Here is a 63642-nt window from a genome sequence, read left to right on the forward strand (position 1 = left end):
TTACACATATACTATAACTAGGGAGAGCTGCCAATTACACACATACAATAACGAGGGAGAGAGGCCAATTACACACATACTTTAACTAAGGAGAGCGGCCAATTAAAAACATACTATAACTTGGGAGAGCGGCCAGTTACACACATACTATGACGAGGGAGAGCGGCCAATTACACACATACGATAACGAGGGAGAGCAGCCAATTACACATATACAATAACAAGGTAGAGCGGCCAATTAAAAACATACTATAACTTGGGAGAGCGGCAAATTACACACATACGATAACTAGAGAAAGCGGCCAATTAAAAACATACTATAACTAGGGAGAGCGGCAAATTACACACATACTATAACTTGGGAGAGCGGCCAGTTACACACATACTATAACGAGGGAGAGCGGCCAATTACACACATACTATAACGAGGGAGAGCGGCCAGTTACACACATACTATAACGAGGGAGAGCGGCCAATTAGACACATACTATAACGAGGGAGATCGGCCAATTACACATATACAATAACAAGGTAGAGCGGCCAATTAAAAACATACTATAACTAGGGAGAGCGGCAAATTACACACATACGATAACTAGAGAAAGCGGCCAATTAAAAACATACTATAACTAGGGAGAGCGGCAAATTACACACATACGATAACTAGAGAAAGCGGCCAATTAAAAACATACTATAACTTGGGAGAGCGGTCAGTTACACACATACTATAACGAGGGAGAGCGGCCATTTACACACATACTATAACTAGGGGGAGCGACCAATTAAAAACATACTGTAACTAGGGAGAGCAGTCAATTACACACATACTATAACTTGGGAGAGCGGTCAGTTACACACATACTATAACGAGGGAGAGCGGTCAGTTACACACATACTATAACTAGGGAGAGCGGTCAATTAAAAACATACTATAACTCGGGAGAGCGGCCAATTACACACATACTATAACTCGGGAGAGCGGCCAATTACACGCATACTATAACTTGGGAGAGCGGTCAGTTACACACATACTATAACGAGGGAGAGCGGCCAGTTACACACATACTATAACGAGGGAGAGCGGCCAATTAGACACATACTATAACGAGGGAGATCGGCCAATTACACATATCCAATAACAAGGTAGAGCGGCCAATTAAAAACATACTATAACTAGGGAGAGCGTCAAATTACACACATACGATAACTAGAGAAAGCGGCCAATTAAAAACATACTATAACTAGGGAGAGCGTCAAATTACACACATACGATAACTAGGGAGAGCGGCCAATTTAAAACATACTATAACTAGGGAGAGCGACCAATGAAACATGATAAATAGGGAGAGTGACAATTAGACACATACAATAACTAGGCCAATTTCATGTGTTATGATAACTAGCCATAAGCAGGGCCCAGGAGACGTTACCTGCACTATAGCTATGCTGCCCGTAGCCTCCGGCCTGTTGGAAGGGAGTGGAAGCTGCATTAAGATTGACCCCGTGCTGTTTGGCTGATGCTGGAGGTACCTGGAAAAAACAGGGACTGTCTATAATACATACAGCACTAGCCCAGTATATAGAATAGATTTAACAGAATACACGCCTCCATCCAGCTGAATGAACTTTACTTGCAAATACCTCCCTCACTGAGCCTTTACTCCACATCCCATGCCTGACTGTAGACCAACAATTGGCATTTAAACAAATGTTTCTAAATGGGCACTTAAAAATTATCAAAGGCAACTTCATATCAAAACAAGCAAATATTTAGGGGCGATATTCATAAAATTAACCATGAGTCTCACAGACTTTATGGAAAAGAAATACATTTATACAGATACTGGTGTTCTTTTTAAACTGGCAAACAGGGGAATACCTATACCTGACTATGAGCAAACTTAGGGGCTGTTCCTGCTGAATTATGCTTAGTACAGGGAATACCTATGCTGCCATAGTTTTATGGGATCTCTCTGTACAGACTATGAGCAAACTTAGGGGACTGTTCCTGCTGAATTGTGCTTAGTACAGGGAATACCTATGCTGCCATAGTTTTATGGGATCTCTCTGTACAGACTATGAGCAAACTTAGGGACTGTTCCTGCTGAATTGTGCTTAGTACAGAGGAATAACTATGCTGCCATAGTTTTATGGGATCTCTCTGTACAGACTATGAGCAAACTTAGGGGCTGTTCCTGCTGAATTGTGCTTAGTACAGGGAATACCTATGCTGCCATAGTTTTATGGGATCTCTCTGTACAGACTATGAGCAAACTTAGGGACTGTTCCTGCTGACTTGTGCATAGTACAGGGAATACCTATGCTGCCATAGTTTTATGGGATCTCTCTGTACAGACTATGAGCAAATTTAGGACTGTTCCTGCTGAATTGTGCTTAGTACAGGGGAATACCTATGCCGCCATAGTTTTATGGGATCTCTCTCTGTACAGACTATGAGCAAACTTAGGGACTGTTCCTGCTGAATTGTGCTTAGTACAGGGAATACCTATGCTGCTATAGTTTTATGGGATCTCTCTCTGTACAGAATATGAGCAAACTTATGGACTGTTCCTGCTGAATTGTGCTTAGTACAGGGAATACCTATGCTGCCATAGTTTTATGGGATCTCTCTCTGTACAGAATATGAGCAAACTTATGGACTGTTCCTGCTGAATTGTGCTTAGTACAGGGGAATACCTATGCTGCCATAGTTTTATGGGATCTCTCTGTACAGACTATGAGCAAACTTAGGGACTGTTCCTGCTGAATTGTGCTTAGTACAGGGGAATACCTATGCCGCCATAGTTTTATGGGATCTCTCTGTACAGACTATGAGCAAATTTAGGACTGTTCCTGCTGAATTGTGCTTAGTACAGGGCAGTGATCCCCAACCAGTAGCTTGTGAGTAACATGTTGCTCTCCAACCCCTTGGATGTTGCTCCCAGTGGCCTCAAAGCAGGAGCTTATTTTTAAATTCCTGGCTTGGAGGAAAGTTTTGGTTGTATAAAACCAGGTGTACTGCCAAACACAGCCTCAATGTAGGTTGAAAATCCACATAGGGGCTACCAAATGGCCAATCACAGCACTTATTTGGCACCACAGGAACATTTTTCATGCTTGTGTTGCTCCCCAACTCCTTTTACTTCTGAATGTTGCTCACGGGTTTAAAAGGTTGGGGATCCCTGGTACAGGGGAATATCTATGCTGCCATAGTTTAATGGTATCACTCTGTACAGGGTATAAGCAAACATGGGGGATGTTTGTGCTTAACTGCATATAACAGGTTACCAGACCCTCATCATTCTGAAGGAAGTGAAGAAATCAGAAGCCTTTCAGAAAAACAGCAGAAGTACTTACAAACATGGTAGGACCGTACTGGAACGCACTGGGTACCCCAGGAACACCGGCATAATAGGGCAGGCCTGTGTAGCTGTAGCCTGGGGGCAGAGCTGGATTTAAGAAAGGCTGCTGAGCCGTATGGTGGGTCTGAGTTTGGTTCTGCTGAGGTTGAGACAATGTTGTGGCTGGTGCTGGTGAAGCAGAATCACCACGACCAAACTTTGCTACATCACCTGTAACAATAAAACTGCATTAATACATAGTCCAGGGGTGGGAATGGGAGGCAGCAGAGTGATTACTTGTACAGGACATGATGGTGACCCACCTGAGTATGGGTTGCTTGCAAGGCCTCCGTCTCTGCCTGTAAGAGTAGCTGGGGCTGGGAATGTAATTCCATAGTAATCCTAGAAAAGAAAGTTATGATAAACGGGGAAAATGCAGAGGGACCAATTACAAGGTGTCACTGCAGGCAGCATGTTAGTTATTTAAAGAGTTCAGTACTTGTACTCACCATAGGCAGCCTGGACTGTAGCATCTGCAAATCATCATACCCATAGATCTGCTTAAAAATAAGGAATGGGCAAAATAATGATCAGAAAATCTGGGAAAAAGTACCATGCTAAATTTATAAAGCAAAACAACAAAACATAAGAAATGAAACCCCCAACCCCCAATAAATGAATTGGAGAGACCTATTTTACATACCCTGATTTGAAAGTTTTTTACACAGGTTGTTTGGTGGCTCCACAATATAAAATGCATATCTCATTTCCCTAATTTTTTTTTTGAGAATAAAATGTGATACTTACTGGGTATGCAGGTAATAACCCTCCAGGTCCTACAATGTACTGGTTATGTAATAGGGGGGGCACGCCTTGGGGAAGGTTTGGTGGAGCTTTTCCTGCAAGAAGAGAAAAAAACCTGTTCAACAAGAAACCAACGACAATGCAGAACTTATAAAGCAGTGAGTAATGATCTGACGACAGCAGCAGAAGGAATACAATACCCAGCATGCAAATAAGAAAGTGATGGTGGAGGGTAAGAACATACAGGGTTAAATAGGAACCTCAGTTTAATGTCACTGGGGCTCATTTATGATCACTGGGCAAATTTGCTCCTGGGCAGTAACCCATATCAACCAATCAGTGATTAGCTTTTTTTTCAGCCAGCTGCAGGTTGAACACTGAAAGCAATCATTTAATTGGTTGCTATGGGTTCCTGCTCAGGTCCAAATTCGCCCAATGTTTATAAATGACCCCCACTGTTTTTTTTTTGGGTCAATCTATTATACTACGGAGAGAGACCCATGGGGACACAGACAGAGTCTGTATGGCGGTTGCTCTCCCCAGTACCTACTTTTGGCCTGGTAAGCAACAAATGCTTCTTCCAAAACCTGCAGCCAGAACAGTACAAGTCATGGCATCACTTTACTACCCTAAGCGCTGTGTTTTCTACACCCCTTTAACCCCCATATGTAATTAAAGGAAATACATTTGCCAGTAACCCATAGTAACCAGTAAATTTAATCTGCTGATTGGTTGCTATGGGTTACGGCTCCTGGGCAAACGTAGTGCCTTGTATTACATAACCCCTTATTACTTCTATCAAGTACTTCTATTAAAGGGAACCTATCACAAAAATGAATAATATAAGCTTCATCATACTGAAATAAGAAACTTTCTAAATACAATCAATTAAAAATGTTGTACTGTTTCTGAAATAATCAAGTTTATCTTCACTATCCCTCTCTCAGCATCTGTTTCTCTTCATTCTGTCTTCATGCCGCAGTTGGGTGTCAGATATTCTTTGACAGTTAAGGTGGCCATACACGGGCAGATAAAGCTGCCGATATTGGTTGTTTGAACCGATTTGACAGCTTATCTGCCCGTGTATGGGGGCTTCCGACGGGTCTTCCCGATCGATATCGTGGTCAGATATCGATCGGGAAGACCCGTCGGAAGCCCCGGTTGGATTTTTAACCGACCGACCCGTCGGAGCCCCATGGCGCATCGTAATTCGATCGTTCGGCCATACGGCTGAAAGTTTGAATTACCCCCGATATAGCCATGCTGTTTAGTGGCATATCGGGGAAAGATCCGCTCGTTTGGCGATGTCGCCAAACGAGCGGATCTTTGAGTCTATGGCCACCTTTAGATCCAATATATCTTATAGGGGGCTCCTTTTGCCTAGAAGATGTATTAGAGCTCACTTTATTAAAATCACCAGACATCATGTCTCTCTACATGCAGGATTTGTGCAAAAGGCAGTTATTTTGTTAGATTTTGTTTGTGCTGGAATCAGTTATTTGAGTGAGCTCTAATTCATCTGCTAGGAAAGGAGCCCCCCTATAAGATATATTGGATCTAACTGTCAGTGAATATCTGACACCCAACTGCTGCATGAAGACAGAATGAAGAGAAACAGATGCTGAGAGAGGAATAGTGATTATTTCAGAAACTATGAAGAATTTTAAATTGATTATATTTATAACGTTTCGTATTTCAGTATGATGAAGCTTATATTAAATTTTCATTTTCGAGATATTTCCCCTTTAACTATTAAGATTGGCATTAGGATGTGAACACCACCACTCTCTACACAATCACCCAACTGTCTCAATCCAAAGGCACCTGTATCGTGCAATGGCTGCAGTATTGCTTACCTGATGTAATTAGGGGCGCAGTCCGTGTTGTTGCTGCTGGCATGCTTATACTGGGTGCACTGAGGCCCAAAGTGTTGGTAGTGTTCATGGTACTTGCCATGCTGACTACTGGCGAGGTGGTGCTGGTAGCAGACGTTGAAGCAGTGGAGAAGGTTGTGGTGGGTTGTAGAGACACTGTGTTCTCAACATTTGTGTGCTGCAAGTTACACACTGAATTAAACCCATAATAAAATGACATCACTGAAGAAATGATGCAGGGATGAGGAGAACATCTTTGTAAAGGGGCTGGTTAATGTTTCTGTATGTTATAAAGAGATATAATGGCAATACTTACAGAGTGGGAGGCTGTAGATGACAGCACTGAGGCTGAGGGAAGGCTGTTTTGGTGCCCAGACAAAGTGCTAAGAAGGAGAGATAGGAGGTTGTTGGTTCAGCAAGTAGTTTAGTCAGCAAGCTCCATGAATTCAGCTTTAATTTGGTGCAAGTCATACAATGTCCACTTCACACTGTTCTCTTGAACTAGTATACTCACAGACAGCAGCAGCAGCCACACGATTCTTTGGTTTTAAACGCCTTTATTGGTACATGGGGCTCAGATACTTTTCAGTCAGGAGTCTTATCAAGCTTGATAAAAGACTCATGGCAGTCTGAAACGTTGCTAAGTATCTGGGTCAGAGCCCATGTACCAATACAGGCGTTTTAAACCAAAGAATCCTGTTGCTAAGGTCTAAGCACTGGCTACTGATCTGCATTACAAAAACTAAGCATCCTGAATTAAGTTTGTGAAGATTCTCATTCATCCAGGTCATGGTATATCTGTAAAAATAAGTCAAATCAACTGAACTTGCTGTGTTTTTTCCTTGAAGACATTTGAAGGTTTAATAACAGCTCCAATCTTGCTAATACAATTAACAGCTAACTTCATGACATTTATTTATGCTGATTGGAGCAACATTACAGGGGATATAGTCTGGAAGAAAGATCCTATTTACAAGTCATTCTGAATTGAGAAAGCCAGTTGGCTGACTGGTGAAACATCTTCAAGGAAAAAACACAGCAAATCCAGTTGATATATCCTGAATTAACAACAGTACCTGTGTATGACAAAAATATGCAGAAAAGACTCAGTGCAAAATGCGTCAACACATTCATTTCAGATATGTGCTTGGAATTCTCACATCATTGTCTTCCAGTTGACATTAACTTTCTAGGAACTTTTGTAATTGGTAGTTATTGACTTCCTAGAATCCAACGTAACTTGCAGCGGCCCTCAGTGAGGCCTCAAGGAAAGACGACTATATAATTGCTATGGGTCCCTGTAGCTCCAGCGACTGTAAGGGAGGCCAAAGGAGAGGCTTGGGGACTGTAAGGGAGGCCAAAGGAGAGGCTTGGGGACTGTAAGGGAGGCCAAAGGAGAGGCTTGGGGACTGTAAGGGAGGCCAAAGGAGAGGCTTGGGGACTGTAAGGGAGGCCAAACGCGAGGCTTGGGGACTGTAAGGGAGGCCAAAGGAGAGGCTTGGGGACTGCTTTGCTTGTGCAGGTGATTGGGAGATGTGGGCTTATTACCTGTTGAGTTGGGAGAGAGGGATGTTTGCGAGGTCACTCGGCTGTGGGAGGCTTGAGAGAGTCACAGACACATGCTGAGACACAGATGGGAGGAGAGAGGAGGTGGTGGGAACTGTATTGGGCAGGGACCCTACAGATGAGAGGCTTGGAGGAGAACTTTCAGGCTTCACAGGCTGGACGGAAGGAGTACCTGCAAGACAGTGCAACACATCCAATGTTCAAATAGACTTCACAGCACCTGTGGGATAAAATCACTGAGGCACTGAACTAAGCCTTTTCCACTGAGGTAATCAAGTGAGTAAAGTGGTCATTTTCTTTCCAATATAATGAGTGAGGATGTCAATAACAGCTGGGATTTAAAACAAAACAAGTAATGCAGTGATAATGCAGGCTGTGGTTTCAGCCACCCTGAAGAGCAGATCTATGCGCACGAAGGTCTGGCCTCATTCACTAAGCCTGATATACATTTACAGCAGAACGGATTGCTTTCCCACAAGGAATATGGACTATCACAAGGCAGTGATTCTGCAGTAGAACCGGTCCCTATGATACAGCTGTTAAAAAGTTAAACATAATTGACCCAAAAAACACACAATTTTCATACAATACCCCCTTGCAATAGCAGGGCTCCCATTTAAAAAAATAAATAAAAGAATTATAGGGGCATACCCCTTAAATATATTTTACGCAACTATTGTGTATTCCAGGAAGGACTCAGTTAAAAGTGATTTCAACACAAAGCTCAGATATGTGCTTGGAATTCTCACATCATTGTCCCTCCATCATTGTGCATCACTAGATATGTGGATAAGAAAAAGGATAACTTTTTTTTTTTTGAGACCGCACAGCACTGAGTTTAATGGCCACGCCGGCATGTAAATTATAGGCCTCTGTGCATCACAAAGAGCTGCAGCTCTGGGGCTGGAAGAGCTCCCAAGCTCTACAGTAACTTCACCTCCGACCACTTTATGCTGGTGATGGGAACAAACATTTAGAAGTGTTATACTGTATGTTCTTTTTAATGCCTAATATTTGCACATTCAACTGCAATACTTCACTGATCTTGAACACAGCCAGAGAGACTTCAATATAATTTCACATTTGGGTAGCTGAAACAACATTGCCTTTCATAGCTAATCTTTTTCAAATCTAACAAGTATGCGCATGATGCATAAAGCCGATGTCTAAGTGGGAAAGAGACTGCAGTCAGCTGAAAGATACTTGCCCAGACAAGACCCCAGGATTCAAATGAACAGCTCAGTTTATAACTTAAAGGAAATGTTCAGTCTAAAAATAAAAACTGGGTAAATAGATATAATAGCCAGAACACTAACCTGCTTTTCAGCTCTCAGGTTTTGACTGATTGGTTACCAGGCAATAACCAATCAGTGACTTGAGGGACAGGCCACATGGGACATAACTGTTGCTTCTGAATCTGAGCTGAATGCGGAGGATCAATTACAAACTCACTGAACAGAAATGTCCCAAGTGGCCTCCCTTATAGTCACTGACTAACTCAGAGTTAGAGAGCTGAAAAGCAGGAAGTAGTGTTCTGTTAGTCATCCAGTCACTCCAGCCTTTATACATTACATTTTTTGGCTAACTAACTATATTAAATATATTTTTTATTTCACACAGCCTATTTACCCAGTTTGTATTTTTACACTGAACTGTTCCTTTAAGTTATGGTGCATGCTCAAAAGCCACTATATCTATACTTACTGCTCAGAGCCGTTTGTGACCGAACTCCATTGTGTCCATTCTGTAAGAAAAACAGAAACATCACTCATTTTACATGATGTCAACGTTGGCGGCTCAGCAGTATATTTAGAAGTAGTCCTTGAAGCAAAGGCACTGTGCCCCCCCCCCAAATGGTTGCTATCAGCTGTCCTGTGACTCTTAAGCTGGCCATAGATTTTTAAAAGTTCAGATCCTGATCGTGAGACCATGAAGTTTATCAGAGCACAACTCACATGTCTGGGGCAGATGGGAAACTGACAATATGTCTAGTCCCATGTCAGATTTCAAAATTAAAAAAAAAAAAAAAAACTGTTCGCTCTTGAGAAATGTAATTCAGTGCAGAATTCTGTTGGAGCAGCACTATTTACGGATATGTTTTGAAAAAAACATTTTTTTCCCATGTCAGTATCCTTTTAACCCTTGGAGCATCAAACATTTGTTTTGACATTTGGAGTATTTGGACTTTGTTATTCGTGTGCATTATTTGTTTCTACACAACTGCCTTTAACCAGTTAGCACCATTTTCTTTTATCCAATAGCCATTAAAGTGAATGGAAAGCAGATGGAGCAAATTGAAACTGAAAGGAACAAATCATAATGCAGAGTACTCCTACTCCTAGGCTTTGACAATATTCAGAGTAACCAGACTCACCGTGACAGGCACCACCTCTGCAGGAGGCATGGAGCTTTGGTATGATATCCGGCTATGCACAGACGTCTGGTCGTAGGAAGAGGAGGTTGCGGTCACCGGACTGGTGCTCTGAGAGGAGCTGCTGAGGCTGGAAGTGGTGATGACAGTTGGGGTGTAACTTGGCTCCTGCACAGTACTGGATATTGGCAGAGCGGTACTCAGGGAGTCACTACAAGACAAAGTCGCACATTACAAAACAGACACTGCTCGTCAAGGCCTCAGCTGAACTCCCTGCAAGGCAACCGAGCACGGTAATCACAAGGATATGCAGCAAGGGAACGGTTAACGGTAATGGCAAAATCACTACTTTTTACCAATTAAAGGAGACATTTTGTGTTAAAAATAAGAATGTACCAGTGCGTTATACTCATTTAGATATAGAAGAATTGTGCTTAAAAAAGTAGTGTTTCAGACTGATTTATTGAATATTTCTGCAAAAACCCTAATAATCCCTCCCTTCCCGCTCCCTGAATTCCCAGGCTGTGCACTCAGCTCACTGCACTGTAGGACAGGAACCAATCAGCAGCTAGCAGGACCTGATAGGGAACTTAAGTCTGTATTTGCTTGTGTGACTGCAGGGCTGTGATTGGCCGTCCTCCTACTATTGTGCTTCTGGCAGGGACCGTTAGGACACGCCCACTCCCCATTTGAAACAGGGACCAGTGAACATCGATAGGGAGCTCCAATAAAGGGGCTATTTTTAAAGACAATATTAATTTTTAGCACCATGTAAAAGCAGCACCATATATTGCCTACAAAATTAGGGATTTTTCTCATTTATCCTATATGTCTCCTTTAAAATGAAAACAAGCGAGACTCAGTCCACTTACCTTATGGTGTTTGAATACAAGTTGTTAGGTGTTTGACTTGTATGATCTGGACTTGAATTTGACCCGAACTCTGCCAGTGATGGTTCTGATCCAAATTCCAGGGCTCCAAATTGCACATTTAACCCGGAGACATCGGCTGATCCTGGCATCTCCACAGCAGATGCAGGAATCTGGAGAAAACAGAAGACAAATGTAATAAGTGCAACTGGTAAATGACACGGGTCACACCCGGGCAAAGCAAAGTGTTCCAGAACACTCAGAATCATCTTTCCACATATTGAAATCAGTTATGTGCTTGGAAAATAAAGCATCATGGTCTTCTGGAACAGAACACAGCTCAACCGGGATTAATAGAATGTGCCCGTAAATATTTTAACATTTATTCTTCACGTTGATTGTATAAAAAAAACAATTCGTATGACTTCATTACAGAATTCCTTTCGAAATCAGGTATTAAAGAAACAAGGCTTACTTCAAGGCTGCCCACCTTTGAGGTTGGAGGTATCCGCCGTTTCTGAGGTTTGAGCTGTTTTTGCTGCTGCGTTTGTTGCGCTGAGATTGTCTGAGGATCTAGTGACAGTTGCAGCATTTTACTGACTGCATTGGAGTTATCCACAGGGGATGTCTCTCTGAGCTTGACCTGGGAAGAGAAAGACTCCAGACCTGGAGGTGGCACCTGCTGATGGTGTTGACGTTGGGTAAGTTGACTCAAAACTGGGGATGGTTCTGGTTGGGTCTTGAAATCTGAACACAGATAAATGAATGTCACCAACAGGGATTTATTTGCAATATAAGCAATTCTTCTATCTCAGATGATTTTGGGGAGTATAAATCCGTTATAAAACCACCATAGGAAATGTCACACTGCTTACAATGTAAAGACTCCTTGGCAGACTACTGCTGTGTTTTGGGAAAATAAATCAAGAACTAAAGGCTGACAGCAGACGGCACTCTGCAAAGTGAGCAGTGGCTTCCCCAGTGGTTCATTTAAACACTTTTTGCAACATATCCTTAAAGGTGTTGTTTGCCTTTGAGTTAACATTTAGTATGATGTAGAGAGGGCTATTCTGAGTGAATTTGCTATTGGTTTTCATTTTTTATTATTTGTTTTTCAAGTTATTTAGCAGCTCTCCAGTTTGCAATTTCAGCCATCTGGTTGCTAGGGTAATAATGACCATAACAACCATGCATTGATATGAATAAGAGATTGGAACATGAATAGTAGAGGCCTAAATAGAAAGATGAGTAATAAAAAGTGGCAATAACAATACATTTGTTGCCTTACGGAAACATGTTTTAGATGGGGTCAGTGACCCCCATTTGAAAACTGGAAAAAGTAAGAAGAAAAAGGGATTTATTACTTACCATTAAATCCTTTTCTCTCTAGTCCTATGGGGGACACAGGATCCCATCCCATCAGGAGGCACAACACATAAGAATTGATCCTCCCCTCTATATAGTTCCCCCTCTGGCTCCAGCTAGTCAGTTCAGTTACAATACAAAGAACTGAGCAAAGAACTAGCTCAACTAAAAAACATTTGTAAAACCTGGTTTCAGGGCGGGAAGTCCTGTGTCCCCATCGGACTAGAGAGAAAAAATTTAACGGAAAGTAATAAATCCCTTTTTCTCATACAGCCTGGGGGACACAGGAACCATGGGGACATATCAAAGTTAGGGCAGTCCCAGATTAGAGAGGGAGGAAACAGGCAACCAAGCCCTGTAATGATTTAATAAACAACAGATTGAAGGACTTTATGTCCAAAAGCTGAGGACCATGTTGCCGCCTTGCACAGTTGCTCAGAGGAGGCCATATTCCCGAAGGCCCATGAAGTGCTGACTGCCCTCGTAGAATGAGCCTTCATGCCCACTGGGGCAGGTTGTTGGATGGATGTGGATCGCTTCCTTGATCCACCTTGCAATGGTAGCTTTGGAGGCCGGGAGTCCCTTGGATTTTTGGGCGCACTGCAAAAGGAGGGAATGGCGATCGCTTTGTTTAAATGAAAAGCAGTGACTTCATTGGGAAGGAAGGATGGTACTGAAGCAGTACTGCTTTTTCTTCATAAAAGTTCAGGTATGGAGGCGAGCAGGATAATGCCCCGAGCTCAGATTATTATGCCAATAGGAATTCCTGGTGGTAGAGTCCTGCAGCGGTTCGGGTACCCGTGGGTTACCCGCAAAAACTTGCGGTACCCTGTGGGTTGCGTTTAGAAGTTTCAGGTGTGGGTATACCCGCTAGTCGGCAGTTCTGCGGGTTGGGCCGCGGATCTTCTCAATATCGATATTCACTCCTTTCTTCTGGTCACGTCTACTTCCGATGATGTCACTTCTAGTTTACAATGACAGCACTTCCTGTTTTACTCCTTTTTTTCCTGTTTTGGTCTACTTCTGATGATGTCACTTCCGGTCTACAATGACAGCACTTCCCGATTCTTGATGGTCAGCGGGTCGCGGGTCCGGGGTGTGGATAAGGTACTTGCGGGTAGGGTCGGGTAGAGGGTCCAAGTGGGTAAGAATGCGGGTTGCAGGTTGCGGGTACGGGTTGGGTTCGGGTCCCAAAAAATGGACTCGTGCAGGACTCTACCTGGTGGCATAATAAAAGGGGCCAATCACCTGACTGCATAATTTTGAGTGTGTGCAGATCTGTTACCAAACGATTGTTGTTACTAGGGGACCCGGACGGACCAACGGAGGACCAGCAGTAACCCCAGTTCTGAACAGCAAGAGATGAAAATCTTCCAAATCCTGTGGTAGGCTCTGGAAGACAGACTTTCAAGCTTAAATCATATGAACCACAGAGAAACCTTTTCGGGCTAGGATTGAGGCCTAAAGAGCCATGCCAAGGGTTGTGATGAAGAAAAGGACCCTGGTGCAAGAGATCCGCTCTGAGAGGAAGAGCTATTGGTAGCTCAATCGAGATTTCAATCAGATCTGTGAACCATGATCGTCTTTGAAATTAATTTGGTCACCATTCGGTTTTGGGGGGTATGACATTAGATAGAGATTTGGTCTTCCCCATCTTTCTACAATGAAGTTGAACGCTTGGCCGTTTAATGCTTATTTGCATCAATCCTTTTTCTATGGAACAGTTCTTGTGAGGTGGCTGAACCTCTACCTTTTGAGCACCAGCTATCTTTACCATACATTACGTTAGGGTGTGCGAGTCAGATTTGCTCGGACAATACACCATGGCAGAGACTTCTGGGCTGAGACTCAGAGGGGAATCTTCTGCTTGAGGCAGCTCTTGCTCTGACACACTGCAAGGATACATTTCTACAATGGTCTGAGTTGAAATTGGTCTGAGTTGAAATTGAGCAAAGGGTATGGCTTCTGTTGACGACACCATCACCCCCAGGACACTCATGCAAAAATGAATCAATGGTCTTTCCACTGAATGCAGTTTGTGTACCAGTGACAGTAACTTCAGAACCTTCTCCTCAGGGAGAAATACTTTCCCCTGGGTCATATCAAAGACAAGTCCTAGGAATGGCATTTGCTGTGAAGGTGTCAGGCGTGACTTTTCGCTGTTGATTGTCCAGCCAAACTGGTGTAGGGTCTTGATTGAAAGTTTAGAGACCCCTCTGCCTGCTGGCTCGACCGAGCCTTGACCAGTATGTCATCCAAGTATGGAGTAATAGACACTCCTTGGACTCGGAGGGTGGCAGCTATGATCACTCTGGGGGCCGATGGCAGTCCGAATGGCAGTGCCGTGAATTGGAAATGGTGTTGGTGAATCTGAGAAATTGTTGATATGGAGGGAAAATTGGGACATGTAGATATGCATCTTTGATGTCTAAGGATGCTAGGAATTCCTGTGGTTCCATGGCCTGAATGACCGACCTGATTGATTCCATCTTGAAGCGGCTGTAGATGATGCATCCGTTGAGGCATTTTAGGTCGAGGACTGGCCGGCCAAATACATGGACAAACAATCCCTGTGTTGTTTACAGGGCAAGGCATTTTTCAGTAGCAGTATGCACAAAATGTCTATGTCTTAAATATATTGATAATGGGTCCAGAGGACTCTTGTATATTGCTGGTAGGAACTGTTCTTCATGGGGACCATAAACGGGTTTGAGCAGAACCCCTTGAATTGTTGAGTGGGAGGTACTTGGACTACTACCTCTGAGCGTACTAAATCGTCTATGATGGAAAGAAATGCCAACCTCTTTGGTGGATCTGGGGGAACCCTGGACAGAAGAATCTCGGGGGGGTCATTTACAGTAGCCAAATGTTACACTCGACTACCCATTGATCGTCCACCTGTGACTGGGTAGGCCAGTCATGCGGAAGTTTGTTTATCGGTACTGGCTTTGAGGTTTGTCTTCCTGGGTTGCCAGGTGGACCTTCCTCTTTAGGAGTAACGCACCAGTGACAAAAACTGTCTGGCTGGAGAGGAACCTCTTGAGGGTCGAGAACTCCTGCCACAAAAAGGCAGTCATCTTTGTGAAGATCACTTGGCTCTGGCCTGGGGTAGGAGAGTGCGCTTGCAACCGGTGGCCTGGGAGATAATCTTCTACAGTCCCCTTGAAGGGCGAGTACAGCAAAGCTGTCTCTGGTGCTGCCCCAGGTGCCCGAGCTATTCCCGGCCTTAAGAATCCTTGAGATGGGCCCCCTAGGGGCTCTGAACAAACCTTCTGACTTTGCGAGGACACATTTAAAACTTAATAGCTGGAGGCAGAGGGGGAACTATGTAGAGGGGATGATCGAATCTTGTGTCCTGCCTCCTGATGGGATTTAACCCCATGGTTTCTGTGTCCCCCAGGACGTACAAGAAAAGGGCAAATCTTTAAACTATAAAAAAAAAAAAAATGAAGACCAACTGAAAAGTTGCTTAGCGTGTGCCAATCTATAACATTCAAATTTAACTTGAAGGTGAACCACCTCTTTAATTAATTTGGAGGTCCATTTAACAAAGTCTGAATTTTTATTTTCTGAAAACTACTCTGACCAAATCCACCCGGTTTTTCTCCCCCTTATATATCAATACATTTTCCTGAAAATTTCCTGAGCTTGAAAAATCTCGAAAAATTTGGATTGTACCAACTAAATCTACCAATTATTGCACAAAACCCAGCACAGATAAAGATATATTCGGGACCTCTCCCATTGACTTGTATGCAACCTCAGCAGTTCTGAGATGCTGAATTTTTGGATTCTGACTTTTTAAAAAAATCAAGTTTTTTTTTTTCACTAAAAATTCAGATTTTATATTAAGAAAAAAAAACTCAAATATTTTGAGTTTTTGACATTCGGACCCCCATCGTGTCATATTCCGCAAAGCTTTTAACAGAGATTATACATCATTCATATCAGTCCCTCTCCCAGCATAACTAATGGAGATAGAATTGCCCAATACCAAACTGCAGGTCCGAATGCCTGGTTTGTGGCTGATCTACTTCAACACTGATACACACTATTACCTTGGCAAGAAAATGCAATGTGACAGTGGGGGAGCAGTAGATCTATTTAGATTTTGGACTGCTTTCTAAACGAAGGTCTGTTGCGTTTCACATGAGATTCAATGTTGATAAATGTAAAGTCCTGCACCTGGGATGTAAAAATATCCACTTATACCCTTAATGGGACTGCACTAGGTAAATCCATAATGGAGACGGAGCTTGGAGTCCTTGTAGATAATAAACTTGTCTGTAGCAAGTAATGCCAGTCAGCAGCATCAAGGGCAAATAAGGGCTTGAGTTGTATTAAATGGGGCAGAGAGTCACGGGAGGAGGGGGTCCCACTGTATAGAGACTGGTAAGGCCCCATCTAGAATATGCCGTACAGTTTTGGTCTCCATCACTCAAACAGGACATTATTGTATTAGAGAGGGTACAGAGAAGGGCAACTAAGCTGGTAAAGGGAAAATCTTAGCTATGAGGAAAGACTGGCCAAATTGGGGATGTTCACTCTGGAGAAGAGGCGCTTAAGGGGTGATATGATGACTATGTATAAATATATAAGGGGATCATATAATAATCTCTCTAATGATTTATTTACCAGTAGGTCTTTCCAGCTGACACAAGGTCACCCATTCCGATTAGAAGAAAAGAGGTTCCGCCTAAATATTGGGAAGGGGTTTGTTACAGTGAGAGCTGTGAAGATGTGGAGTTGTCTCCCTGAATCAGTGGTACAGGCTGATACATTAGATAGCTTTAAAGGGGTGGTTCACAGTTAAGGTAACTTTTATTATGATATAGAACGGCCAATTCTAAGCAACTTTTCATTACTTATTTTTGATAGTGATTTACCTTTTCTGACCCTTTGCAGCTTTCAAATGGGAGTCGCTGATTCCCTTCTAAATAACAAATACTCTGTGAGGCTACAAATGTATTGTTATTGCTATTTTTTATTACTCCTCTTTTCTATTCAGGCCTCTCCTATTCATATTCCAGTCTCTTATTCAAATCAGTGCATGGTTGCTAGGGTAACTGACTCTAGTTACCAGGTTGGTTAATATGCAAATTGAAGGAGCTGCTGAATAAACAGCTAAATAACTCAAAAACCTTCAATAATAAAAAATAGCAAACTGTCTTAGAATATCACTCTCTATACCCACAGAAGGTTATCTCAGAGGTGAACAAGCCCTTTAAGAAGGGGTTGGAAGGTGTTTAGCAAGTGAGGGAATACAGGGATATGGAAGATAGCTCATAGTACAAGTTGATCCAGGGACTGGTCCATCTTGTAGTCAGGAAGGAATTCTTCCCCCCTCTGAGGCAAATTGGAGAGGCTTCAATGGGGTTTTGCCTTCCTCTGGATCAACTAGCAGTTAGGCAGGTTATATATAGACTTAAACGGATGAATTTACTATGTAATTAAGTAAAGGGGGGATGTGTATCATGGCTATACTGCATCACTTTTCTAGCTAGCATATACTATAGCACTATTTATCACCCAACAAGTATGTTAAATATTTACAATTTGGTTCAGCCTGTTCACACACACACACCATGCTTACCGAATTGACCTAGGACTGAGGACTGTGGGACGGTGGGCTTAATATCCCAGGAAGAAGACGCTGCCGTACTAGTGCTGCTTTGTTGGGCGTTTGGATTCGTGAACTGCCCCAAGCCTGGACTTTTCAGCTGTTCGAGTATCTGGGACCCAGGAGAGTTTGCCAGTTTTGAAGAACCAAGCTCACCAAACCCAGAACCAAGGACAGATGACTGAAAAAAAAAGTGTATAAATAATTATGTGTAGTTTAAACTAAAGTTTTATAATCAAATTAGTATAAAAAGCACCCACTTGAATAGTTCCCATTTATGATGCTCAAGCAGAATTCTGTACTGATTTTTTATATTTAATTTTGAAATCTGACATGGCGCTATACATATTGTCAGTTTCCCAGCTGCCCCAGTCATGTGACTTATGCTCTGATAAACTTCACTCTTTACTACTGTACTGCAAGTTAGAGTGATATCACCCGCTCCCTCTCCCCCCCTTACAACAGAAAAATGGGAAGATAACTGGATAGCAGCTCCCTAACACAAGATAACCGCTGCCTGGTAGATTGAAGAACAGCACTCAATAGTAAAATCCACATCCCACTGAGACACATTCAGTTACATTGAGTAGGAGAAACAACAGCCTGTCAGAAAGCAGTTCCATCCTAAAGTGCTGGCTCTTTCTTAAAGCACATGGGCAGGCAAAATGACCTGAGATGCACCTACACACCAATATTACAACTAAATACACTTGTTGGTTCAGGAATGACATTTTATATTGTAGAGTGAATTATTAGCAGTGTAAACAGTGTAATTTAGATATAAAAACTAGGTACTAGATGCCAGAATCCACTATTTTGGATTTGGCCGAACCCGGAATCCTTCTCTAAAGATTCGGCCGAATACCGAACCGAATCCTAATTTGCATATGCAAATTAGGGATGGGAAAATTTTTATTTCATTGTTTTGTGACAAAAAGTCAAGCAATGTCGCTCCCTGCCCCTAATTTGCATATGCAAATTAGGATTCGTTACGAATCCGAATTCTGCTGAAAAAGGCAGAATCCTGCCCGAATCCCAGATTCGGTGCATCCCTTATAAAAACTACAGAATCCCTTTAATGGGTTTATTGTTGCATTTCCCACTAGAGAGGTTTGGGGAAATGTGTGATTTAACTAACTACACAAACTTACAAGGCTTTGCGGAGAGTAACTGTTAACGGCATTAGAGGTGGTGGCAACAGAGGTGATCCGAGAGCTGTGCTGAGAGTTGGTGAAAACCAGGGCCTCACCGAAGTTCTGCTGCTGCTGAGAGGCTTCAAATGTAACAGTGTCTGTTTCTGTGCCGGACTGTTGCTTTTGAAGAAGGGCAACCAAGTCGATACTGGGAAGAGCGCAGAACAAATTCAGTTGGACTGTTTTCACTTTTAACTGAGATATTTAATTAAATGATATTTATTCACCAAGGTATAGCGACCCATCCTTGCATGTTAATAAACTTATAACTGCAGGCATTTTCAGAGCTTTAAAGACATTCGTAAGCAGGAGATTAGAGGAATTTACCTTTGACCTGGGGTGATGTGATTTTCTGTGGGGACTGAAGATGCAGTGAAAACCTTGGTTTCGGAAAGCTGCAAGAATCAATAAGACAAGGATTAATAACATTATCTGTACATTCGTTCTATTTATTTACTACAATGGCGCCAAACTAGCTACCCAGTTTATGATGGAGAGTAAAGCTTACAGCAATTGAACAACTAGGATTTAAAGTGGTGGTTCATCTTTACGTTAACTTTTAGCATACTATAGAATGGCCAGTTCTAAGCAACTTTTCAATTGGCCTTCATTATTTCTTCTTTTAGTTTGTTTGCTTTTTTTCTTACTCTTTTCAGCTTTCAAACAAATACTCTCTAAGGCTTCAAATGTATTGTTACTTTTTTATTAAAAATCTTTGAATTTAGGTCTCTCCTATTGATATTCCTGTCTCTTATTCAGATCAGAGCATGGTTGCTAGGGTAATTTGGAAACTAGCAACTAGATGGCTGAAATTCCAAAACGGTTTCAGAAACCACAAATTAAAACCAATTGCAAATTGTCTCAGATTATCACTCTCTGCATCATACAAAGGGGATATTCATTAAAGTCCAAATGCCAAAAACTACATTTTTTTTTTTACTATAAAATCTGATATTTTTTAAAAAAAAAAAAAAAAAAAAATTTTTATTATACCCAGAGGATGGAAAAAGTCTGAATCCAAAATCTCAGTCCTGTTGCCAGAGTTTTTCAGGCAGAAAATCTGAAAAATGAGTTCCCCCCCCCCCACACAAAGTTTTCAGGTAAATGGATTAATAAATATGGGGGGAAAACCTGTGCAGATTTGGTCGGATTATATTTCAGAAAATAATGAGATCAATAACCCCCTAAAGTAAACCAAGTTTACACCTGCCCGGTATTTGACAGTTCATTATGAACAGGCCAAGTGACATGACAAATGATAGACCCAATTAGCAGTTAGCCAGCACTAGTTAGGGCAGAGACAGACACTCAGATTCGGGGAAATTTAGTCGTCAGACAATAAATCGCCTCTTCCTTGGGGCGAGTAATCTCCCCAAACTACCTCCTGCGGGCTAGAATCTAAATTGCCAGCGAGATGGCACTTGGAGTGCTTCGTTTTCCAAAAGTCGCCCGAAGTTTCCTCCTCGAGATGCAACTTCGGAAAAAGAAAGGGCTCCGATTGCCATCCGGCAATTTACATTCTAGATTGTCAATCTACATTGAGGCTCTGTTTGGCAGTACACCCGGGTTTTATACAACCAAAACTTGCATTCAAGCCTGGAATTCAAAAATAGCACCTGCTTTGAGGCCACTGGGAGCAACATCCAAGGGGTTGGTGAGTAACTTCATGAGCTCATGAGCTACGGGTTGGGGATCCCTGCCCAATACCAAGCAACTTTGCAATTGGTTGTTATTCTGCATTCAACTTCCACTTTTGTCTCTTTACAGTTTTCAAATTGGGGGTCACTGAATCCGGCAGCCAAAAACGATTGCACTTGGAGGCTATATTTTTATGCTAATGGTGTTTTTTTTTTTTAACTTTCTACGCAGGCCCTCTCCTGCTCATATTTCTGTAAAATAAAAAATACTTCCTAGCTGCTAGGGTAATTTGGAGCCTAGCAACCAGAAAGCTGCTAAAATACCAAATGGACAGCTGGTAAACAAAAAGCTCACGAAGAAACTTTTGCGACTTCAGAAAACCAGCTGGTGATTTGCATTCTAGCCGCAGGAAGGCAGTTCGGGGAGATTAGTTGCCCCGAAGAAGAGGAGATTTGTCGCTGGGTGACTAATTACCTCGAATCTGACCATGTGTCTCTGTTTATATAAACTGTTCTAAGTTGATACATTTAGTTTATACATTTCTTATCTTTGTCCTTACTGAGCAGAACCTCTGGGTTCCATTACAAGCAGTTGTAAGAACGGATACAATATAGTTACTAATATTACAGAGATGCTGCTGAGAAATGTATCAACATAATATTGCAAAATTGTAATAGATCAGAATCTGCACCTGAATTACTGAGCTGCCAGAAGGACATTAAACTAGTTATATCTGCATAAGGCTCCTCACAGGTGTAAGAGTACTAAATTATGCTTCTGGTCTTTCGATTTTTTAGATTAACTTTCTACACCGGCCCTCTCCTGCTCATATTTCTGTTCAAAACAACATCCTGGTTGCTAGGGTAATTTGTAGCCTAACTACCAGAAAGCTGCTGGCATAAACTGGAGAGCTGCTACATAAAAAGCTAAATAACTGAAAATCATAAAAAGTTGCACATGAACAGTAATTTCAAATTGTCTCAGAATATCAATGCTTCAACTCAATTTAAATGTGAACTACCCCTTTTATTTAAAAAAAGGAATAGGAATTAGTTTTATACAGACATAACTACCCCCACCCCCCCCAATGGCCTCAAGGAGTTAAGAGTACTAAATTCCCTATTCGATTACAAGGGATAACAGTACCACAGGGTAGCCAGCGTGAGCACTTCTAAGGCAAAGCAGAGCATCAATCCAGCTACTAAAATAGAAGTGATAATTTGCTCTAGTCTCACATATACATAGCAGGAAACTTCTGCATGAGATACAAGCCCCTCGGAAAAAGAGGGGCTGCATTTCGAATCTGCAGGTTAAGAGTTAAAAGCAACATCAGTAACCAGGCTGCTGGTTGTAGATTTATAATTTAGAGTGTAGAAAATGTACTGCAGCCTAATCACTCATTCCGGCACTTTACAAGGAACAGAAGCTTTCAGACCCAGTGGAACCAAAGACAATTGTAACAAGGAAGCAGCAGTCGATTTACTTACGTCTTCATTCCAGTCTTCCGTTGTCCACTCCTCTAAGGAATTCCGCCAAGCACCTTTCACAGGAGGCAAGAACGCACTGCTTGCAATCTCTGTCATAAAACAATGGAGTCGACAATCACTTACACAAATACTGGGAAGATGAAGCATGTTAAACAAAAACACACACACTTGCACTTTAGTTTTTAAAATAAGACTATTTTTCTCTGGAGGAATTAAATAACCTGCACATTTTGGTCAAACATGTTTACTATACCTCCACATCAACAGAGACAGGACACAGATACTACAATGTCGTGAATGTTACAATTAGGGATGCACCGAATACACTATTTTAGATTCGGCTGAACCCCCGAATCCTTCGCGAAAGATTCGGCCGAATACCGAAACTGAATTTGCTTATGTAAATTAGGGGTGGGAATGGGAAAACATTTTTTTACTTCCTTGTTTTGTGCAAAAAGTCACGTGCATATGCAAATTAGGATTCGGTTTGGCCGGGCAGAAGGATTCAGCCGAATCTGAATCCTGCTGAGATAGGCCGAATCCTGGATTCGGTGCATCCCTAGTTACAATGACCATCTAATTATAAAAGACTTAAAGGAACAATAACATCAACAAAGAAGTGTTTTAAAGTAATACAAATATAATGCAGTTTTTCCCTGCACTGGTACAACTGATCTGTTTGCTTTACAAACACTACTATAGTTTATATAAACAAGCTGCTGTGTAGCCAAGGGGGCAGCCATTCAAGCACAAGATACATAGTAGATAACAGATAAGTACTACTATAGTTTATATATACAAGCTGCTGTGTAGCCATGGGGGCAGCCATTCAAGCATGGGATACACAGTAGATAACAGATAAGTACTACTATAGTTTATATAAACAAGCTGCTGTGTAGCCATGGGGGCAGCCATTCAAGCACAGGATACACAGTAGATAACAGATAAGTACTACTATAGTTTATATAAACAAGCTGCTGTGTAGCCATGGGGGCAGCCATTCAAGCACAGGATACACAGTAGATAACAGATAAGTACTACTATAGTTTATATAAACAAGCTGCTGTGTAGCCATGGGGGCAGCCATTCAAGCACAGGATACACAGTAGATAACAGATAAGTACTACTATAGTTAATATAAATAAGCTGCTGTGTAGCCATGGGGGCAGCCATTCAAGCACAGGATACACAGTAGATAACAGATAAGTACTACTATAGTTTATATAAACAAGCTGCTGTGTAGCCATGGAGGCAGCCATTCAAGCACAGGATACACAGTAGATAACAGATAAGTACTACTATAGTTTATATAAACAAGCTGCTGTGTAGCCATGAGACCAGCCATTCAAGCACGGGATACACAGTAGATAACAGATAAGTACTACTATAGTTTATATAAACAAGCTGCTGTGTAGCCATGGGGGCGGCCATTCAAGCACAAGATACACAGTAGATAACAGATAAGTACTACTATAGTTTATATAAACAAGCTGCTGTGTAGCCATGGGAGCAGCCATTTAAATCAAATTACACAGCAGATAACAGGTAAGCTCAGTAGAACATAATGGTGTTATCTGTTATCCACTATTTAACCTGTGCCATATTGCCTTTTTTCAATTTCCGCCATTACTACACAGCAGCTTGTTTATATAAACTATAGTAGTACTTATCTGTTATCTACAGTGTATCCTGTGCTTGAATGGCTGCCCCCATGGCTACACAGCAGCTTGTTTATATAAACTATAGTAGTACTTATCTGTTATCTACGGTGTATCCTGTGCTTGAATGGCTGCCCCCATGGCTACAAAGCAACTTGTTTATATAAACTATAGTAGTGTTTCTGAAGCAAACAGATCAGTTTTACCAGTGAAGGGCAACACTACATTATATTTTCATTACATTAAAACACACATTTTTTGGTGTTACTGGTCCTTTAAGGGACCTTCAGGAGTTGAAAAAACTTCACAGTGATCTGAATGTTTAGAAGACTATTCCTGTGGTCACCCCAGAATATGTTCTTACTGGCTGCTTGATAATATAAGTGGTAGGTAGATTGCATTGGCTGGTCCTTATCGTTAGCATCAACAGGGACAGCCAGATGCTAAATTCAACAGGTATGGAGAGGATCTACAATTAACAAAGAAACATATATTTTAACCTGTTCCATCATCTCCATCACTCTGACCAGTTTCCCAAACATCTGTTTTCCCAGTAGCATCAGTAGCAGCTGGTTCAGTGTAATCGGCAGGGTTAAATATCCTGGAACAAGAAGTGAAGCCTTCATGAAACATGGTAACATACTAAAAAAGCAACAAACTTTTTGCTAGTTTCCCACAGGCTGCTCATAGCCACATATCATTTGTGGGTTGCAATCGGCTAAGGAAAAATGAGAAGTAGGAACGGTCTTCCAAGAAAACCATCCTCAAAGATAATGGTACCCACTAAATCTGGACTAAGAATCAAAAATGGTCCTGGTACAGGAAAGGCCATCTCCATAGACTCCATTATGATCAAATAATCCACATTTTTTAAAATTAATTTCCTTTGTAATAATAAAACAGTAACTTGTACTTGATCCCAACTAAGATATAATTAATCCTTATTGGAAGCAAAACCAGCCTATTGGGTTTATTTAATGTTTATATGATTTTCTAGTAGACTTAAGGGATGAAGGTCCAAATTATGAAGGTGGTTCACCTTTAAAGGGGTTGTTCACTTTCACATTAACCTTTAAGTATGATATAGAGTGATATTCTGAGACAATTTGGTTTTCCTTTTTTATTTCTAAGCAACATTTTTTTTTCTATAGTTTTGGAACTGCCTTTTTCTTCTGACTGTTTCTAACTTTCAAATGTGGGTCACTGAGCAAATGCTTTGTTAAACTTCATATTTATAATTATTACCGTGTATACTCGAGTATAAGCCGACCCGAGTATAAGCCGAGGTACCTAATTTTACCTACGAAAACTGGGAAAACTTATTGACTAGTATAAGCCTAGACACAACTACAGCCCTGTCTCCCAGCAGCGCACATTCTGCCAAAGCGACCCCCCCAGCTATCAACCGGACTTCTTTGCAAAGTTGATGGTGACAGACCATGTGCAGAGGGCACTGTGTGATATTGCAGTCACTGTTATTCTTTCATATAACCAACAGATGGCGCTGTGTGATATTGCAGTCACTGTTATTCTTTCATATAACCAACAGAGGGCGCACTGTTCTTTCATATAACCAACAGAGGGCGCTGTGTGATATTGCAGTCACTGTTATTTTTCATATAACCAACAGAGGGCGCTGTGTGATATTGCAGTCACTGTTATTTTTCATATAACCAACAGAGGGCACACTGTTATTCTTTCATATAACCAACAGATGGCGCTGTGTGATATTGCAGTCACTGTTATTCTTTCATATAACCAACAGATGGCGCTGTGTGATATTGCAGTCACTGTTATTCTTTCATATAACCAACAGAGGGTGCACTGTTAATCTTTCATATAACCAACAGAGGGCATTGTGGGATATTGCAGTCTCTCCCCAAGTGAACTGTTGGTATAGGAATGATTAAAAGTGACTGCAATCTCAGCTACTGCCCGGTGACCCGAGTATAAGCCGAGGTAGACTTTTTCAGCACATTTTGGATGCTGAAAAACTCGGCTTATACTCGAGTATATATGGTAATACTTTCTATTAAGGCCCCTCCTATTCATATCCCAGTCTTTTATTCAAATCAATGCATGGTTGCTAGGGTAATTTGGATCCTAGCAACCAGATTGCTGAAATTTCAAACTGGAGAGCTGCTGAATAAAAAGCTAAATAACTCAATAAACCACAAATAATAAAAAATGAAAACCAAATGCAAATTGTCTCAGAATATCACTCTCTACATCATACTAAAGGTTAACTCAAAGGTGAACAACTCCTTTTCAAATTACGGAAATATCCTTTATTCGGAAACTCCTGGTCCTGAGCATTCTAGATAACAGATCCCATACCAGTTCAATGAATAGTGACCGTCTGGCATCTTACAGCAGCCTCTTTGGCATTTGCTAGAATCCACAGATTTTCAGTTTGGGCCTGGCACCCACTGGCAGATAAGAAAACTCAGACAAATAGGGATTACTCTGGCCCAGTCAATAATGACATTAATAATATGCACCTACCCCATGCCTTGTGCAGAAAATCTTCCTGCTCCCCTTCCTCTGCCCCTGCCTCCAAATCCTTTCAGAGAAAATAGAAAGACGTTTATTTTGCGGTTTGAATATGGAAATGGAAGTCATCAAATAAACACAATGGGGCTAATTTATTAACACTGGGCAAATTTGCCCATGGACAGTTACCCATAGCAACCAATCAGTGAGTGGCTTTTAAAAGCCAGCTGCAGGTAGAAGAATGAATGCAAGAATTTGATTGGTTGCAATGGTTTACTGCCCAGTGTTGACAAATGACCCCCAGTAATGCTTGTGTAGTACCTCTGCCACGACCTCGCCTGCCACGGTCAGAAGGTCTGTCCCCGGGGCCGATGTCTACACCGTTTTCTTCTGCTCTAACTGTAAAATAATATGTCTTTACATATAGAAACTGACAGCCCAGGTAAGTCTTGATGTTAAAAAAAAAAGACGACCTACACTCTCTGCCACGGCTTCCTCCCCGTCCTCTCCTACTGGAGCTGCCACGGCCACGGCTCATTTCTCTGTCGCCTCTCCTTTCTCGGTTTTCTTTGTTTTCGGAACTCTCTTTGCCAATGCTTTTCTTTTTACCCCCAACAGTCTCCCAAGATGTCTATGATATTAGGAAGAAAGATTATGGGCAGGTGATAAAACATGGGAACAACCCCATTTTGAACCTCAACTATTACTATTAAAGACCTATTATGTGGCAAAATTAATTATGGGTCTGCACCCTTGTAAAGGTGGTCATACACGCATCAATATAATTATACGAAGGAATTTTCATTTGATAATCAGTGCGTTTATGACGGGAGATGAGCTGACAGATATCAGCAGAAGGCTTTGATATAGATCAGCTCATTAATTGGGCTAGTTATAAAGGCACCCAAACATCAGGCACTGTTAGTAACGAATTGTCAGACATAGGTAGAATTCTACTGTTTCTCCCTGACGATTCAGTTCTAACACGTGTGTATTGATTCCTCCATTAATAAGCCAGTATTATGAACCCAAAATGATCTTCATTTCTTAAAGGAGAAGGAAAGCTACCGAAACAATTTATTTGGCAATAGATTAACAAAAATAGTACAAGCTATAACACTGTAATTTATTCTGCAGAATAATTTACAATACCGGAGTAAACAGCTCTAGAAGCTCTCTCTGTTTGTTTAGGATAACAGCTGCCATATTAGCTTGTTGTGACCACTTCCTGTTTGAGTCTCTCCCTGCTGTCTCATAGCTCTGAGCTCAGATTACAGCAAGGAGGTGAGCAAACAGAGCATGCTCAAGCCCTAGCCCTGGAGGTTTAAGCTGAAAACAGGAAGTCTGATACAGAAGCCCATGAGTACACAATAGAAGGAAAGAAATGTGCTGTTTCTTTTGACAGAGGACTCTGAGCAGCATTACTTTGAGGGGTTACTGGTGTATTTATATAGACCTTTTTGATAAAGCTACTTAGTTTTAACCTTTACTTCTCCTTTAAGGTAATGCAGATAAATGCTTTCAGGAAATTAGAGTGCAAGTGGATTATGAGGTTTAGGGTGCTTTTGGTTTAAAAATGCAATCCTCAGAGCCCCCAAAGCATTTTTGTCAGGCAACAGTTTTCTGGAAGCGCAGACCTAGCCTTGTGCCTTTTCCCATATAAAAGTCTAACCCCCATATGTAATGAAAGGTATCAAGCTTTCCCAGGAACAGCAACCCTTAGCAACCAATAGGATGTTTGCTTTTAAACAGGTGACCAGTAAATGCTACCCGCTGATTAATCAGTATGGGTTACTGCTCCTGGGCAGTGTCTTATATTAAATAACCCCTGAATCCCCTTAATGAGTACGGTTCTGTTGAAATATAGTGAACAACTTACGGTATCTGAATTGCCTTCCAGCAATATGTTTATAGCTCTGTTAATATCTCCGTTACAGTCATGAAGTGCCACTATGCATTCGTCTTGGTTCTTTCCTGTGACTTCCATAAGCTGCACATCACAAAAGATCAAACAGGTTTCTCATTTTAGAGTGCATTAAAAATATACCCACTAACCTCACAATAATTTGATGGATTTGTCGTTTCGCACTAAAATAGGACGTCAAAGAGAGTAAAATCTTTAACATCTGTGGCCACTTTAAAATGATTAGTTACTTATGACATTAAGCGGAGTGGCTCATTTATTGACACTGCAACAGTCCCTCTAACCGAATATCTGAATTAAATGGCAATTCATAACAACCCCCACGTGAACAATTCTATTTTCTTTACCTGTTTCACTTTGTCCTCAAAATCCGCATCGTTTTTGTCATAAATCATCTGTGCAAGGCGAATCTGCTCAGCGGTTGCCTTTAAAGAAAACCAATATGGAATTAGGATTGTATAGGACGAGTAACAGCAGCTTAAACGGTTTCAGGTCATTGTATGGGAACGACAAGCGGTATGGCAGCGTCTGCTTGTGTAAATGCAAAGAAGGAATGAGATATGCATAGTGTTGAGTAAGGGAAAGGCAGCAACATAAACTATTCCGGTTGAGAAAGACTTGTACATTAGGGGGCAGATTAGGGGGGTGGTTCACCTTCAAGTTAACTTTTAGTATGTTATAGAACGACCAATTCTAAGCAACTTTTCAATTTGTCTTCATTATTTATCTTTCATAGTTTTTTTAATTATTTGCTTTTTTCTTCTGACTCTTTCCAGCTTTCACAATGGGGTCACTGACCCCATCTTAAAAACAAATGCTCTGTAAGGCTACAAAATGTATTGCTATTGCTACTTATTATTACTCATTTCTATTCAGGCCTCTCCTATTCATATTCCAGTCTCTTATTCAAATCAATGCATGGTTGCTAGGGGAATTTGGGCCTTAGCAACAAATTGGCTGAAACTGCAAACTAGACAGCTGTTAAATTAAAAAGCTAAATAACTCAAAGCACAAATAAGGAAACATTAAAACCAATTGTAAATTGTCTCAGAATATCACTCTTCATCATTCTAAAAATGAACTCCAAGGTGAGCAACCCCTTTAAAGGTCGAATTGAAAATTCTAATTTTCATTTTTGTCTGGTCAAAACTGTCAAATTTGACTAGGGAATTAATTATCCAAAACCTGCCGGATTACTGTATAAGTCAACTGGAAAGGTGCAAGGACCACTTTGGAGATGTTTGTAGCTTTCCTTACATGAGTTTTTCCCGGAGAAAAAACACGAATCGATTTTGGTTGAATTCGATTAGAGTTTTCGGGTAGGTAAAATTTGTCCGGTTTGAAAAAGATTTTTTCAATGAATTTAGCCAATTGAATTTAGAGTAAAATTGAATGCATGTAAGTTAAGAAAAAGCTAAAATATTCTCCCCAAGGGTATTCTTAAAACAGCAAGATTAGGATACAGTGTCTCAAGAGTCAGTCAATAAAGGCTGAAAGTGAAACTCAGAACACTGATTTAAAGTAGAACTAAAGCCTAACTAAAGAAGTAGCTATAAATGTTGTACATGAAGTTTTGGGATTCTGTACCAGCCCAAGGCAACCACAGCCCTTTAGCAGTTAAGAGCGGTGTCTCCAAAGATGCCCCAGTAGCTCCCCATCTTCTTTTCTGCTGTGTCACTGCACATGCTCTGTGCTGCTGTCACTTACTGAGCTTAGGGAGCCACTCACAATATACAGTACACATAGAATAGAAATGTCACAATATAAGGCTGATTAGTCATTAATACACATAATTACTACATGGCAGCACAGAAACCAGTGCAATTAGCAATTGGTTGCCTTGGGCTGGTACAGAAGCACAAAATATCATATACAACCTACTACTTCTTCAGTTAAGCTTTACTTCTCCTTTAAATCTACTGTGTATCCTGTGCTTGAATGGCTGCCCCCATGGCTACACAGCAGCTTGTTTATATAAACTATAGTAGTGCTTATCTGTTATCTACTGTGTATCCTGTGCTTGAATGGCTGCCCCCATGGCTACACAGCAGCTTGTTTATATAAACTATAGTAGTACTTATCTGTTATCTACTGTGTATCCTGTGCTTGAATAGCTGCCCCCCATGGCTACACAGCAGCTTGTTTATATAAACTATAGTAGTACTTATCTGTTATCTACTGTGTATCCTGTGCTTGAATGGCTGCCCCCATGGCTACACAGCAGCTTGTTTATATAAACTATAGTAGAACTTATCTGTTATCTACTGTGTATCCTGTACTTGAATGGCTGCTCCCATGGCTACACAGCAGCTTGTCTATATAAACTATAGTAGTACTTATATGTTATCTACTGTGTATCCTGTACTTGAATGGCTGCTCCCATGGCTACACAGCAGTTTGTTTATATAAACTATAGTAGTACTTATCTGTTATCTACTGTGTATCCTGTGCTTGAATGGCTGCCCCCATGGCTACACAGCAGCTTGTTTATATAAACCATAGTAGAGTTTCTGACGCAAACACACCAGTTGTACCAGTGCAGAGCAACTGTACATTACACGGCCATTCCTTTAAAACACATTCATTTTTGTTGGTATCGCAGTTCCTTTAAATGCCCATGATATTAAAGCAATGAATAGGGTTTTGAAACATAAAAAAACTGCAGGGGTGTATATTAGCAGCTTGCACCAGGCTTGTAGAGAGAAGTCCACACGTACCTGTACTTGTACCTGTTTCTGGGTTTGTGTCTGTGGGGTTGAAATCTGTGGCTTTTCCCGAGTGACCCGGGTTCGTTCATTTCCCACCGAAGTCATCATATACAGTATATACAAAACAATGTATGTACAAAATAGAAAATCTGAAAAAAAGAAGAGGTAGTCATCAGCACAATAAACATTGTGAGCCTAAGCCCAAGAAACACAATCACCTACACTTATAACTTAAAGGGGTGGTTCACTCTCTACACCATACTAACTGTTAATTTAAAGGTGAACAACCTCTTTAAAGAAGAACTAAACTCTAAATATTAATATGGCTAAAAATGGCCTATTTTATATAATGAACTTATTGCACAAGGCTAAAGTTTGAGCTTGGCAATAGCAGCAATGATCCAAGACTTCAAACTTGTCACAGGGGGTCACCATCTTGGAAAGTGTCTGTGACACTCACATGCTCAGTGGGCTCTGATTGGCTGTTGAGAAGCTAAGCTTAGGGCTCGTCACTAATTATCCAGCAGAAAATGAGCTTCCCTGGCTGTAATATAAGCTGATGCTACAGGTTTGCTGATTATTCAATTCTGATGCTAATTGCACTGGTTTCTGTGCTGCCATGTAGTAATTATGTGTATTAATGACTAATCAGCCTTATATTGTGACATTTCTATACTATGTGTGCTGTATATTGTGAGTGGCTCCCTAAGCTCAGTAAGTGACAGCAGCACAGAGCATGTGCAGTGAATCAGCAGAAAAGAAGATGGGGAGCTACTGGGGCATCTTTGGAGACAGATCTTTACTGCTAAAGGGCTGTGGTTGCCTTGGGCTGGTACAGAAGCACAAAACATCATGTACAACATTTCTACCTACTTCTTAAGTTAAACTTTATTTCTCCTTTAATGTGATAAGCAAAATCAGATGCAATGTAGGTATATTTTTAACAGAATCGCACGGACACTATATTTGTTACAGGTGGGGGAGCTTACCCCTTTTATTAACCCTCCCGTTTAGAGAGATCTGCACCACCGGAGCATCATAGGAAAGGTGCGGTTTATCTACATACAAAACCAAAATCAGATGCAACCACCAGATCATAGGGTATTGTCTATGCAGAGTGACCAGGAACAGAATAACCCAAGTATGGAAAATAATTAATGAATCCTGTGTTTATGTCGTCGGCATAATAAAACCCCTATTTAGTCAGATAGATAAAACATCTTTCAACATACTTTTTAAAGGTGCTTCCAAAGCAATCCCTAAACTTCTGCATGGACAATAACGTTCCAGATTGGATGCATTGAAGGCAGCCCACTCGTTGGATGTGCAGAACTAACCTTAGAAAGCCTTGGAAGCATTCAGCACATACATTCCTACAGGAGTCACATTACTGGCCACAACAAGGTCTCCTAAAGCCAGACATCCTACAGGAAAAAGTACTTGAAGCTCTACAGAAGACAACGTCGTGTTTAATCATGGCCAGAAGATTCTGGGAGACAACGTGGGTGGGAGGAGGAATCCCCCAAATCAAACAGATAGCTGGAGGGCTTATCCTCTGCTGGGAAAACACAAATAGCTGTGGGGGCAGGACAGACGCAGGCAGTATAGTTCCAAAAATAACCGCACAAGTACTCACATGGACCCGAAAAAAGGCTTCTCCCATGAAAGTGCACAACAGTCAAATCAATTAATTAACTGGGGAGTTAACAAGGAAATGAAAAAAGCAGAGAAGGCAGTTCTCTTTCCCACCTCATTTCCCTAATTTGCATACGGTATTGGCTTCAGTATTTGTCTTTCACAAAGGATTCGGCCGAAACCTAAAATAGTGGATTCGGTGCACCCCTAATATTTATACAGTGACAGCTTATGTGGCAGGGAGTTACACCAGAATTAAAACAAACCGTTATCCAGAAAGCTCCGAATTACAGGAAGGCGGTCTGCCATAGACTCCATTATAATCAAATAATCTAAATCGTTAAAAGTATTTCCTTTTTCTGTGTAATAATAAAACAGTAGCTTGTACTTGATCCCAACTAAGATATAATTAATCCTTATTGGAAGCAAAACCAGCCTATTGGCTTTATTTAATATTTACATGATTTTCTAGTAGACTTAAGGTATAAATTATGGAAAGATCCCTTATCCAGAAAACCGCAGGCCCTGAGCATTCTGGAGTTGTAGTTATAACTAAAATTACCCGGGATATAGAAGATATTGCATATGTATTTTCACAAAAATTTGCTGTTGAGTTGGGATTCAGCGGTTTTTGGGACACACTGATCTTGTGATTAAGAGACCAAAAAGCAGATTTCTTTGAAATGAAAAAGTAAATACTGTCTGCTGATTGGCTGCTATTAGTATGTATGTATGTATGTATGTATATATATATATATATATATATATATATATATATATATATATTATATATATATATATATATATATATATATATATATATATATATATATATATATATATACACATATACACACACACACACTACACAAAAGGCATGACTTGTAAATTATATCCTTATAAACAGTGAGTTCTGATGTCATCAGTTATAAACGGTGAGTTCTGAAGTCATTTCTGTCACATGACTCACTGAAACGTGTGTATTATAATAAATAAAGTAACCCATGTTGCAAAATATGAGGATATTAGAAGTTACCTCGGAGACACACACACACACTCTTTCGGCCAGATATTAATCGGGGATGCCCATTGGATGGCCCCTTACACGGACCAATAAGCTGCCGACTCGGTCTGTCTGCTGCTTTTATCGGCCCGTGTATGGGGCCTTAAAGGGGTGGTTCACATTTAAGGTAATTCTATATTGTTATAGAATGGCCAATTCTAAACAACTTTTCAATTGGTTTTCATTATTTTTTTTTTATATAGTTTTATGGTCATTTGTCTTTTTCTTCTGATTCTTTGCAGTTTTCAAATGGGCGTCGCTGACCCCCTGTTAAAAAAACAAAAAATGCTCTGTAAGGCTACAAATGTATTGTAATCGCTACTTTTTATTACTTATCTTTCTATTCAGTCCCTCTCCTATTCATATGCTAGTGTCATATTCAAATAAATGCATGGAATTTGTACCCTAGCAACCAGATTGCTTAAAATGCCAATTAAAGAGATGCCGAATAAAAAGCTAAATAACACAAAACCCTTAAATAATAAAAAATGAAAACCAATTCCAAATGGTCTCAGAACATCGCTCTCTACATCATACTAAAACTTATCTCAAAGGTGAACCACCCCTTTAAGAGACACAGCTATGAAATCTGTCCACTGGCCCTTTAACAGTGCAAATGGAAAATATGCCAAAATATACTCCTTTCCCTCATTACTCGCCACAAGTTCCAGACCCCCATTTTACGTTTTTTAAGCGACCAGAAGAAAATGGTGTTAAATCCAAGAAAATGTAAAATCAGGGAAATGTATTATGTATAATATATGGGTGGGATTACAAAACAACAATGTAAAATGAGGGGAAACTTAAAATCAGGGGATGTAAAATTGAGGTTTGAGTGTATGTGCTGCTCACAAGCGCTGGTGATTGCACGGATACTCACACCCAGTAGCAACTTTGCACGCACACAAGTGAATAACGCCTAAAGTGCCGCCCTCTGTATAACTGTCGGCCTGGAGCACATGGCAATTTTCAACTCAGCAGAAATGTGTGATTGGGCAGGAACGGATGTGAGAATGTGGGAACAGTTGTTAGACAGGCCGTCTGTTGTAGCACACAGAAGTGACGCATGGGAACATTGGGACAGGGACTTCATGGATTCCCAGTAGCAGAGGTTCAGGCTTATCAGGGAAACTGTCACAATGACAAATATAAACATGTGGGGGGGGGGGGACTTGTAACACAAGGGATGACAGCTGAGTATACCCCACAAACCCGCCCATAGACGGAATACAAACATGGAACTGGCAAATGGGTAAATATATGCACTGGTGTGTGACTGCTGCAACTTTGTACATGTATTTCAATTTAAAGGGGTTGTTCACCTTTGAGTAAACTTGTAGTATGGTGTAAAGAGTGATATTCTGAGACAATTTGCAATTGGTTTTCATTTTTTAGTATTTGTAGTGTTTGAGTTACCGTATTTAGCTTTTTATTAAGCAGCTGTGCAGTTTGCAATTTCAGCAGTCTGGTTGCTAGGGTCCAAATTCCCCTAGCAACCATACATTGATTTAAACAAGAGACTGCAATATGAACAGGGGAGGGACAGAATAGAAGGATGAATGATAAAAAGTAGCAATAAAAATAAATGTGTAGCCTTACACAGCATTTGTTTTTAGATGGGGTCAGTGACCCCCATTTGAAAGATGGAAACAAAGGACAATTGAAGTGTTGCTTAGCATTGTCCATTCTAAAATATACTAAAAAGTTAACTTGAAGTTGACCCACCCCTTTAAAATCTGCAACTGTGATTCAGAGGGGTCGCCCACATGCAGTTTTTTAGATTACACACCACATATGCACAGAGCAATGCTAGTCATTTAACACTCCTCTCAATGTAAACAACTCCTTGTACACAGCTGCTAAGAACAAAGGGGAAGCAAAGGCCTGATTAACTTCAGAACAAAAACCCAGGCTGTACTTGCAGATATCTCTAATAAAGAGCTCACTACAGACCAAGTCGACAGCTTATCAGCCTGTGTGTAGAGCCCTCTGACGGGGCTTTCCCGATCGATATCTGTCCGAAAGGGTAAAAAATCCCGTTGGGTCGCGGCCACATCTTTTCGTCGATGCAGTCCCGCGATCCGATCGTTCAGCCCTATGGCCCACAATCGGATCAGCCCGATATCACCCACTTCAATGTGGAAATATTGGGAAGAGATCCACTCATTTGGCGACATCGCTAAATGAACGGATCTCCCTGTGTATGGCCACCTTTAGGGTCAGGGCACACAGGCAGATTCGGGGAGATTAGTCGTACTGCAACAAATCACCTCTTCTTCGGGGCGACTAATCTCCCAAAACTGAATCCCCTGCCTTCCCGTTGGCTAAAATGTAAATTGCCGGCAGGATGGCACTTGGCGTGATTTGTTTTTCGAAGTCGCCCAAAGTTTCCTCGTGAGGCAACTTTGGCCGACTTCGGAAAATGAATCTAACCTCTCTGAATTTGCCTGTGTGCCGTGACCCTAAAGGTGGCCATAAAAGCTACAACTACAATCTTTGGTCGTACCAAAGATCTCTGCCCACCCTACTAACATTAACAGGCACATGTATCAAGGGTCAAATTTCTAATTCATGCAAGGTTTTTTTAAAACTCTCATGTACTCCAAATTCTACCAATTCGAAATTTATTAATAAATTCAAAATTTTTAAAACTCATGACTAGAATCGACCCGGAAACTCGAATCAAATTCGATTTTAAAAAAAACTTGATTCGAGTTTATTCATCCTCGAATGTTAGGAAGGCTGCAAACAACTCAAAATTGATCCCTAGACCTCTTCCATTGACTTATCAATTCAGCAGGTTTTAGGTGGTGAATAGTCGAATGAGTTCTGGGGCAATAGTATGATAAATCTCGAAAATCAATCAAAAACGCAAATCGAATTTGAACAACTCCCTAGTCTAATAAGACAGTTTTGACCATAAAAAACACTCAAAAATTCTAATTTCGAAATTGAATTTTCAATCCGACTTTTGATATATTTGCCTCTTAGAGGTCAGATATGCAGGTAAAAAACAAAAATTAATTATTTAGCTCTATTGGATGATTCAGCATTAACGTTATGATGTTCGAGCGCCTTCAAAGGCACCTGATCAAAATTTTCAGTCCAATTGATGAGATGACCGATATCCAAGGCTTTTTATTGATATGGGTCACGTTGTCTCGCACCACACATGCAGATTATCGTACGAAATATTGGTATATGGCCAGATACTCAGGCATTTGCCATCCAACAGATCAGCCCTAGCACCTAATGTAAACCGAAGTTGGAGAAAGATAATTTAATTAGGGTTCAATACACTCTTGTTGATACGTTTTTAAAGATTCCTTGTTGGTGCCATCTTATAATTACGTGACTCTACGTGAAAGTTAATTGAAGTTGGAGAAAAAAAAAAAAAGACGGTTCAATGCGGTGTACCCAAGGTACCTCCAACCATTTATTTGTGCGGAGTACAAAATAATAAAACTTTTTAGAGCCCTCACGCCCCCTTCATCAGTGATAAAGTACACGTTTGATTTTTTTGTACTACGCACAAATAAATGATTAAGGTACCTTGGGTCCACCGCATTGAACCGCCCGAGTGCATCTTCTTTTTTCTCCTATTTCAGTTAACTTTCATGTGAAGTCAAGTGATTATATGAAGATAGCAGCGACAAGGAAACTTGTCTGAGTGTATTGAACCCTAACTAAATTGACTGGCACATAATGCAATCCTACACCCAGGGCCCTTTTGCCAGCCATAATCCTAGAGACACTGAATGTCTGACATTCTTTTGCTCCAGAGACTTCCTTATCAAGTGGAGAGACCCCCAGCCCCCTGACAATCTCCAGAAATAACACAGAACTGATGGCTGGCCCAGGCACATCCCATGTCACCGTCCAGGAAACAAAGGGAAGGCAAAAGAATTCTCAGTTGGGGAGGGAATCCCTAAATGAAAAGGCTCTGGTAACAGCCAACATGAAAGCTTTCCTATATGCATTGAGCCCATGTGGGGTGGACTCCATCTCCTGGGAGCACAAGGCAGATCTTAATGTTTTTGTATGCGCACAGAGACAGGTGTGATTGACATCTGCCCACACCCCATCATGGCACCCATAGTAAAGCCATTGTATCGTAATATATAGCCAGTTATTGGTATTCGCTCATTAACCCTCCAGCTGCCCTTCTCAATCTCTCATACTTGTACAGGACCAGACTAAAGCAATGTAAATACAATAGCTGTGGCTCTCCATTACCTTCCATACTTGTAACTAAACTCACATAGTCCCAATGGGAAAGATACGGGGCAAGCCTGCCAACTCCAGCTCTAACCACTAAATAAATCCATTTCATCTTCTTCTACTTCCTTCATTATTTCAAATGTTTCCGGTCATTGGATAAGAGCATCTTCACAATGAACTGGGTACAGAGTATTAGGACTCATTTTGTACAGTTTCGATTTTATGCCAAAAATGCAAATAAACAAAACAAAAAAAAAAATCCATTTCTCTGCAACGTTTCTATTGCTGAACCAACTCACATCAGCCACTTTACCCTAATGTAGTGCTTCCCAAATTGTGTGGCTGGGCATGGCAGTGAGAGCAGTTAGGGTGGTGACACACAGGGATACATTTGTATGTATTATCTATTGTTTTTAAGAGAATTTAAGAAGCAGCAGTGATTGATACAAAGTGCGAGGAGCCAGGGTGTATGTATAAGAGAAAGCTGCCATACTGATGGTGTAAGGTGCCTTGTGTAGGGTTGGAGAAATGTGCAGCTCCTTAAATAGCCAAGCAGTAATCCCTCCTAGAATGCCCGAAACATGAGCATGTGTTTCATAAGTGGCAGTAAGCATATGTTTAAACGGAAAACTGCCGCTCAGATCCAATTTCTTCTCTGAAAGGAGCAGCTGCTCCCCCACCCAGCCTGACCTCAATCCAGCAGCAAGCTGCAACCCCCAAGGCCCCGCTTTTATAAGACTGCCCAATACAGGCCCCTATGTAATAATATGCAAGATGTGTCAGCAGCCAGACAAGATGGCTCCCACACAAGGCCAGAAATTCAACCAATCATAACACATATGATGGCACGAGACCCTGCTGTGGCTACTGTATAAGCTCCAGCACTCTACGGGAGTCTTTGCTACAGCCCAGACTGCGTATCTTGCAACCGACAAAAACAACAAATACAACAGAGTCCTTGGTTGACTTTACTTTCAAATGGCACTTTAGGTCGGTCACTTTAGCTTTAATAATCGGCAATGCCTCCTTCTGCTAATTAAAAAGGGGTCGTTCACCTTTAAATTAACTTTCAGTATGATGTGGAGTGATATTCTGAGACAATTTCAAATTGGTTTCCATGTTTTATTATTTGCAGTTTTTGAGTTATTTAGCTTTTTATTCAGCAGCTCTCCTGTTTGTAATTTCAGCCATCTGTTTGCCAGGGTCCTAATTCCCCTAGCAACCAGGCATTGATTTGAAAGGGAGACTGGAATATGAATAGGAGAGGCCTGAATAGAAAGATAAGTAATAAAAAGTAGCAACAACAATACATTTGTAGCCTTACAGAGCATTTGCTTTTAGAAGCGATCGGTGACCCCCATTTGAAAGCGGCAAAATTCAGAAGAAGCAGCAAATAATTCAAAAACTATAAAAAACAAATAATAATGAAAAATTGAAAAATTGCTTATAACTGGCCATTCTATAATATATGAAAAGTTAACTTGAAGGTGAACCACCGCTTTAACTCCCAAAAATGTAAGGGATGTGTATATAATGAAACAGAATACCCGGTTACCCTGCACTGCCAATATGTAGATATATATTTATATAACTAATAGGTTACAGATGAGTAAACTAACAACTTTGTAGCCCTGGAGGTTGCCTAAGCTGAGCCAGTTTAGAATACAATGTAACTTAAGTGAAAGATAAACAGAGTTCAGTGGTAATACACACATATATAGGAGGAAACCATCGCATATAAAAGACCTTTTTGCTGCTGCCAAGAAATGGTTTATTTGCAGGCGCTGGACAGGCCGTTAGAGCCTTTAAATGTAAATAAAACATTCATTCATTTTATGATGTTAATGGCCCTTCAGGGCTATTCCACACGGGGAGATAGCCTTGCGTTTGCGGTCGCGGCGACAAAGCGCCGCGCCAGTCGCCGCGACCGGCGCAGGCGACAGTTTTGTATGGGCGCCTATGTAAAAACGCCTGTGCTAACCACACGAGGCGATGCGCTTTTCAACAGTCGCCTGAAAATGCCTCGCCAGGCTTTTTCAGGCGACTGTTGAAAAGCGCATCGCCTCGTGTGGTTAGCACAGGCGTTTTTACATAGGCGCCCATACAAAACTGTCGCCTGCGCCGGTCGCGGCGACTGGCGCGGCGCTTTGTCGCCGCGACCGCAAACGCAGGGCTATCTCCCCGTGTGGACTAGCCCTCAAGGTCTGCCGCTGGCATGTAAACAACAGATAACTCGCATCAAGCTTGAGGACACCACTGAATGTGGAGAGACATGGGGTACCAGAAAGTGCACCCCTTGCAAGCAGAAACTCATGATACACAGGAGACATTCCATCATGACTCTTCTTAACCAACTTCAGTCTTTTTGGGAGAAAATAGCTTCTCATTGGGTCACTGCACCCAATAAAAAATCACTAAGGCCAGCGGCAGAATTAGCACACAAGCCTCTCGCATTTCGGCACCAAAACCCATTGCTTCTGCCTGCACCCCGGCCAAAGTAATGTATCTGAATGCGGGCAGAGGAGCAGATTCACGGCCTGTGTTTCTCTGCAGACTAAGGTCCGCCTTAAGGTGCCCATACATGGAGAGATCCGCTCGTTTGGCGATGTCGGCAAACGAGCAGATCTCCCTCCGATATGCCCACCTTGAGGGGCCCTAGAGCCCAACGATCGGATCCTAGCGAACGCAAACGGGTGGTCGGATCGCGGGGCCGCATCAACGAACAGATGCGGCCGCGATCAGACGGGATTTTTAATCCCATCCAATCGAGATCTGGCCGACTTTCGGCCAGATCTCGATCGAGGAAGCCCGTCGGGGGCCCCCATACACGTGCCAATAAGCTGCCGACTCGGTCTGTCGGCAGCTTTTATCGGCCCGTGTATGGCCACCTTTAAGATTTTGTTTCGGCAAGAGGTTCTGTCCATAACCAGCCCAGTCTAAAGCTGGGCATAGACAAAGATATGGTGGCACAAATTAATTTCAAACAGAATAATTGTCCCGTCATTTTCCGTGCCATATTGATCGGCCGTTTAGCCGATCACACAGGTTAGAACATTTCTGTTGGCTAATGGCAATAGCTTTGCATGTATTGCCTGATGATATCCATGGGCGACTGTCACTACTATTTGTCAGACATTACTTTCGCATGATTGCCACCTGGAAATTAATGGCCTGAGTATCTCGTAACTGGACTTAATCCTACGATTTAAATCTGAACAGTTAGTTGTAGATTGTCGCAACGATTTTTCTTGCCGAATGACCCATTTTAGGGAAGCCCGACCAATCCTTCGAAAATATCGTGCAGTTAGTGGGATTCGAACGATCATACATCTTATGATTTTTCGGCCGACATCTGTCAGGAAATTGACCGGCCAGGTTAAAAAATCTTTGTCGGCCCCAGTGCAATCTATCTATGTTTGCAGGGCCAAGCAGGCAGCTCCCCTTTGTTTTCCTGCCAAATTGGTCTTATTAGTTGATGGTAAATACGTATGATCATTCAGAGAAGATCGTGGTCTCACGATCAGGCTTTTAAAAATCTCAACATCTATGGCCAGCTTTACATGAACGATCGATATTTGAACATTCATCATTCTAGGAATGAAATCTGAATTGGAGTCCTGCAGCGGGATCGGGTAGCTGCAGGTACCCGCGGGTTACCCGCAAAAACCTGCGGGAGTTTCGGGAGTGGGAATAGACGCAGGTCGGAGGTTCTCCGGGTTTGTGGGTCAGGAATCTTCTCAATAGCGAGTTTTACTCCTTTTTTTCTGATCACGCCAACTTCTAATGATGTCACTTCCGGTTTACAATGACAGCACTTCCTGTTTCTTGATGGTCAGCGGGTTGTGGATAAGGTACTTGCAGGTCGGGTCGCGGGTCCAAGCGGGTAAGTATGCGGGTTGCAGTTCACGGGTCGGGTTTAAGAAATTGGTTCCAAGCAGGACTCTAATCTGAATGTCTATGGGCATCTTTGGACAGTACGTTCCCCATATATCTCTACCTGAAGAAATTATCAGCAGGTAGAGGAGTCTGATCGCCTGTTTGATGAAGTACAGTGGTCAAAATATTCTATGTGCTGATCTGACTCAGCAGCTACTCAGAGACCTACCAGGGACCTACCAGGGTCTAAAAGATGGCCATACATAGGGAGATCTGCTTAATTAGTGACATCTCCAAATGAGGAGATCTCGCCCTGATATTTTCACCCTGAGGTGGGCAATATCAGGCTGATCTGATTATGGGCCCTACGAGAAGAATGCACAGATTAAGGATGTGTAAAGAAAGCTGAGCTCGCCCTCAAGTAGCATAGCTTCTTGTTGATCGCTGCTCTCGCAGTAACCCGGCTACTTCGATCCGGAAATTACTATACATAAAAAATATTACCCGCAGTCCGGCGCTGACCAATGCACGAAGCAGAGTCGCTACTTTGCTTTTTCTGATGTGGCTTTATTAAACACACAGTGTGGTTACATTGGCAGTGGGTACGCTGTGAAACTAATGTGTTTCGTGCCAAAGTATCTCGGCACTTCATCAGAGTACGGGAAGAATATTGGCATCGGATCGAGGGTGGTCCTCGATCAGACAGGTTTTTTTTTTACCCGCCCAACAGATATCGATTGGGGAAGTATACAGTGCCCAATAAGCTGCCGATTTAATCTGTCGGCAGCATATATTTGACCGTGTATGGGGCCTTTAGTCACTAGAAGATAAGAGTTTAAGGCCTATGGGTAAGGGCACACGAGAAGATTCGGGAAGATTTCGTCGCCCGGAGATAAATCTCATATTCTTCAGGGCGACTAATCTCCGCGAACTGCCTCCCACTGGCTAGAATCTAAATTTTGCCAGCGGGATGGCACTCACATCGCTTCAGTTTCCAAAGTCTCTGAAGTTTTCTCGTGAGGCAACTTCGGAAAACAAAAAGCACCGATTGCCATCACGCCTGCGATTTGCATTCTAGCAGGCGAGAGAGGCAGTTCGAAAGATTAGTCGCCCCAAAGAAGAGGAGATTTGTCGCTGGGCGACTAATCTCCCCGAATCTGAGAGTGTGTCTCTGCCCATAATTGTGAGAGGATAAATTATAAACAGGACCAGACCTGCCTGCCAGGGAAACACCCAGTGGACACAGGTTATACCAGCCATAAAAACACAAATAACATTTAGCAAGTTTTCTAGTTTGTGGCAATGGGCCCCAGACAAATTTGTCTGCAATTGGAGACACCTGCCACAGATATATTGTTTCAGAACACTATGTACATACAGCTTTATTCTACAAAGCCATAAAAAACCTACAAATAGCGGAAAAAAAGAACCCCTCTCGAACACTAAATACTCTTCTATTCAAGGGAAAGGTTTTAAGCCAAAACAGATCAGACACATTGACAGAAACGCCGATCCCTTCCGATGGAAAGGCAAAGACTGAACACTCCAACAAGATGCGCAGGTTTAGATGCCAAGGAGACACTTATAGTTCTATTTAACAAGCTGACAAGCATGCAAATATTCTCTCAAGCACATTTAATAATTTAATAAGGATTATGTGTCATAACGCTTGGTGAGTGGGAGAAACGCTTAAAGAAACAGTAACAACAAAAAATGAAAGTATTTTAAAGTAATGAAAATATTATGTTCATATAAACAAGCTGCTGTGTAGCAATGGCAAAAAATGAAAAAAGGCTATATGGCACAGGATAAATAGCAGATAACAGATAAAATTATGTTCTACTATCTGCTGTATAGCCTGAGCCTTTTCTCCTTTAAATACCTAGTCCCCCTACACAAAAAAAAAAAAAAAAAAATATATAAATATATATATATATATATATCAAAAAAAACGCACTCACAGGACTTTTTAAAGGTGCAAAATCCAAAAATGATGTTTATTTTGGATTTTGCACCTTTAAAAAGTCCTGTGAGTGCGGTTTTTTTGCTGAATACATGTTCTGTTATAACCAGCACCTAGGCATTAACGCTTGTTTTGAGTGCACCAGTATTTGGACTGTATATATCTCATTACTTTAAAACAAAGTATTTTTTGATGTTACTGTTCCGTAAAGTGACACACAGGAGAATGCTCAGTGCAGCACTATTAACATCCAGGGGCATAATAACCCCCCCAATCGCCTATTTAACACACAGGTGTGGGACCTGTTATCCAGAATGCTCGGGACTTGAAGGATCTTTCCGTAATTTGGATCTTCATACCTTAAGTCTACTAAAAAATCATGTAAACATTAAATAAACCCAATAGGCTGGTTTTGCTTCCAATAATGTTTAATTATATCTTAGTTGGGATCAAGTACAAGCGACTGTTTTATTATAACAGAGTAAAAGGAAATCATTTCTAAAAATTTGAATTATTTGGACAAAATGGACTCTACGTCCATAATTCGGAGCTTTCGGGATAACGGGTTTCCGGATAACAGATCCCATACCTGTTCACATATTTAATGCCCACCTAAAAGCCAATGGGCAGTTGTTAAGATATTCTAAAATAACAAATGTTACAGCTACACTGTTTGGGCTTTCCCTACCATGCTCAGCTTTCTGATGGCTAAAACATTACAATGGCACACAGTGATCAAGGAACTACTGCAAGGATTGCAAGTTTGTCTTAATTATATTTTGTGAAGCCACAGACATCAGGATTTTCGGATAACCTGTCATTTTCACTTTTTTACTGTTTACTGATTTGTGTGGCTTAATCGCCCTAGAAGCCAGGCAGCTGTTTGCAGCCGAGAGTGCAAGTTGAATAGACAAAAATTAAGTGGATTGGGTTGGTGCCTTTATAATGTTTTAAGTTACTTTAAAGGTGTACTTCCCCTTTGATTGTAAAAAGACAGAAGATCTGATTCTAATGCAGGTCAAATCTGCATTGTATAACTGTGGAGAGACAGCTGGTCCCTACACCTGCCACCCACAACAGGTGTCCAACAGAAATGCGTCTGTCCATACTGTGTAGGCCGCACAACACAGCTAAGTAGGAAATAAAATTAAATGTGACTGATCAGCATTTCATACTCACTTGAATTTAAAAGGTGTGTTTGTTCAGTTTATATACTAGAATGTCCAATAAAGCCGAATTATTGGCACGGACAGAAACAAGCAGTTACACTAGGTCCTGTGAAAGGGAGCAAATGTCATGGAAAAGGGCTGCAGAGTCAGGAAACAGTAATATTTTCCTTCTTCTGACAAGTGGAAAAAGTAGGTACTGGAGTAGAAGGGAGTGGAGGGTTAATAAGGCCCCCGCTATTATTCTAAGTACAGCCTCCCAGAGCTAATAGAAGTGATGGCAAATGTTACAGCCAGGTAACACTAAAAGGAACAGTGTGTCCTAATCAACTGCTATTAATTGTAGGAGTGTAGAATGATCCCTGTCATTGCCACACAGGCTCATCCCATCACAGGACCTTCTGGGACATATTCAGGAGCGGATGCCCATCACTGACATACAGGGGGCTACTATTTATTTATGCTTAAGGTGATGTGAATGTGAATTGGGAGCAGGGATTCCCAGAGGGTGTCGGGGGATGCAGGGAGTTGTAACAAACAATGGCCTGGAGAAGACGGAATAGGAAATGGTTGAGCTGCCTTCCAGTTTAGGAGACACAGGATCAATCATTGGGAGCAGGGATTCCCAGAGGGTGTCAGAAGATGCAGGGAGTTGTAACTAATAGTCACCCAGTTCATGAGACACAGGATCGTGCATTGGGAGCATAGATTCCCGGAGGGTGTCAGGAGATGCAGGGAGTTGTTACCAATAGTTGCCTGGGGAGTATGTGAATAGGAAAAGAATGAGCTCTTTCCCAGTTGAGGAGACAGAGGATTGATCATTGGGAACAACAGGGATTCCCAGGGGTGTCAGGGGTAGCAGGGAGTTGTAACTAATAGTCTCCCAGTTGAGGAGACACAGGATTGATCATTGGGAGATGCAGGGATTCCCAGGGGTAGCAGGGAGTTGTAACTAATAGTCTCCCAGTTGAGGAGACACAGGATTGATCATTGGGAGCAGCAGGGATTCCCAGAGGGTGTCGGGGGGTGCAGGGAGTTGTAACTATTAGTCTCCCAGTTGAGGAGACACAGGATTGATCATTGGGAGATGCAGGGATTCCCAGAGGGTGTCGGGGGGTGCAGGGAGTTGTAACTATTAGTCTCCCAGTTGAGGAGACACAGGATTGATCATTGGGAGATGCAGGGATTCCCAGAGGGTGTCGGGGGGTGCAGGGAGTTGTAACTATTAGTCTCCCAGTTGAGGAGACACAGGATTGATCATTGGGAGATGCAGGGATTCCCAGGGGTGTCAGGGGTAGCAGGGAGTTGTAACTAATAGTCTCCCAGTTGAGGAGACACAGGATTGATCATTGGGAGATGCAGGGATTACCAGGGGTAGCAGGGAGTTGTAACTAATAGTCTCCCAGTTGAGGAGACACAGGATTGATCATTGGGAGATGCAGGGATTACCAGGGGTAGCAGGGAGTTGTAACTAATAGTCTCCCAGTTGAGGAGACACAGGATTGATCATTGGGAGATGCAGGGATTACCAGGGGTAGCAGGGAGTTGTAACTAATAGTCTCCCAGTTGAGGAGACACAGGATTGATCATTGGGAGATGCAGGGATTCCCAGGGGTGTCAGGGGTAGCAGGGAGTTGTAACTAATAGTCTCCCAGTTGAGGAGACACAGGATTGATCATTGGGAGATGCAGGGATTACCAGGGGTAGCAGGGAGTTGTAACTAATAGTCTCCCAGTTGAGGAGACACAGGATTGATCATTGGGAGCAGCAGGGATTCCCAGACGGTGTCAGGGGTAGCAGGGAGTTGTAACTAATAGTCTCCCAGTTGAGGAGACACAGGATTGATCATTGGGAGCAGCAGGGATTCCCAGAGGGTGTCGGGGGTGCATGGAGTTGTCTGAGCGCATCAGTACGAGGGATTCCCAGGCTGCACCTCTCGGGCTATTGTCAGCGCTCCGTGTGGCCTGACGGGGGGGGGTCCTGAGAGCAGTAGGACAGAAAGGCCTGAGACTGGACATGACGTGCGACTAGAGACAGAGCTATTATTAATCGCAAGACGACACTGCGACACACTGCGGCCCTTTCTCTGTCCCCACACGACCCACCGCCTCCCCGCGCCTCAGGGGAAAGGCCGCCGCCATCACCAGACCTGTAACCATAGCAACGCCGTCAGGAACATTCCCCTGCTGCCGGTGAGAGGCCGCTTTTGCCCGCCGCCTCCCCAGGGCACCAATTACGACCCCAATCATTTACCCCTACCCGGTACAATCTCCTCTGTCCCGCTTCTTACACGTAGGGTGCCTCCCAGGCGCCTTTCCGCTCGCTCAAACTCCCGCCGGTCGCGGCCTCCCTCTTACCTGCAGCACAATGCGCCTCACAAAGCAGCAGCGGCAACAGCGTGACCGCGCCCCCTCCTTCTGCTCGTCACCCGGCCGCGCGGACAGCCTCCAGATATGACGTCATCGCCACGCGCCGCCCAGCGGAGACAGTAACACCGAGAAATGAGGGGGCGGCTGAAAATAAATAGAACAGGCTTCGTTACCTGTATTCCTAAAGCGTCACCAGATTCCCGGCCACGAAATATCCCTGTAGCTTCCAGCACAACCGCTCTAAAGCGACCCTGCGCCTATTCTGCTCTTCTTCCGCTGCCAGGGGAGATGTAATGGCGGCGCACACCGATGACGACACGTTCTGCGCTGCCGGTTGCTAGGGGTGACGGCGCCAAGAGCCGGTCTCTGGGTGGAGATTCTTCTGAATTTCTCATTTCCGCTCAGAGATAGGCGGCTAAGAAAAGAAGTGTCACCGCCTCTTCTCACAGTTTCTCCAAAATAAAAAGGGACATTTTTTTTTACACAAACTAGGGCTGGTGACATTGTCTTCTCTTTAGTGTTTATTTATTTTGCAGGTGCCAGATCCAGTATTTTAGTGCAAACAAAGGGCAGAACACGGACAATGGGTGGAATTGAATAAAAGTCATCTTTCTAACTTCATTGGCTCTTGTTTTAACTCCCACGTGATCAAGTTCCCTGTCAGTTCCGCAGCAGAAAGTTCCGGGGCCCAAAAGGTCGTTAGTGAAGAGTCCGACCCCCGCACTTCCCCGTAATCCGGGACATCGCCGGCCGTACAACAAAATGACTGGGCCCCGTGGACCCACCCACCTCAAGCCCCACACACACCACTTATAAAAAGCTATTGATGGGCAGGGCCCCCTTATAACTGTGGTGCCAGGCCCCCCTTAAAAGTTATTTTAAAAATTGGTGGTCAGAGCCCCCCTATAAATTAAAAAAAAAATTGGTGACCAGGGCACATAGGCCCACTGCCATTCGTCGCCCCTGTCCCCTCTCCTTTATTTGTGCAGATTTTCATCATCTGGACTGGAGCAATGGAGATTGGCGCACAGGAAATTGTAAAAATTATTATATCTCCAGCACATCCCAAGTGTTTTTGAAACTATGTGGGTGTGGTCGGGCAGCATGCCGCCCCCCTAAAATTCTGCCGCCCTAGGCCCGGGCCTAGGTGGCCTTTCCACAAATCCAGGCCTGGGGCCCCCCTATAAGTGGAAAAAAACATTGGCGCCAGGGCCCCCCTTACAAGTTAAAAATAAATTGGGGCCCCAGAGAATATTATTTTAAAAAAACATTGGTGGCATTAGATAGATTATTAAAATAATACATTTAAAAAAAAACACATATTGGTGTTCAGAAGAATTGAACGCTTGGCTTCAGGACTTCAACTTCTCCTCTTTTCGTGACTTCAGGTCTTTTCGGCTCTTCTGCATTTCGGCTGATCGTGACCTCGGAGATGGCCGCACGGCTTTGGTGCTGTCAAGGGGGGCCCGGCTCTTTCAAAAGTGCAGCACTACCGGCCCCCCCTTTGGGCCCGGGACACCTGTACCCCCTGTCCCCCCAATGATGGCGGCCCTGCCAATAATCACACTTGTTATTTCAAATTCCATTCCAGTGTTTCATGTAAAGACAAGGACAATATTTCACACAATTTAGGCACAACGTATGGGATCATTTATCTACTGGCTACCAACCAGGGCCGGACTGGGGGGCGCGGGGCCCACTGGGAATGCTGCTCACGGCCCCCCTGTCCCCCTCCTGTGACGCACTGTGCACAGAGGCACCGCTCGGCATGCACACGGCGCCCCCTTCAGTGAGCACATTGTGCTGTGCGTCGTCAACATTAAAGGAGACATTTTGTGTAAAAAATAAGAATGTACCAGTGCATTATACTCATTTAGATATAAAAGAATTGTACATAAAAAAGTAGTGTTTCAGACCGATTTATTGAATATTTCGGCAACAACCCTAATAATCCCTCCCTTCTCTTCCACTTGCTGCTCCCTGAATTCCCAGGCTGTGCACTCAGCTCACTGCACTGTAGGACAGGAACCAATCAGCAGCTAGCAGGACCTGATAGGGATCTGAAGCCTGTCTGTGCTTGTGTGACTGCAGGGCTGTGATTGGCTGTCCCCTCCTACTGTGCTTCTGGCAGGGATCTATAGGGAGCTCTAATAAAGGGGCTATTTTTAAAGATAATATAAATTTTTAGCACCATGTAAAAGCAACACCATATATTACTTATAATTGCCTACAAAATTAGGGTTTTTTCATTTATGTCTCCTTTGATCTTTAGTTTTCATGCTCTTATTTTATCTGTTTAGTGTTCTTCTCCTTTGCGGGTGCTAGTATTGTAGTGCAAACAAGCTGCAGAACAAGGGCTAATTTAGTCAAAGAAGAGACTGGGTGAAATTGACCTAAAGTATTAGTTTCCCCCTGGAGCTAACTCCCAAGAGCAAAGGTTCCCTGTCAGACATTCCGGGGCCCAAAAGCGCGTCTGTGCTGGCGGGGGAGTCAGAGCCCACACCCATAAACACACTTTTGTTATTTCAAATTCCATTCCAGTGTTTTATGTGAAGACAAGGACAATATTTCTCACAATTTAGGCACAATGTATGGGATCATTTATGGCATTTATGGTTAATCTTTAGTTTTTATGCTTTTTTTTTTTTCTGTGGTGCTCGAGGTTCCCAGACATTTTTCTGGTAGCCAATAGTACCTGCTGTTATCAGATCCTCTTCTCCCAATTTTAGATTTTTCTTTGCACAGACTAGGGCTGGTGACAGTAAAGCTCCCCATAGACGCGACGATTCTTCTTGCCGAACGACCGATTTTAGCGAAGTCCGACCAATCCTTCGAAATTATCGTGCGGTTAGTGGGATTCGAACGATCGTAAATCTTACGATTTTTCGGCCGACATCTGTCAGAAAATTGATCGGCCAGGTCAAAAAATCTTTGTCGGTCCCAGTGCAATGTATCTATGTCTGCAGGGCCAAGCAGGCAGCTCCCCTTTGTTTTCTTTTTAGTTGATGGTAAATTCGTACAATTGTTCAGAGAAGATCGTGGTCTCACGATCAGGATCTGATCTTTTAAAAATCTCAACATCTATGGCCAGCTTAAGTTCTCTTTTTAGTGTTTTTCTTCTTTGTGGGTGTCAGTATTGTAATGAAAACAATCAGCAAAACAAGGGCTAATTTAGTCAAAGAAGAGACTGGGTGAAATTGACCTAAATTATTTGTTTCCCCCAATGATAAATCCCCAGTGCACAAGTTCCCTGTCATTTCCGCAGCAGAAACTTCCTGGGCCCCAAAAGAGCGTGGGTAAATAGCGGTGCTGGCGGGGGTTTCCCCTGTTTCACGGAGGAGTCAGACCCCTGGCACACACACACTTACCCATAAACACACTTTTCATTGTTTTGAATTCTGTTTTATGTGATAACAAGGACAATATTTCTCACAGTTTAGGGGCAACATAAGGGCCAATATAGGAAAATCGAATGGCTACCAACATTAATCTTTAGTTTTTAGGTGGTGCCAGAGCTTCCCAGGCAGTTACCAGCAGTACTTGCCGCCATCAGATCCTCTCCTCCCAATTCGGCCAAAAATGAAAGTTTTTCTTCAGACTAGGGCCAGGTGAAATGAAAGAATCCTTGGCAGAAAGGCTCCTATGGGCATGAAACATGGAGAGTTGGCCTTGGATTTAGTTGCCAGCGTCTGTGCATTGATATGATGCTGATCCTTATACTCTGGCCTTGGGGGTAACACATCCTTTTCTAAAGAGTAATGGGAACAAGATTTCTTGAAGACTTAAATTCCAGGGACATGCACACACACAGGGATGGGAAATCTGCTGCAGCATAGATATTTGTGAATTACAATACTCATGACTGATGAAGGGATTTAGAGGGTGCTGGGAGTTGCCCTCCCCATACCCATGAATTTTGGGCATTAGCATTACCTTTAATCATATAACTATAATCAGTAATCAAGGTACTGCCTGGTTCCTGTCATCATTGGAACCCTAGCAACAGTTTCAGACTGGGATGCCAGGGGCCTACCAGAAAGCCTTAGACCTTGGGCCCACCAGAAAACCTAAAACTGTGAGCCCACCAGAAAACCTTAGACAGTGGACCTTTCCAAACTATTATTCCTCTACTCACTCAACCTCTTTATTCTCCTAGTCTTTTATATATATACTTAAAATATTCTCCCATTATTAAGCATTTTTCCCCATAAAGAAATAGGCAATGACCATGAAATAGGCCAAATGTTTAGAAACAAGAGGCCCACTAACACCTGGGCCCACCAGGGAGTTTTCCTGGTATCCCGGTGGGCAGGTCTGGACTGAAAATGTAATTAGGCCGTGGCATTTCAGGTACACAGAGGCCCAATCAGCCTCCCACCAGCCCACTAAATACTGACTTTCTATGGCACCTTATAGCAGCCCCAGAACCCACAGATTGCCAGTCCGGGCCTGCCGGTGGGCCAGTCTGACACTGCCTAGCAACCAGATAAATTCAGAAGTTGCAAAACCAAATCTTTAATGACATACCATAAACTAAAAGACCAACTGCAAAATGTCATAGAACCCCACTGGCAACATTATACTGAAAGTATGGCAGGCTTTTCATTGGGGGGGGACAAATAAACAGTCTAATAGAAAGCAGGAGCTGCCATACACAGTAGCACTACTAGCACCATATACGGGTAATGATGTTCTAATGGAAAAATAATATATTAACAATAGCTGGTCTATGCAGGTAACATTGCACACCCTGATAATTTACTACAGGAAACAACATGGCAGCTCCTACCCAAATGTATAAATACAAATATAAAATTAATATATTTTTTAAACTCTTATGCCCCATCCACTCTCTTTTGTTACTGCTCATAAACAGAATAAGCACCAATAGATTCCACCAATCACAACCAGTATGCAACCTCATATGCAAATGTTTGGCTGGCTAGATGAAAGGAAGGTTTGTTTGGGGCAAATGATGGGATATTTGGGAAATCTCCTGATGTTAATCATTTGTAATGTGTGATTTGAATTAGAATTGTTCAGAAGGAAAGTGGCAGAAGAATTGTGGGTGAGTGACAAAGTCTCCCTATGTAGGGCTCCCCCTGAATATTGGGGATATATATATAGAAGGTTATTGGGGGAGTGGATAGATGTGGAGGGAAGCTCAGTGCTGAGGCTACAGACAGAGTGCTGGGGGTCACTCAGTGAGTGTGACTCAGGGAAGGTCTGAGATTAGAGCCCCTTGCTGCTCTCACAGGGCATCACTTGGATGAAGTGAGTGGGTACTCAGAAAGCTTGGCTCTGATTGGCCAGTGAGTGCAAAAGATGCAGTGAGTGCTCCTGGGTTGAGCTCCTGTAGATGCAAAGGCATCAGGCTTGGCACTGCCCACAGCTGGCACATTCAAGCTCAATGGCTGAGAGGGAACTGCCCCAACCCAATTCAGACTACTCTCCCTCCACATTTCCTTTACTCAACTGAATTTCTCATTTCCACAATTACAAGAAAATAGAAAAAAATACATTTTTGGATCTCAGTTAATGTTGGCTAAATTTAAATCCCCCAGCTGTGCCAAAAGTGACATTGATTTCTACCACCAACCGCAGCGTGGGGTTAAGTGAAATAGCGGCAGATTGTATAGTGATATAAGATTGTATAGTGATTGTATAGCCTTTAGAGATATCACTTGGGGAAACTGATCACTGGATTATTACTCAAGTCGATGATAATAAGGAATAGAAACTACAAATAATTCACAATTGAAATCATTGATCAATGGGGAATAAAGGTATTTTTAATGCAATTTATTGATTGCTAATTAGTGGCGTCTTTTTCAAAATGACACTAAGGGGCAGATTTATCAAGGGTCAAATTTCGAAGTAAAAAATACTTAAAAATTCGACCATCGGATTGAAATACTTTGAATATCGAATTCAAACATTTTTCATCGAATTTGGGTATTCTGCGGTCGAAGTAAAATCACTCGATCAAACAATTAAATCCTTCGAAATGAACGATTTTATCGTTCAATCGAACAATTTCGTCTTTTTCAAAATGACACTAAGGGGCAGATTTATCAAGGGTCGAATTTTGAAGTAAAAAATACTTCGAAATTCGACCATCAGATTGAAATACTTCGAATTCGAATATCGAATTCGAACTTTTTTCATCGAATTTGGGTATTCTGCGATCGAACGATTAAATCCTTCGATTCGAACGATTTTATCGTACGATCATACGATTTTACTTCAACTTCCAAAAACGTAGAAAAATGCTGTAGAAAGTCCCCATAGGCTAACATAGCACTTCGGCAGGTTTAATTTGGCGAAATATTGAAGTCTAAGTTTTTTTAAAGAGACAGTACTTCGCTTATCGAATGGTCGAATATTCAAACTATTTTACTATGTATCAAATTCGAAGTCGTAGTATCCTATTCGACGGTCAAAGTATCCAAAAAATTACTTCGAATTTTGTTTCCCCCCACCCATTCTATGCAGTTGGTTTGGCCAAGGTCAGGCAAACAGGAATCCAATTTAGAGCAGCTCCATATTTTGCCTAAATACTGGGAATTTATTTAGGGGATAGATTTATCAAGGGTCGAAGTGAATTCAAGGGAATTTTCGAAGTAAAAAAATTGGAAATTCGAAGTAATTTTTGGATACTTCGACCATTGAATAGGATACTACGACTTCGAATTTACTTTCGAATGCGCTAAAACTTCAATTTGAACAATTCGAATACAGCCTCTTCACCCGAAGTTAAAAACTTCATTTTTTTTTATAAATCTGACAGGTCTAATTTCAAATTTATGTGAATTTTTTTTTACTCTAATAAATTGTATGTACTCACAATTCTAATGGGAGATTTTTTATGAAAAAAATTGAACATCTAATATTCGATTGAATAGTCCTGACCCAAAAATTCGAATCAAATTCGAATTTAGTTTTCCTCTGAAAAAAAACTTGAACGTCAGGAAGGCAATTAACATATTCAATTTAATATCATGGACCTCTGTCATTGACATGTAAATGAACTCGGCAGGTTTTAGGTGGCGAATATTTGAATCAGAACTGTTTCCAGGGTCGAGGTGTGATAAATCTCACATTTGAGTTGTCGATTTAAAATTCGAATTTGTGTGTTTTGTCACAACCTGTTCGAACCTTAATAAATCTGCCTCTGAATGTTGGTCCAAAAAATCCCACTTGGTAAAATTTAAGGATGAAAACAATATTATTACCAATGATCCTCTGAAGATTGTTGACATTTTTAAGACATATTTTTAATCTCTCTATTCTTCATCAGAGTCGGATGGGCTAATAAGGGACACATTTTTCAAGAGCTTTTCTTTTCCTCAAATTTCTTTAAAGGGATACTGTCATGGGAAAATAATTTTTTTTCAAAATTAATCAGTTAATAGTGCTGCTCCAGCAGAATTCTGCACTGAAATCATATTGTCAATTTCCCAGCTGCCCCAAGTCATGTGACTTGTGCTCTGATAAACTTCAATCACTCTTTATTGCTGTACTGCAAGTTGTAGTGATATCACCTCCTCCCTTTTCCCCCCCAGCAGCCAAACAAAAGAACAATGGGAAGGTAACCAGATAACAGCTCCCTAACACAAGATAACAGCTGCCTGGTAGATCTAAGAACAACACTCAATAGTAAAATCCAGGTCCCACTGAGACACATTCAGTTACATTGAGAAGGAAAAACAGCAGCCTGCCAGAAAGCATTTCTCTCCTAAAGTGCAGGCACATGTCACATGACTGGGGGCAGCTGGGAAATTGACAATATGTCTAGCCCCATGTCAGATTTCAAAATTGAATATAAAAAAATCTGTTTGCTCTTTTGAGAAATGGATTTCAGTGCAGAATTCTGCTGGAGTAGCACTATTAACTGATGTGTTTTGAAAAAAACATGTTTTCCGATGACAGGATCCCTTTAAGCCAATTGACTCAAGAAAACTACGGTACCTCCACCATATTTACCTTACCCCCCAAAGGTTACACAAACTGAATGCAACTATAAGTCAGGGCTGCCCCAGGTGTTCACACTCACCAGCAATCAGTTTCCATATGATATGGGAATGACCCTGCATCCAAATATTCTGGGGAGAAGTTAAACAAATGATCCAGGTGAAAACAGGTATCCCCCTCCAAAAGGAACCAAAAACACTACTGCTTACTGAGCTGGAGGAACTTGTTCCAGTATGCCAAAAAAGCAATTGCAATTCAGTGGAAATATGAGAAATGGCCAACACTATGGGGGTTATTTACTAAACTCTGAATGCAAAAATCCTGAAAAATTTGTGATTTTTTTTTTATTTTTTATAAAATCTTAAAAAATCACTAATTTTTCGGAATTTATTAAACCCCAAGGATGGAAAAGTCTGAATTAGAAAATCCGGCATCTCAGACCTGTGAGGTTGCATATAAGTCAATAGGAGAAGTCCCAATGATTTCTTGATGTGCGCTGGGTTTCGTGTAATACCCCGAAGTTTTTGGAGTTACAGAAAAAAAGCATAAGAAATCTGAGTTTTCGGGTGAAAAATCCCAAAAAATCGTGAAAAAATCCAAAAAAAATCGGATTTTTTCTCGCAAAGCAAATTTTCGGGAAAATGTAATAATAAACAAGCATAAAAAACCCAAGCGGATTCAATCGGAGTTTGTAGCAGAAAACGTTGAGATAAAATCAGATTTTGATAAATAACCCCCTATGTAAATGGGAACAACTAATTGAAAAGTCTATTCCTTTATACAAACTCACATATATGAGAAGGGGATGCCCAGAGACGTTTAATAAGTACTATATGTGATCTGCGAATAGATCTAGAACCCTAAAATGTAAGTAGCCCCCCCCATGATCACACTGAATGCTGACCTGGCAGGATAGGAACGGTGGGGAGGTAATAGTTCCAAGATAAAAATCAATGGAGTTGATGCCCAGAGATATAAATATATATATATTTGTTATTATACACTGCCCTCTTGTGATGATTTATAGAAATGTAGACACCGGGGCTGATTCACTATGGGTCGAATATCGAGGGTTAATTAACCCTCGATATTCGACTAGGAATTGAAATCCTTCGACTTCGAATATCGAAGTCGAAGGATTTAGCGCAAATCCTGCGATCGTACGATCGAAGGATAATTCCTTCGATCGAACGATTAAATCCTTCGAATCGAACGATTCGAAGGATTTTAATCCAACGATCGAAGGAATATCCTTCGATCAAAAAAAGTTAGGCAAGCCTATGGGGACCTTCCCCATAGGCTAACATTGACTTCGGTAGCTTTTATCTGCCGAAGTAGGGGGTCGAAGTTTTTTTTAAAGAGACAGTACTTCGACTATCGAATGGTCGAATAGTCGAACGATTTTTACTTCGAATCCTTCGATTCGAAGTTGTAGTCGAAGGTCAAAGTAGCCCATTCGATGGTCGAAGTAGCCCAAAAAACCTTCGAAATTCGAAGTTTTTTTACTTCGAACCCTTCACTCGAATTTAGTGAATCGGCCCCACCATGTTTGGTTTTGGTTTTATGGTTTTATTGAACATTTAGCAACATGTAACAAATTGATCAGACATATGTATGTAACATTATTTTCATGGGCGCGGTTGCTCGAATAAAAAGAGCTGGAAAAAAGGTAAAGAATATTAGGAAGCTTTTTCAAGTTTTAACATGCAAAAAAACCTAACATTTCCTTACTCTATCATCAAAATGGACACTGAAAAAGCATTTGTTAATATCCTCCAGGTTCATTTATTCGATTGTCTAAATTCAGTTGGTTTCAAGGACCCTTTTATAATTGTTTTGAATATTTATACTCTTCTCCTAAATCCCAAATAGTGAAGGCTAGAGATAAATATTTACCTTTTTGTATCTTCAAGATATCTTTAGCGCCACTCCTTACATTTTTTAATGAATCAGATATTTTTGAAGGGGTTCAGATTAATATTATTCAAATTAAAACCATGGTTTTTGCAGATGACGAGTTTTTTTCAGGGAAAAAATGTCAGGAAGGCTTTTAACATCTTCAAATCGGTCACTGGACCTCTGCCATTGACTTCTACATGAACTCTGAGTTGTTCAAACGGTCAAGCTATGATAAATTTTGAATTCGAGTTTGGATTATTCCCAACTTGAATTTGTGAGTTTTGGCCAAAAGTCCAACTCGAAAATTCAAATTTGAATTTACAATTCAAACCTTAATAAATCAGCCCATCTATGTTTTGTATTATGGAAACATATTTTTAGACAACTTAGCCTTGAACCATGATAAAGAGCTGTTACATTTACTGAATCTATTTATGTTAAAGTTTATCTCTCTTTACTGGATCAAGGAGGATGTACCTTCTATAGAAGAGATTCTTTCTTCCTTAAGTCAATTACGTTTTCAAGAAGCTCTTTGTTATTATTTCAAGAATGAGAAATTTAGCTCCCTTTTCTATCCTCTCTAGTGTAGTGATGGGCGAATTTCTCCCGTTTCGCTTTGCCAAAAAATTAGCGAATTTCCCACAACGCCAGTGTTAAAGTCAATAGGCATCTGAATAGCGTTGACACGCAGCGATTTTGACACAAGCAACTTTTTGGCAGTGAAACTCGCCGGAAATTCGCCGTGAATTTGCGCCAGGCGAATTTATTTGTCCATCACTAGTAGATATAGGGGCAAATTTACTAAAGGGCGAAGTGGCTAACGCTTGTGAAAATTCGCCAGCATGACATCATTTCGCCAATTTACTAACGGGTGCTGGCGTAAATTCGCTAGCCAAGTGGACCTACTCTAGCGCTTCTTTGCTCCCTTACACCAGGCGAAGTTGCGCTCTGGCGAAGGGACCTAACTACGCTAATTCAATAAGTTGCGGATTTTCGTGAACACTACCTCTTGCGCCAGACTTTACTTCGCCACCTCAGACCAGGCGAAGTGCAATAGAGTAGATAGAACTTGCTTCAAAAAAAGTTGAAATTTTTTCTAAGTCCCAAAAAACGCTGGCGTCTTTTACTTTTTTTAAGGGTGATACCTGTAGTACATTTTTTGTATTTTAACTTGGCACTGTATGCAAATTTGGCATTGTTAGCATAACTTCTATCCACTGATCGTAACATCGCTAGCGCAACTTCGGATCTGTAAATTGTGCGCAACTTCGGATCTTCGTGAATTTGCCCAACCCTGGCGAATCTACGCCTGTCGAAGTGCGGCGCAACTTCAGAGATAAGTAATTTTGCCCCATAGTCTCTATATATATATTTGCTCATCCTAAGAGGGATTTATTCGTTAATTTGGGATTTCACAGGAAATGTTGTTTAGTTAATTAATTCACCAGTTAGTTCCAGGAAATTAACTTTCCACTCGGCTTCTCTATTGCTCTGAAATTTCTAGTAATTTCTTTTTACAAATTTCTATTCTGTCTTTTGTAATTTTCAATCTGTCCTCGTTTAGATTTGTTTTCTCTTGTAAAATACAAATTCAGCTGTTCTGTTATCATTCTGGCATGTTGTTGATTAGGAATATTTCTAATGTATTCTCTGTCTCTGTAACTGGTTTGTTTATGGAAATGAATAAATATTTTACAAAAGGAAAACAATATGGTGTTGGTTAAAGGAAACACGTGTGCCGGTGCCATTCATTTTTCATTTGCACTGGGAGCAATGACGAGCTTTGTGGCTACTGCCATTTAGAGGGTTCAATGTGTGTCCAGCTTCAGCCTCCCATCTTTCTCAGTATTACTACATTAATATTCAGCTGTTTCCCACTCCAGTGTCATTGTTCAGCCTGACTTATTCTGCAGCCTTTTGTTACAGGTATCAGTTACGAGATTTCTATCACTGGACAATTCTGCATATGTTGCCACTGTATAAATAATATATAGATATAAGATGCAAATAAATGACATACCAACATTTCCTCCTCCAATAGTGTAAGTCTTGCCAGAGCCAGTCTGTCCATCCTTCCATTAATGACACCAAGGGACTCACTTATGAAAGGTCGGGTTGTTTTTTCCACGAAAAATTCGAGTTTTTTTTATAACTTCGCTTTATTAGAGGATATCAGTGAAAAACAGAATAACACAGTACACAAATAGTAGACCTTATACACACTCTGAAAAGTAAGGTCACCATAGTAAGTAGAAACAATATTCTGTAGATCAAGGTGCAGAAACACACATAAGAAGAGACCTCTATTGGCATCAACAACAAAAATAGAAAGAATAATGTAAGAAAAGAAAAAGAAAGTAGATCCAAAAAAAAAGGCATTCAGATAAAAAAAGTATAAAATTATACAAATATAATTAGAGCCTAACCCAGACAGCAGTCAGTCACAATGTAGCATTGACGGGTCAAGACTAGAAGTGAATATAGATATCATAATACAGTAACAATGTCACAGGGTGGAAGTTTGCCCTTGCCTGTAGGATAGCCATGGTGACCAGATTTCTTCATATTTTGAAATTCTGTGTTCATTACGAGCCGCCATGCGTTCCATAGCCGCTCTAACATCAACAGCAGCAATAAGTTGTTCTAATTGGATGGGGGGCCCCCTGGCTTCCAATATCTAGCTATTAAAGTCGTGGCAGAGTTAAATAAATGAAAGAGCAATTTCTTAGTAGGTCTGGGGATTTGATCTGGAAACAGCAGTAGGAGTGCCACCTGTGGCTCAAAAGGAATATTTATATGGAGATCTGTAGATATCAAACAGAATACCGACTTCCACAATTGTTGGGAGAGTGTACAGTCCCACCATAAATGTAGTAAGGTTCCAGTGACCCCACAGTTTTTCCAACATAACTGCGAGTGTGTAGGCGAGATCTTGTGTAGTCGCGTTGGGGTCATGTGCCATCTGTACAGCAATTTCTTATAAGATTCAATATGGTTTGTACACCTGGTCGTCCCAGACAATATCTGCATTGCTTCGTGCCACCGATCCACAGTGAAGGATAAGTTCAGGTCTCGTTCCCATTTTAACATGTAGGGATATTTGTAGTCCGGAGGATCCATGACCAAAAGTTTGTAGGCGTTAGAAAGAGTTCCTCTTGAGGACCATCCTGAGGCCGTAAGTCGCTCAAAGCTGGATTGTAGCGGGCAACTCTTATAGTTAGGTATGTGTGATAGCAACAGGTGCGTTATTCTCGTGTGGGTATATCTATCAGTGTCTGCAAGTTGGTATTTAGTCTGGAGTTCTTGAAACGGCATGTATTTGGTTATACTATAAAAATCTCTAACCAGATGCAATCCTTTAGATGCCCACGATTGTATAGGTAAGTCCTGCAAAAAAAATTGAAGGCTCAATAATGGAGTCCTGGGAGAGATAACTTTACCAGGGTCCAACTTTGCCCTTTCCTTCTCCCAAGTTCTCATTATCAACTCAGTTGTGGGCAGGGCTAAAGTCCGCTTAGGCCTAAGATTCGTTGGAGTCCACAATAGAAGGGGGATAGTAGTAGCGAGTGACTCTGCTGTTTCCAGATCTAACCATTGTCTGCAAAAGGCTGGACTATGCATTTTCATGGCCGTGTCCAATAATGCCGCTCTAAAATAGCTATTGATATTTGGAAGCCCCAATCCCCCAGCTGCAGCCGGTTGTTGTAATACTTTAGCCGCAGTACGCGGTTTCTGTCCCGCCCATATGAACACATTCATCTGTTTTTGCAATGATTTAATATAGTACGAAGGGAGGGCTATCTGTATAGTCCGAAAGAAATACAACATTTTTGGTAGGATAGACATTTTGGCAGCATTTATTCTACCCACCCAAGAAATGTACAGAGGTGTCCACTTAGTGTAGCTCTCTTGAATAGACTTCTGGAGACGGACATAGTTATACTTGAATAGCAGTTCAGGGTCTTTAGTAAGAGCAATTCCTAAATACGTAAGGTAAGTGTCTCTCCATTCAAATGAGTAATTACCTTGGAGTTGGTGCTTTACCTGCGTAGGGATATTAATGGGTAGTGGAAAAATTCTAGTTTTTGAGGGTAAAATAAAAAGCAAATTATTTGAGATTTATTTTACCCCGAACCTGGAAATAACTTAAATCCGAAAAACACACCATCTAAAACCTGGCGAGGTCATGTAGAAGTCAATGGCAGAGGTCCCTTGAACAATTTGAACATGTTAATAGCCTTCATGATGTTCGAGTTTTTTTCAGAGGGTTTCATCTAAAACTCAATAAATTCGACCGATTCGAGTTTTTTTCACCGAAAACTTGATTAATTTGAGTTTTCAGGTTGTTAATTCACTGAATCAAGTTTTTTCTTAAATTAGAAACAATTTCAGTTGTAATTTCCTTCAAGTTCTACAGACATCCTCCTGGGAAGAGCTCAAAGTCTTGCCAAAGTCAAATGTGAAGAGACGAACTTTCCAGACAATGACCTGCTGAACTTTGGGAATGAGCCGGACACACACCTGGGGGGTTATTTACTTAACTCCGAATGCAAAAATCACGAATTTTTTTTTTTAAATCAGACTTTTCAAAAAAGCCCTGAGGATGGAAAAGTCAGAATATAAAAATCCAGCATTTCAGACCTGTCGAGGTTGCATATGGGGAGAAGTCCCAATGATTTTTTGATCTGCGCTGGGTTTCATGCAATACCATGAAGTTTTCGGGGTTTTAGGGCGAAAATTTCCAGAAAAATCATGAAATTCGTGAAAACTGGATGAAAAAATAAATCGCGAAAATCCGATTTTTTTCGGAAAATGTAATAATAAATAAAACACCCGAGCGGATTTTAAAGGAGTTTGTAGCAGAAAATATCGAGATAAATCTGGACTTTGATAAATAACCCCCTAGTAATTGTGAAGGATCTCCTCGGACCCTCAAAAGCACCTTAACTGGAATTGGCTCACGGGCGCCATCTTCTTTTCTTCGGTCTTCTTTGGTAAGTAATCAGCGTATCGGCGCATGCACAGTTGGAACAGTCGTCAGGTTTTTAACAACTGCGCATGTGCCAGAATTGCCGGAAGAAGATCCGAAGATTACTGAAGAGCCGGAAGATGGCACTTGTGAGCTCCGCTGCTCTGAATCTGCAAAGAGAGATAAGTAAAGAGTTAGGGGCATTTACCAAAGGTAACAGCTAGGCTGGGGGGGAAGCAGGGAGGGGGTCTATGTAGGGTAGGGGGGAAGGGGTTTTTATAATTAAGGGTTTGGTTCTCCTTTAAGCAATTTAATTAAAGATTTTGGCCTAAATGACACATGGAGAATCTTCCAAAAATTCTATGTTCTATGCTAAAAAGCTTGTGGCAATATCTTCTGGGTTCATTTATTTGGATGTTTGAATATATTTGATTTTTAAGGCCCCTTTTATAATTTTGTAGAATACCTTTACTCTTCTCCCACATAATAAATAGTGGTGGCAGGTGAAAAATCTTTGACTTTTGGTATTTTTAAAGGGACTAGGCAAGGCTGTCCCTATTCCCCCCTTCTGTTTAATTTGCCAAAAATCTAATGTATATGTGTGAGAATGTACGCATGCGTCCTGTTTGGCGCAGGCGCGCTAATGCGTGTCGGCGTCTGACGCGGGACGCTGGCGACGGTCGCGGGCGCGGAGGCGCCGGCGACGATCGCGGGCGCAAGGACGTAGGCAGAAACGCCTGTGATGGACGTGCTGGTGTCAGTTCCGCGACGTCAGCGCAGAGACGCCAGTTTGGCGCCAAAGTATCTGTATTTAAACCCAAACCAGACTGAGATGCATTGCCTGGTTATTAGGTTGTTTGAACTGAAACCCTAGCGTCTTGAACTTTTGGATTCCTGATTATCGACCCTTGCCTGTACCCGGATTTGATTACTGCCGCCTGTCTCGACCTTCTTGCCTGTCTCATCGTTTACGAATCTTGCTGCCTGCCTTCTGACCTCGGACCTCCTGACCACGACTTTGCCTAATCCCTTGTACTTCGCTTATCGTCTCACTGGCTACTCTCCACAACCCTGCTCCCTGTTCCACTCCAGGTGGGTAGCGGTTGTGTGAGGCGCTTGTGGGTTCATTATCTTCTGCTCCAGCTCCTTCTACGACTGGATTATGCTGGTGAGTCTTGACATATATGTACCCTTTAAGAAACCCCGGTCCAATTAGATGTATTGGTGTGTAGACAAGATGCTCCCATCCTGAGAATTCTTCTCTAAGTTATACCAATAGCCCATATTGTTTAGCAAATGGCAAATAATAATATTTGTGTTTCTTTCATGGTGTATATGTGACATAGAGATGAGGATATACCTAGATGATAACATACTATTACTGGTGGCAGGAAACTACTGTATGACGGATACTGGAGACCACGGAGGAGACAGTGAGAAAGAAGTTATGGCTGCCCTGTTTTTGTACAGCTCCAATCTTCAGTCAGGAGCTGATACAGGTATGGTCACTGACAGACTGTATGGTATGGACAGAGAAGAATTTTCCTACATATAAAGACATCAGAAACCTTATTTATTTTATGCACGTAAATCCAA

The 63642-nt window shown here is 41.7% G+C and overlaps 1 protein-coding gene and 3 non-coding genes across 4 annotated transcripts; all 4 read right to left on the bottom strand.

Annotated features, from left to right (window-relative positions):
• Positions 1-7114: 7114 nt before the first annotated feature.
• On the bottom strand, positions 7115-7195 carry LOC121396272. The gene has a single exon (XR_005962940.1). It is a non-coding gene; the product is annotated as a small nucleolar RNA SNORD121A (small nucleolar RNA).
• Positions 7196-8270: 1075 nt separating this feature from the next.
• Positions 8271-8351, bottom strand: LOC121396274. Its single transcript, XR_005962942.1, has one exon. It is a non-coding gene; the product is annotated as a small nucleolar RNA SNORD121A (small nucleolar RNA).
• Positions 8352-10091: 1740 nt separating this feature from the next.
• Positions 10092-47209, bottom strand: ubap2.L (ubiquitin associated protein 2 L homeolog; the record flags this gene model as incomplete). Its single annotated transcript, NM_001096437.1, is given in 15 exon segments — positions 10092-10167; positions 10829-10998; positions 11316-11572; positions 17784-17991; positions 18962-19151; positions 19331-19398; positions 22129-22217; positions 24287-24387; positions 26292-26349; positions 26601-26678; positions 26757-26910; positions 28159-28269; positions 28551-28628; positions 30921-31060; positions 47193-47209. Coding segments are annotated over 14 exon segments (1737 nt in total), but the record flags the coding sequence as incomplete, so codon positions are not given.
• Positions 11074-11154, bottom strand: LOC121396271. Its single transcript, XR_005962938.1, has one exon. It is a non-coding gene; the product is annotated as a small nucleolar RNA SNORD121A (small nucleolar RNA).
• Positions 47210-63642: the final 16433 nt, after the last annotated feature.

The sequence above is a fragment of the Xenopus laevis genome, chromosome 1L, assembly GCF_017654675.1.
Source record: "Xenopus laevis strain J_2021 chromosome 1L, Xenopus_laevis_v10.1, whole genome shotgun sequence".
Lineage (NCBI taxonomy): Eukaryota > Metazoa > Chordata > Amphibia > Anura > Pipidae > Xenopus > Xenopus laevis.